Here is a 72089-nt window from a genome sequence, read left to right on the forward strand (position 1 = left end):
TCATTCTTTGATTACTTTCCAGCTTATTAATGCTTTTTTTTTCTAAACTGTGACCCCCAACACTGAACCCAATACTTCAGAAATAGTTTGTCAAAGGCAGAAGACAGAGACTCTATATTATACCATATTTTTAGAAGCTAACATAGCCTGGAATCACATTAACTTTTTTTTATTTAATGTATCAAACTGATGACTAATTGGATTCTCAATTCACTAAAACACCTAAAATTTCTTAAAGCAAACTGCTGACTAATTCTTATATTGTTTCAATGAAATTGATTTTTTGGGAACACAAATATTTGCATTTATTCCCATTGAACTCACCTTATTAAATATAGCCCATGGAGCTAGTGGATTGAAATATTTGTATCTTATTGACATTACATGTAATTGCTATTCCTCCCAGCTTCCTGTCATTTGCAAATTTGGTGAGCTGTTCATTATGCTTTTATCCAAGTCATTGATAAAAACACTAAAGAGTACATCCCCTTATTTATTTTGAATGTCAACTACCTGCTAGGTATTTATGTTCTGTTATCTCTGCAAAAATTATTTACCATGTCAGGAAGTTAAAAATAAAGAAACAAGCAATGGTGTTTCCTTTCTGCTGTTTGGTATCTTCATCCTATCTGTCACAAGCTGAAACTTTTGATTCTTTTTTTGGTGCTCTCTCTTGTCTGTATCTCTTCTGTGTCTGTTTTATCTCTCTAACTCTCTGTCTCCCCTATATATAGTTTGTATATACAAATCTCTATCATCTATTGTTTATTTTTATTATCTCCATCTGTCTTTATGATATAGCTACCATCTATCTCTCTATTATCTTTCTATCTCTCTATAACCTAGCTTAATCAATTATTTCTTTTCTATGTCCATATCTCTATTACCTATCCATCCATTATCTGTCTACCATCAGTGTCTATTATTTATCTTATTATCTATTATTTATATACTTATCTTGCTTTTATGTCTATCATTTCTTTTTTATTAAGTTATCATCCTGTCATCTATTTGTGTTCATCTATCTTCTATTTATCTATCTATGCTATTTTATCTATCTATCTATCTATGTATCTAATAATTTATTATTGATCTTAGCATTTTTCTTTTTTAAAATTTTATAATTATATAATATAATTTTTTATAATTATAACATTTTTGACAGTACATATGCATAGGTAATTTTTTTTACAACATTATCCCTTGTACTCCCTTCTGTTCCGAATTTTCCCCTCCTTCCCTCCATCCCCTCCCCTAGATCTTAGCATTTTTCAACAACTGACCCCAGTAGCCTCAGCTTAATCTGGAGCGTTAGCACTACTGACACTATTTTTATAAGATGTCATTCACTTACATTCAATTTCTTTTACCTGTCCTTATTTCCATTCCCCCTTTCTCCATACATCTTTCAAAACTTGAATTTGGTTAATGAGTTTCTTGAGCCTTCAAAAAAGAACTCTTATTTTTTCTTCCTTTGGGAATTCAGAATTTTGTTATTTTTTTCTTTCTAAAAATTTTATTTAATATTTTATTTTCCTGAGTTACATGTAAAACAATTTTTAACCTTTGCTTTTAAAACTTTGAATTCCAGATTCTCTTTTTCTCCCAACCTTTCCCCATTGAGAAGGCATATGTAAAGTTAGACAAAATATTTCAATAAGTCATTCTATGAAGAAAACAGATTCCATCTCTACCAAAAAATCCCTTGAGAAAATAAAGTTTTAAAAAAGTGTATTTCAATCTGTATTTAGACACAGTTACTTTTCTCTCTGGATATGGACAGCATTTTTCATCCTTAGAGTAGTCTTAGATCATTGTATTGCTGAGAATAGTAAAATTATTCACAACTGATCATTACACAATATTGCTATTATTTTGTACATAGTACATTTCACTTTGCTTGAGCTCATGGAGGACTTCCTAGGTTTTCTGCTCATCCTTTCCCAAAGAACAATAATATTCCATCATGTCATATATCACAATTTTTTCAGCCATTTCCTAAATGGTTAGCATCCTCTCAATTTCCAATTATTTGCCCTGAGAAAGAGCAACTCTAAATATTTTTGTATATATAAGTTGTTTTCTTTAAAAAACAAAACAAAACAAAATTAAAAAAAAAAAACAGACTCTTTTGGAATTCATGACCAGAAGTAGTATTGTTAGATCAAAGGACATGCATGATTTTATAGCCCTTTGGACATGGTTCATATCTTTTGATCTTTTATCAGTAGGGGAATAGCTCTTATTTTTTATAAATTTGACTCAGTTCCCTACATGTTTGCAGAATAAGGGCTTCATCAAACAAAAGAGTTTCAAAATTCTTTTTACAACTACCATTAACTGTATTTCCCCCATGTAGACAGAATTTTATTCTAGAGAGTTCTCTCCACTGTAGGCTCATTTTCCCTATGGAATGATACTTTCCTTCAGCCACTTGATATCTTTTTTCGCTAACCTATTGGGTGCATGCAGATTATGCCTGACATTTCTCTCACCAATGCTAAGTGGATACAAGTTTTACCAGAAAGTGGTTATGGAGTCTGGCAGTGTGCCAACCCCTAGTGGTCAATTGCTACTCTTATGATTCCTGGGCTCCCTTTAGAACCCAGAATTAGTGGTGTCAGTGAAATGCACACCCACTTTCAGTTTTGTGAGTGAGAAGAAAATGGAGGGAAGGACAGTGAATATTATACCTGGCAAATGTACCCCTCTCCCCCACTGTTAACTATGTGTCCCCAAATTATCTTCTTCATCTGACTTTTCTAACCAACCTTATTGATGTGCTAGTCATCCTGGGGCCTTTTAAAATGGTTATTCTGAGGTTATCATGGGAAAGAAGTTCCAAGCAATGAAGTGGCTGGAGATATTTCAATCCTCTTTGGGCAAAATTTAGAAATAGGAAAGAGAGAAGGTCTTGCCTGATTGTATATCTGAGATAACATAGATTTTATCTTGCATGCAGGTGAATGATACAACTTTTCAGACTTTTTTCCAGGCTTAAGAGTCTGACCAAAATCTGGCCTCTTATATTAGTTGTGCTCCTCCCAGGGCAAGTCACTCAACTGTGTTTTGCCTCAGTGTCTTATCTATAAAATGAGCTGGAGAAGAAAATGGCAAACCACTGTAATATCTTTACCAAGAAAATCCCAAATAGGGTCAAAAAGAGTTGGACATGACTAAACAAAACATTTTCTCAAAACTCTTGAAGTCAGTTTCCTTCTTCAGGAATCATACCTTTTATTTTATTGATAAATTATTTGGGGATTTATGATGAGTTTTACATATGTAATTCCTACCATTTCAAGAATTCTCTCTCACATACAAATTGTACCATAATTGGGATTCCATCATCATGCATTTGCTTCTTTGTATCTTAATACATTTTAAATATATTTAAATATATTCCCTTCTTAAGTTCTCTCTATTTTCTTCTGCAAATAAATATGCATTGCTATTATGTGGTGCCTTGTTATTTTTAAAGGCTTTTACATATAATAAATATGTAAAACCCTGTGAAGTAGGCACATGGGTATCATGTATCCCATTTTATAGATGTGAAAACTAAAACTTATACAAATATTTCAGTTTTGTTGTTGTTTAGTCATTCCAGTAATGTCTGATTCTTCATAATCCCATTTGGGATTTTGTTGGCAAAGATACTGGAGTGGTTTGCCATTTCCTTCTCCTGCTCATTTTACAGATGAGGAAACTGAGGCAAATAAGATTAAGTGACTTATATACTCATATATTTCTGAGGTTGGATTTGGATTCAGGAAGATAATTCTTTCTGACCGTGGGCCCATTGTTTAATTCACTGTGCCACCTAGCTGCCTCAACTGTTATTCTACTAATACCTTAATGTGAATTAATTATGAGTCATTTTCTTCCAATAAGTAACAAGAGCATTGGAGGAAGAGATTGACAGGGTGGGGCTAATGAGAAGGAAGTTTTATCAATCAATAAGTAATTACTGTCGGCCACATGCTTATTAGAAAGAACAATAAGCCATGATTCTGGAGGTTGGTTTTCTCTTCCTGGTTGTTTTAAGATTTGTTTCTGTGACTTTACATGAAGTCCTGGCCTCCCTTAAGGCCAGATTCTCTTATCTTCAAAACAAGGGATTTGGAGATAATGATATTTAAGAGTCTTTGCAAATCTAAAATTCTATGATTATATGTTTATTGTGCTATTTGTCAAGGTCCCTGGACTCAAAGGGTTTGCAATGTTGCTGAGGAGATGAGAAATAACTGTGTTAAAGTACCATGAACAAGGGAAAACAATTTTTAAGAAGATTTTTCCTGCTACCAAATATAGGAGATATAAGAGATCAGAAAGAGGGAATGATAAGGACTATTATCTCTGATGATTTCTTGGAGGAGGTGGGAATTAAGCTATCTATTGAAGAATTTAGTAAGAACAAGGAAAGCATTTCAACTAGAGGAATAGCATGGGAGGAAGTAATCAATATATTGGAAACTCCATTATACTGAAAGCTCTTTAAAGGCAGAGTCTATCATTTCCCCCTTTTTATATCCCCAGTGTTTAATACAGTGCCTGGCACGTAGTAATTGCTACAGAAATATCAGTTATAATACTAATAATTATTATTATTTAGTAATTAGTAATGATTATTTCTCCAATTAAATTATAATCCCGTTGAGGGCCGAGACTGTCTTTTGTCTCTTTCTGTATCCTCATTGTTTATCACAGTCTCTGGAACATAATAGACAATATTTTTAATTGAATGAATGTGAAACAGAGAGAAAGGAAATCTGTCTAGAATGGCAAAAATAGCTTCAGAGGGGAAAATAAGAGATCTTGAATTGTTCTTCCCTAGAACTGGTAGTTTGATATACTGTCTACAATACTATTGCATAACATTACAACTGCTACAAACTCTGATATGCTTCTGTCATCGTACTATGTCTAAAGTACTGTGGGTTTAGCAACTGCCCAAAAGCCAGGACTAGCAAGCCAATTTTCAGTGACCCATCTCTGATCCTTCTACATTTTGATAGGAGGAATCCCTTAAAGGCTTGCTACATTGCCCTTTACTGCCCTCTATGGCTCAATAGTGGGGAACTCCTCACAGCTGAGAAAAAAATATATATATCCAGCATTAAAAGGCTTTTTTTTTCATGCTGAGGAAAATTAAAAATTAAATCCAAAATTAAAAGGCTTTTCTTTTCATTAAAATCTTGTTATGCTTCATCACCTAGAGAAGCAAACAGACATGGAGAAAACTCTGTAGATTCTATGACTATGGAATGGCTGCTATTAGCCAAAGGAGTTTAAAATTGCTTTACTACTGGGGCAGCTAGGTGGCGCAGTGGATACAGCACCAGCCTTGAATTCAGGAGGATCCCAGTTCAAATCTGGTCTCAGACACTTAACACTTCCTAGCTGTGTGACCCTGGACAAGTCACTTAACCCCAGACTCAAAAAAAAAAAAAAAAAAAAAGAAAAAGAAAAAAAAAAGAAAAAAAATTGCTTTACTACTTCAAGTATAGTGCTACCAGGATGCCACAGTGAGAATTTCAGAAGGGGATCAAGTGATATATGGTACATTTTGGCCCCTAAGGTCTTGGGCATTTAGATCTGAAATTCACTCATGAGTTGCCTCTTGAAAAGGTTTCATTTTACCTTCGGAATCTAATACTTAATGTGCAACAAGAAAATGGTATTTACACACATATATTGTATCTAGGTTATATTGTAACACATGTAAAATGTATGGGATTGCCTGTCATTGGGGGGAGGGAGTGGAGGGAGGAGGAGGATAATTTGGAATGAATACAAGGGATAATATTATTTAAAAAAATTACTCATGCATATATACTGTGGGAAAAAATTCTAAATAAAAAAAAGAAAAGAAAATGGTTTCATTTGGGCTCAGGATTTTGGAATTGTGGAGCCACTTTTCTCTATGATCCCGAGGTGCATTGGTGGGAGAACCCACATTTATGTGTGGAATATTGACTTGTTATAAATATTTTGACATTCCCACTCTTTATCTTCAGTAAAAATTGTATTGGCGTTATTTTTCTTTGGATTTAATGTTTTATTTTGAGTGTTAGTATTAGCATTGTTATTGCTTTATATAAATGGGAGATGCAGCAGGACGAATCCAAACAAACTTGCTAGGATTTTTAGAAGTGGTAACAAGACACATACATCTTTGTTTCACCTCCAATTTTATTAGAAAGAATTATAGTTTGTCTCCATTAAAAATAATAATGTCCTTTGGCTTTAGATATATATTTATTATTTTAAGAAAAGGTAAATTTACTTCTACATTTTATAAATTTTTAAAAACATAAATGAGTGTTATAATTTGTCAAAATCTTTTTCTTCAGACATTTGTGTCAATTTTCATTAAGGATATTGGTATATAGTTCTCTGTCTCTCTGTCTCTTTCTCTCTCTCTTTGTCTCTCTCTCTTTCTGATTTTCCCTGTTTAAAGTGTCAAGCTACATTTGTTTCATTAAAGGAATTTAATAGGAGTCCTTTTGCAATTTTTGCAAAAAAAAAGTATGTAATATTGGAATTAATTATTCTTTTAATGTGTGATAAAATTCACTTGTAAATCCATCTGGTCATGAAGCTTTTCCCCTGGAAGCTCATTTTTAGTGGTGCAATTTCTTCTTTTGAAATATTTAATAATTGAATTGTTATAATTCTCTATTTCTTCTATTAATTTGGCTATTTTATATTTTTCAAATATTCAGCTCTTTTATTTGTTCTTGGTTCTGTTAACATACAGTTGGCAAAATGGTTTTGAATACTATCTTTTATTTTTTCTTCATTTGTTGGGAATTCATTTTTCATTTTTGATAATGGTAATTTGGTTTTTCTAGTAGCTTATCTATTATTTTTGTTCTTTCAAAAAGAAGTTATTTTTTACTTTTCAAAGTTGATATTTTAAAAAGTGAAATAAATAAATAAATAAGATATTGGCAACCTATATCATGAACAATAAATACTTTCTGAAAAATTCAACTTCCACTCCTCTGTCCCATATGAAATAACACTCTCTCCATATCACTTCCAATTCTAATTTTAATCAAATTGTTTTAAAAAATTAAATACATTTTCAAAGCTCCTACTTTTATTTATAATTCCCTTTTTTTTTTCCAATTTTGTTAATTTATTAAGCATCATGGAATAGTTATTAAATGATGAAATACAATGGACATTGCAAGAGAATGAGACAGAATGGAGTATCCTTTAGTTATTGAATTAATTTGGAGCAAGTGTAGGGATGTGTGCTGTGTTTTTGCCTATGTAAAGTCATGTGTGTCCCAATGAGCCTGTCTAAAAGTGCTTAAAGGGAGACACGGATAGATATCTCTAGTTTTCTCTGCCTGCTCTTCTCCATGAATTTGGAATCCACTGGAATCCAATAATGGATTCAGAATTCTGGATTTGGGTGAAATTGAGGGATGTGATGAAATGCTTTATGAGTAGTGTGTGTGAGAGATAATCTTTGTTAAGGTTGTAGCTCCACCTAGAGTTCTGTATAACTTCTAGCTAGTGATATTTAACATTTTTTCCTATGTGGACTCCAGTTATTTTTGGCTTTCGATATGCGCCATTCCTTCATTGCAATGTTAGCTCCTAGTATGACACTAGATTTTCATTTTCTTCACATGTTACAAAGAGGTGGATGCCTTAGTGAGTTCTTGGTTGGGCCCTTATAATACAGCCCTAGTGATCCTAAAATCCAATTAAGTACCTCCTCTCTTTTGGGCTATTCCCTTTCCTATAACTCCTTAAATCCAAGAAACCCAGAATAGGGAAGAAGTCCTTATAATAGCTCAGTAGCTTCTTTTTCTAACTGCCCTAAACTTTTTCAGTTTCATCTAGATTGAAAGAGGATGGGAAGAAGGAACAATTTCTGTAGATTTACTTTATACCTTTTGATGTTTTTTGACTTGAATTATACATTATCTATTAATATTACTGACACTCCAGTTTTAAAAACAAAAACAAAGCCTGGTATTGTATAATATACTTTAGAAATACTTCTTAATTTTGGTCTGGGCTTATCTTTTTGGATTAAATGCATTTTCTGTAATGAGTATTTTGATGGAGATGGATTTTTAATGCTTTCTATAATGTTTTCTTTAAATTGTTGAATCAAATCCATTAACAGTTAAGATTAAAAATTAAAAGTTTATTATTAAAAATAAAAAGGATAAAATACCACCACTAAAGATGAAATCAAAATGATTTATAAGAAGTTACTTAGTTCAATTATGTGCCAATAATTTTTTAACAATTTGAGTGAAATGGCAAACTAGTTACAACAATACAAACTGCCCTAGCTTAGTAGAAGAGGAAATAAACTATCGAAATGAATTTATTTTAGAAAAAGAAATTGAATAGGCAGGCCATAAATCAACTTTCTAAAAAAAAGTATCAGGATCAGATAGATTTACAAGTGAATTCTATCAAATATTTAAAAACCAACAAAGATTAATATTAAATAAATTATTTCAAATAATATGCAAAGAAGGAATCCTACTAGCCTTTTTTTTTTTAATGAAACAAATATGATATTGATACCTAAACCAGAAGGAGTAAAAACAGAGAAAGAAAATTATAGGACAATTTCCATCAATGAATAGGGATGCAAAAATTCTAAGTAAAATGCTGAAATATTACAACATTATATTACAAAGATTGCACATTGTGGCCAAGTGAGATTTATACTAGGGATGCAGGAATGGTTTAACATAGTACAAAAATCATATGATTATATCACTAGATAAAGAAAAAAATTTTGGTAAAGCACAATACTCATTAAGTATTAAAATACTTGAAAATTAAGTATAATAGGATTTTTCCTTAAATTGCTAAGAAGCATTTACTTAAAACCATCAGCAAGTATTACTTATAATGGGGATAAGGTAGAAGCCTTCCCACTAAGATCAGGTATGAAACAAGGATGGCTACTGTCACCAAAATTATTCAATATTGTATTGGAAATCTTAGCTACATAGTAATAAGGGAAGAAAAAGAAATAAAAGAAATCAAAATGGGCCATGAGTAACAAAACTTGTCCTTTTTGCATTTGATATAATGATATACTTGGAAAATCTTAAAGACTTAGCTTAGTTGAAACAATGATTTTTAGCAAAGTAGCAAGATATAAACTAAACCCACACAAATCATTAGTATTTCTATATATCAGCACCACATTTTGTGGACAATTTCTCAGGTAAAGGTATCTATAAGTATATGAATAATTCTCCAATTAATAAATAGTCCGAGGATATGATCAGGTAGTTTTTTGATGAAAAAAATCAAAACAATTTATAGTCATATGAAACAATGCTCTAAATCATTATTGATTAGAGAAATACAAATTGAGGTATCATCTCACATTTATCAGATTTGCTAACATGATAGAAGAGAGAAAAAAAACAAATATTGGAGGTCATAAATGTTAGGACAGTGATTCACTCTTGGTGGAACTGTGGACTAGGTAACCATTTTGGAAAACAATTTGGAATTATGTCCAAAGAGCTATAAACTATTTATATTCTTTGACACATCAATACCAGGTCTGTAAAGGCGTAAAATTCTTTAGTTTACAAATGAAGAAATTGACCCAGAAAGAATATAATGTCTCAAAATCACATACGTAGTGACAAAGACAGGGTTTGGTTCCATTTGAGTTATACTGCCTTTTCTCATTACTTTCATGTTGCGTGGTAACCATGCAATCTGAATCTACTGTGTGGCTCAAATGCTGCCTTTTTCAACATCAAGAAAGGTGTCCTTATTCAGAATGTAATGAGAAAGTACATTATGCAAGGGGACCAATACTTGAGGTGGTATCTACTTGAGTCACCACATAGTAGCCTTGTCAGTTTCTCTTCAGTATTTCCTAAAAAAAACCCCAGTAGCCTTATTGGCTACTAAAGGGTGGTTAACTCAGCCGCTTAGATTCCTCTTCTATCACCAAACTCATAACTTCAGCATCAATACTAGACAGTTTGGACTAATTCCTAATGGTTTTGACCAGAATTAATGTAGAGTATGAAATGGAATGTTTCTCAAAATATTAAAATACAAAATATGTTCTGTTTTCAAATAATGACAACTCACCCCATCCCCCTATCTCCAGGTCTTCCCTCTCTCAGTTCTTGACCTCTTCCAACAAATACCTATTCAAAAATATTGTGATCATAATTGTCTCAAATGTTTTAGTGTAAAATGTGTTAGGTTTAGCAATTTGTTCATGGCAATATATACTTCCAGTATTCTCCTAAAATTTCTCCTATTTGCTCTTCAAAATCTTCAGATATAACTGAGAGATATACCCGACTATATAAACTCATAACTCATGAAAAGGAGCAAAAGAAAGGACTATCTTCACCCAATCTCAGCATTATAGGATAGAATTCCAAATAAGTGGTAAAGAAATTCAGAAGTTCACCAGTATAGCAGGATTTATAACATTTAGCAAGTTCAGCCTCCTGGAATGCTTTCTCTTTTCACAACTCTTGTTTTTGTTGGTGTCTCTGTCACCAGGATCCTCAATTATCAGGCCACTTCTGCACTGTTTGGTCTCCCACCCATTTCACTCATCAGTAATTTGTATTTGCAACAGCAGTAACTATAGTCCTAGTCTCACCAATATACTTCATGGAAGCCTAACAATATGAGTCCAGTGTCAGGGATTGCTCAATTCTGAAACTTTCAGGATGGCCAAGAAATTCCACTACTGTGGCCAAGGGAAGGAAGAGAGGGAGCCAAATCTGGATTCTGCAGCATACAAATCTCATCTCTATCCTCCAATCAAGAGACTTTTGTCCTCTGCAAGTAAGAGTTCACTGAGCAGCCAGAGGTGATTGGAGGTAGGCCATGATTTTCAGGTATTCATTATTTCAGATTTATCTTCAGCTTGACCACACCTGGAAAATTCTTGCCCTCTCTGTTTTTCCTTTTGTTATCTTCTTAAAGGAGGTGTTAACCCTTTTCAGGGAAAGAGAGAAGCATTATATATGCTTCTCCATTTTCTTCCCTCATCTGGTAAACAAGTTTATTTTCCTCAGTGCCTTCCAGCTGCTGGCCTCTTATCACAGAAAATCTTTTCAGCTTGGGAGTTAAAATGGAACTGATTGCAATTGGGTTTAGCGCTCTAATGACATCTCCCCTCCCCCTTTAAATGATCAGAATTTCATTGTTAATAACAACAATATTAGCTGGCATTTATATGGCTATTCTTTGCAAAGCATTTTTCATACATTGTTTCATTTAAACTTTCTTAATGTTTTTAATTATTTTAAAATGTTATCACACTTATTGTGAATTTTAATTGTTATAATAGTTAAATATGGCCAAATATAAAGTCTCGGGAGTAGGTATTCCACTGAAGATCGCCTATCACGTTGGCATTGATCCATTAATGGCTACTTTTTGAATCCAATCATTCAACCAGTTCTGAATTTATTTGATTTATCTATTCAAATTTATTTATCTTCCCTATCAGCCTGACTATTTGCTTATGGGGATGACCAATCATTAGAACATGTGTGAATATTTTCTTTCTGGTTTCTTTCCAAGTGACAATGGGGAAACTTGACATGAGGCTCTTAGCACAGGGCTACCTCTGTCTTGGGTAACTGTCATTTCCTGACCTAAAATGAATAAATATTCTGATATGGAGGTAGTTAGGCAATTGAAAGAACTCAGGAAATCTAAAGGTACCAATAGTTGTTGGAGATGAATAGTAGCTGAAATGGCCACTGAGTGGGCTACCCTAGCCAGGAGAAACATATACAAGAAACTTTGAGAGGATTCAAAGAAGGAATAAAAGGATTCTTAGTAACAGAAGTTGTTTATTTTATGAGTTATCTTAGCTAAGGAATTTATTATCAAGTGGAACACCTACTGATAATGAAGTTCTCCATACTTCAGTTTGTTTTTTGAAAGCAGACTCATGTCTGGGCAAGAACATTCCAGCACTTGTGCTTCATTGAAAAGGACTATATTATAAAGAATCAGTCATGGAAATAACTTGGCACTTTTACTTTAAATGAGTATTTCAAGAAGAAGATGTCTAGGCAACCATGAGAATTTATGAGAACCTGAGGTACCACTAGCAGTTTGGAGCTAAATAGTAGCAGCAGAAATGGTCAATAGTAGTGGAAGTGCCAATATAATTCTATTTTTATTTTTTCTAAATTTTAAAGTGAAATAGTAATTTTTGTGATATGTCTTCCCATGTGTCTCTGTATTCTGTGGACATTTACTTTGCTTTCAGTTCTATGCTATTATAGAAAATGCTGCTTTAAATATTTTGTTGACCAAGGGCCTTTTCTTTTATCATTGACCTCCCTAAAATATTTGGCAGTAGATTCTCTGAGTCAAAGCATTGGGATTCTAAATGGCAGCAGTGGGAAGGGAGCACATTCTTGGCATAGGGAATTGTCTGTGAAAAAAACAGGGAAAACAGGAAATGGAATGTTGTGTATGAGGAACAGCAACTAGGCAAGTTTGATTGGAATGTAGAGTGTGTGAAGGGGAATTAATGATGTGTAAGAAACCAGAAAAGTTATGCAGGGGTCATTTTGTGAAAGATCTTAAAAACCTAACAGAAGGCAGCTATATGGAAAATAGATTGTAGCTTTTGTTTTGCTCTATCATAACTCTAGGCCTATCTTGTTCTGGTATGCTTCTAGCTAAGTTTGACATTACTAAAAAGGTCTATGACTAGGTATTGTATTCCTGGAAGAAAACTAAGGGAGACTTTGATGCCTCTAATGATAAAAGATTTGTCCCACTTGTTTGTGTAATTTTTAATGATTTATTACCATTGATATTTTATCTTTAAATGCTAGATCTTAGAAGTTCACCTTTAATTATATCCATTGAGTTCATGAACTGTCCCCAAAATTCATCAATTTCAATTATTTCCTGTTCTGTCCTCCCTATTTCAGTTTATCCATTGAGAATTTTGTTGCCTAGACTCAAGCTTCTTAAACTATGGTTCACAACTTCATGTGGGGCTAAAAAAGGTAACTGAAGAAAATAATACACTAAAATAATACACTAAGAAAATAATACACTAAAAATTAGAATTGAATAAATGTAAGTGAAGGACTTGATAAGACTTCAACAACCAGTCAAACAAAACCAAAAAAAAAAAAAAAAAAAATAGAAGCAAATGTGAAATACCTCATTGGAAAAACAACTGGCCTGGAAAATAGATCTGGGAGAGACAATCTAAGGATTATTGGACTTTCTGAAAACCATGATGAAAAAAAGAACCTAAACATCATCTTTCCGGAAATCATCAAAGAAAACTGCCCTGATGTCCTAGAACTAGAAGGTAAAATAGCCATTGAAATAATTCACCAATCACCTCCTAAGACCCCAAAATGAAAACTCCAAGGAATATAGTAGCTAAATTTCAGAATTATTGAATCAAGGAAAAAATATTGCAAGCAGCCAGAAAGAAACAATTCAAATACTGAGGAGCCAGGATTACCCAGGACCTAGAAGTTTCCACCTTAAAGGATCAAAGAGCCTGGAATCTGATATTCTGAAAGGGCTTTAATATCAATTGACAGAGAGAGACAGAGACAGACAGAGAGACACAGAAAGAAGAGAGAGACAGACAGTTTTAGCTTTATCAGCTAAAATTATTTTTCTTATTTATATGCTCATGTCTTTCCCCTTTTCCATTGATGAATTCTTCTTGGAGCCTCCAATAAATCAATCAATCAACATTTTTAAGTGCCTACTGTGTGCTAGGTACTGTGTTAAGTGTTAGGGACAAAAAAATTGGCAAATAATACTCTTTGTTCTCAAAGAGCTAGCAATCTAGTAGGGGAAATAACTTGTAAACACATATATACAAAAGAAGTACTATATAGGATGATAGATATAATTAACAGAAGAAATTAGAATTAAGAGAAATTGGGAAAGAATTCTTGTAAAAGATAAAAATTTTACTTGGGACTTAAAAGATACCAGTGGAGACAGTGGGTAGAGATGAGGAGAGAGAGCATTCCAATTAGGGGACAGACAGAGAAAATTTCTGGAGGGGAGAGATGAAGTATTTTGTTTGTGGACTGAGCAGGAGACCAGTGTTATTGGTTCAAAGATTACTTGGTGGAAAGTAAAGTATAAAAAGATTGAAAAGGTAGAAGGGGTTAGGTTATGAAGAGTTGGATGTCAAAAAGAGAATTTTGTATTTGATCCAGGAGGTGATAAGGAGTCATTGTAGTTTATGACGAGTAGGGGAGTGACATGATTACATCTAAGTTTAGTAAAATCACTTTGGTGGCTGAATGGAGAATGGATTAGAGTGGGGAAAGACAGCACACATACTCATCAGCAGGCTATTTCATTACATTTCTCCATTTTGAGGAAAGATCTTGATCATCCATTCTTCAGATTTCATCACCACATGGCCTCCATGGATATCACTCCAATTACCTCTTCCTTTTGTGTATTGTCTTCCATCTTTAAAACATAAGCTCTTTGAGGGCAAGCACTGGTTTTCTTTTAGCTTCTATCTGTATCTCTAGTGTTTGGCACATAGAGAATGCTTAATAAATATCCATTGATTTGACTAGTTTTATTGGGGGAAATAATTTTTTTTAATCCATGATTACAATGATAGAAGTATTCCTAAATGAGAAAACTGCCTATATCTATGTAATTCAGCACTTTCACCATAGCCAGCTCTGAGTTCAGCTCTCTGTCCTCTAAGCCATATTACCTTTCTTGAGAATGTCACATACCATATTAAACCATTTTCATAATACCTTTTTGACCCAAACATGATCTCAAAGATAAAATTTGAAAATATTTTCGTCTTGCCAGTTATGATAATATTATACAAGTTCTGGCAAGTCTTACCAAATAAATTAAGTATAGGCTTAGTTACCTAAGGTAAAATGAGACATTGTTACATTATCCTCCTGGTGATAAATTTGTTTTGGTCTCAGCAACTTATTACGTTATGTATCAAGAAATGAAACTGTTGAGACCTGCTTTGGTGGAGTGACTCATCCATGTGGATCAATCAATCAATCAATAAGAATTTAAGCATGGGGTATACAAAGAAAATTTTTTAAAAACCCAGCCTCTGTTCTCTAGAAGCCCACATTTCAAAGGGGGAGACAATGCATAGAGGATAGCCAGAGAAAAAGTCTCAGAGTTGCAAAATGGAGCATCTTGGTTGAGGAATAGCAAAATAGCCATCGTCACTGGAATGAAGAGGACATGATGGGGAATATGTAAAGTATAACAAGTTTGGAAAGGTATGTGTGTATGGGTGTATGTATGGGAATATGCTACAAAAGGTTTTGAATGTCAAACAGAATTTTGTATGTGATCCTGGATGTGACAGAGAATCACTGGAGTTTATTGAATAAGAGGATGACTTGACTGGACCTGCACTTGAGGAAAATCTCTTTGGCAGTTGAATAAAAAATGAATTGGAGTGGGTAGAAACTTGAGATAGTAGACTATGGCAATAATCCATGAATGAGATGATGAAGGCCTAAACCATGTTGGTAGCAACATAAGAGGAGAGAAGGGGACATATTCAAGAGATGTTGCAATGGTGACATTTATAGCCTATGGCAACAGATTTGATATGGGGCATGGTGAGAGAAAGTGAGGAGTCATTGATGACAAGTGGGCTGTGGGCCTGAGGTATTGGGAGGATGGAGTTCCCCTCTATAGTAATAGGGAAGGTGGAGGAAGGGAAAGGTTTAGGGAGAAAGATGAGTTCAACTTTAGACATGTTGAATGTATGATGTCTACTGGACATGCAATTTAAGATATTTGAGAGGCAGTTGGATTTTTGAGATTAGGAATCAGCAGAGAAGCACATTTTGAAAATTATCAACATAGATGTGGTAATAAAATCTGTGAGAGGTGATGAAATCACCAAGTGAAATAGTATAGAGGAAGAAGGGAACAGGACCTAAGATAAAAACCTCTGGGACACAGGTTAGAGAGCTTTGGATGAGAATCCAACAAAGGAGACTGACAAGCAACTGTTTAATAGGTAGGAAAAGAAATAAGAAATAGTTGTGTTTCAAATGTCTAGAGAGAAGAGAGCATCAAGGTGAAGAGGATGATCAAAGGCTGCAAGAAAATGACAATTAGGAAAAGGCTTGTTGTATTTGTCAAATAAAAGATCACTTTGGAGAGAGCAAATTTGGTGGATTGATGAGGCCAGAGGACAGAAGCCAGGTCATAAGGGTTTAAGAAGAGGGAAACAGACAGAGGGAAGGAGGGAGGGAGGAAGAAGGGGAAAGGAGAGAGGGAGAGGGAGAGGGAGAGGGAGAGGGAGAGGGAGAGGAAGACAGAAAGAGATGGAGATAGACAGACAGAGATAGACAGAGGAGGCATCTCTGTGATTAAAAAATTTAATCACAAAGCAAGAAATATAGGATGAATGATAGTGGAGATGGAATGTCTGTATTCATGTTTAAATGGAAGGATTGTGTCAGAAGTTCTCATATGTCAAGAAAAGCCCAGATAATTAAAGGTATCTCACATAACTGACTTGTTGCCTAGAATACCTAAATGATATTACTCAGTGCATTGTTACCAATTCTTCTCGTAAATGTACAGTTTATAAGACTTCAAGAAGAAATTTTTTATATATACATCAAAGAAAATAAATTGATTTTTCCTGAGACTCTCAGAAAACACTTGCTTCTCCACTATGAGCAGCCTTTCCACAGAGGCATGTATATCTTCAGTCACAAAGTTGTTTTTGTTATTGTTTGTCCTTCCTTCTAGAAGAGGACATCAGGGAGGGGATGCCATGCTATGCAAGTGAATTGTATTTGAGTGATAAAGGGCTGTGCAAGGTCACCTGCCTCACTTTCCCCTCCAGAGCCATCTGGGTTCAATGGTCACATACAGATCAGGATGACTGCAGATGGTCCTGGATGCAATGGGAGATCTTGGCCTTTTTAAGCTAAGATCTTCAACAGATTTCAGTTTGACTGAGGCTGAACCCATCAGTAATTAAAGTTAAGTAACAATGGAGGCAAAGAATCTCCTCTTTCACCTAGTCCAAAAAAACTAGATAAATAAATTAATATATAAACAAACAAATAATAAATAAAAGACTATAAAGCAGAAATGACTGCTATTTAAAGTAGATCTGAGTCAATCAGGACCCAAACAATGACCAAATGAGGCTTCAACAAGAATCAGATTGGTTTTGGTTTAAGGCATGATCCTTAAGAAATCTAGCCAGTAAATCCCAGGATATCTTGGGAGAGTTCAGGGTTCCCCTTGGAAGTTACCTCTCAAAAGTTTTGTGTAGCATCTACTGTAGTTCTCCAGAGCTCCCAGAAGGTGGTGTCTGTCCAATGTATAGAATTGCAGAACTCCAAGCTTAGGGTGCCCATCGTCTTCTTTTGTTTTTAAACCAGGCTGTCAATGAACATTTATTATGTACCTGCTATGTGTCAGGTATTGGCCTAAGCACTGGGGATACAAAAAGAAGCAAAAGACACTCCCTCTGGAGCTTATAATCTAATAAGGAGGCAATATTTTAGCCTGTAAAGCTCCTTTGCCTCACTTTGCCAATAACTTCTAACACATCTCAGAAGATGGCATCACCAGCCATATCTTTCCAGAGGAAGAACCTCTCTATTTCAGATTAACTGGGCCAGACCAAGGCACCTTTTCTCTGAATACTCTTCCTTGTATTATGATCCCACTGATCTAGTCTAGCCTCACAAAATTTTGCCTAGCATTAATTTAGAGGCTACATTTTCCCACCATCAGATGTCATTATTCCATATTTTTGTTGGAACTCCATTGTCTATTATCTTAGGAGAAGGAGAAGAAAAAAAAGATGATGGCTAAGAGGGGACACAAGTGGAGAAGTATCAGGGTTAAAGACTAAGTGGAGAGACATAGTAAAAGGGGAGGCAATGGTTGCTGAGGCTCAGGGATATCTTCCTGTGCCATGCTGGATTATGCTTCATACAGTTTGACATGTTGGGGTCTTTCTTTTCTCCTCACAACAGACTTTTAGTAATGGAAATAGCAGCTGCAATTGAGAAAGGAGTTTTGTTTCCTTGGTTGACTTGGTCTTTGTTTGGATGGACATCTGAGAAGCATCCAAAAGTAAAATGGGTGGGTGGCCTCTGGGTACAATCATTCATATTTCTGGTGGATTTGTCTCATGTAGAGAATACAGACTATTCCTCTTGTGTACTTCTTGTATTCTAACATATTTATTAGATGCACAAGTATGCATCTGTTCAACCTTTACTCATGTGGATATGGTATTAAAGTTCTTTTTTCACAACATTCTGAGGGAGGCATCTAAGTGGTACAGTGGGTAGAGCCCTTGTCCTGAAATCAAGAATATTTAAGTTTGATTTCAGACACTTACCAACTGTGTGACTGGGCAAATCATTTAGCCCCTGTTTGCCTTAATTTCTTCACTGTAAAATGAAGCTAATAATAGTCCCTATCTTCCAGAATTGTTATGAAAATCAAATGAAATAATTATAAAGTGCTCGGTACAGTGGCTGGCAATATTAGGGAATACATAAATGCCTTTATGTTAATAACAACAATAACAATAATATTGTTTTCATTTTATAGATAAAGAAATTAAAACTCAGATGTGAAATGAATAGAACCAGAAGATCGCTATACACTTCAATGTTGTATGAAGATGTATTCTGATGGAGGTGGATATCTTCAACATAAAGAAGATCCAACTCACTTCCAGTTGATCAATGATGGACAGAAATAACTACACCCAGAGAAGGAACACTGGGAAGTGAATGTAAATTGTTAGCACTACTGTCTACCCAGGTTACTTACACCTTCGGAATCTAATACTTAATGTGCAACAAGAAAATGGAATTTACACACATATATTGTATCTAGGTTATATTATAACACATGTAAAATGTATGGGATTGCCTGTCATCTAGAGGAGGGAGTAGAGAGAGGGAGGGGATAATTTGGAAAAATGAATACAAGGGATAATGTTATAAAAAATTACTCATGCATATATACTGTCAAAAAATTATAAATAAAATTAAAAAAAAAGAAAACTCAGAGATGTGAAATGATAGTTCTTTGATGTCATAGGTCTTAGAAATATGAGAATTGAAATTCAAATCCAGTTCTCTTATGACCCCCAAACTCTAGTTTTCTTTCATAATTCTTGCTAGATGGAAACTCCTTGAGAACAGACACTGGGCTTTATTTTGTTTGTGCTTTAGTGATTTCGATAGCATAGGGCACTCCAAAGTGAGGAAGTTACACATACTAATTCTGGTGGACTAAGTGGTTTGCCCAGTGTCACAAAACCAAAATCGATCAAACTAGGTCTTCCTGGATCTAAAGCTAGTTCTCTAAGAATTGCACCAAACTGCCTTTTGAATCGTATATAATTGGTGTTTTTTAAATGTTAGTGAAATAAATGCTGTTGAGGAGATAGAGAAAAAAGTCAGATATTTTAATATGTTGTGTTCCCAACAATCTAGATTTCTGGGCAAAAGGAAGTAAGAGGAAACGGCCTCTCTGTGTCATCCCTCAGCATCTCCAACATTGCTTTCTTAGAAATTCAAGACTGGATTAGGAACAAGTCTCAGTCTTGTCTTTAATGATAATATAAGCCAATTATAAATGGAGAAGATCAGAATATTTATCCAAAGAATTGAAAGGTTCACAGCCGCTAAATGCTCTTATGAAATTAATCTTGATAGATAACTTCATACCATCAGTCTCAGAACTTGGACTTCATTAATAAGATGTAGTGTTTTAATTTATTCAGTGGCAAAAATCATCTAAATCTCTCCTATTTTTGAAATTGATGAAAACATCAGATGTTTTTTCTCACGTGCCAGTTAAGTGTACTTGAATATTGATTGAATGTTGAGTTTTGAAAATTGAATATTGATTTTAAAATTCTTTTAAGTGTCATACATTAAAAAATTAAGATTCTCTTTAAAATCCTCATGGATTTTAATAGACTGCAATCTTTGATGTGTAGCTGTTGTTATGAAATAAATGTAATTGATGTAATATATTTAATTATTCCATTTAATTTTAATAGGATGCATTATACATATTTCCGTGCCCATTTGACAACCAGTTGTGTAGTTCTACCCTTGTAATTTTTTTCTTGTTCATTTTCTTCTTTGTGATTGTCTCATATATCCCCTTGCTTTCTAATGGAAGCTTTCTGTATATTTACCAAAAAATCAACTGAAGGTAAAATATTTATTTTTTTTAAATCTTGAGCAATCTTATATTTTATTTAAATGAAACAAAATACTTTAGGTAAATTAGAGAGAAATATTAATTAATTAGTTTATTAACTAATACTGCATATAATTAAACTATAAATACTTATCTATTTTGTATGGTCTACAAAATGAAGATATATTTTTTTCATGAACAAAAATAGAATTGTATCAGTGTACATCAGAAAATAATTTAGTCATTGCTTTGGAAGTATAAGCAGATATTTAACTTTGTGCAGCACGTGTCATAAAAAGGCACCAGAATGATCTGAACTGGTTAGGTTAGTTTGTAAAAAATGACTTGCTGAAAAATTCAGGACTCTACAAGTTTCATCTTGTCAAGAGACTTTGCAGGATTATCTTTGTAAAAGAATTATTTATTCTCTTGCAATTTTTTTTTACAATTTTTACAAAATTTACAAATTATTGATATTGATGTTACTATTCTTAAATGTAGGCCATCTTATTTTTTTTTTATGTAGTCAAATCTTGGGCACTTGGGGTTAATTTTTAGGTATCATCTCTCAGTGCATAGATAAATGTCTTCCAAATTTTCATCTCCTCCAGGTCTATTATCTCAGCTGTTTTCTGTTCTGTATCTTCTTCTGCCTGATGGGCACATATAGTTAAATTATTTTTGCTGCTACCTTAAAAGTATCTCATCTTTTCCTACTCCCCACCAAAGGATGGCCACTTTTGCTGGGTATGTGATAGTGGGGATTCTTTAGGGACATGGATTGGATCACCACATGGTCATTGAGAGCTTTTTCAGCTTTCAGATTCCATGATTCTGTGGAAAAGTTCTCTATAAATAATAATGAATTTAAAAATAAATTCTAGGACAGCTAGGTAGTGCAGTGGATAGAGCATCAGCCCTGAAGTCAGGAAGACCTGAGTTCCAATCTGACCTCAGACACTCAATACTTCCTAGCTATGTGACCCTGGGCAAGTCACTTAACCCCAATTACCTCAGCAAAACCAAAAAATAAATAAATAAATTCTGGTTAGTAGAAAAAATAAAAATAATACACATTGGTAAAAAGGAAAAATTCAACAATATTTAAAAATGAGTTTATATTTTATAAGTCACAACAACATTTATATATATTTGAAAGATAATAATATATAGGGTACTTCAACTTTTGGGACATCCTGTATAAATTACATTATTCAGTCTATAGAAATTATATTTACATATTAATTATGTACTATCATGTTGTACATTTTTGGATCTAAAATAAGATTGAGATGACTTTATTTGGGATTGCATATAAAATCTTGGATTTTTTGCAACAAATCCTCAGCCTCCAGTGGTCTGTAACTTATAGGTTAGACCACTACTACTTTGACTTCCATCTCTCTATCTTGTCTACAAGGATAATATTAATAATTTTGATTAGTAATTAATGCCTTGCTAAACTTGAGGTAAATTAGGTCTTTGATCTATTCTTGACCTCAAGTTTAACAATTCTGTTGAAAAAGGAAATGAAATAATTTATGAATTTTATGGGCATTTTTCAACCTTTTATGACCTGGCTTCTTTCCTACTAATTATGCTACACAAATTACACTTTCTAGGGACACCACTGATCAACTCACAGTCTTCAAATCCAGAAATCCTTTTTCAGTCTTCTTTATCTTGCTTGATCTATTTACTATTTAATATTATTGGTTGCCCCTTGTTTTGGCTACTTTCTCATCTCTTCATTTTAATAAACTCTCTGTCCTGCCTCTCTAGCCAATCCTTTGTTTCCTTCAATGAATACTTGTCTTTTTCCAGTGGCTTAAATGGATATTTTTTTATATTCTCTCCTTAGAAGATTTGTTCATTCCCACAGCTTCAATTAAAATATGGCTTCATGGCCTTATTTCCATCTCTGACCTCTCTTTCAAGCTTCAGACCTTTAACTCCAACAGCCTTTCAAATACCTCCAAGTTGTATTTCCTACTAGTATCTCAAACTCCATCTATTTTAAATAGAATTTAAAAGAATCTATCCCTACAAATTTACTTTTAATTTTGACTTTTCTATTTTCTTTAGTGACCATATCTCACTCATCCAGCCTTCTTTGTTTAGAATTTTGGTATAAACTTTAACTATTTCTCAAATCCCTCATATCCTGTATCCTTCACCTTTTAATTATCTGGTTAATTCTGTGAATTATATCTTTATAGTATTTATAGTATTTCTTGCATTTATCTCCTTTTGTTCACTGCTTATCAAATAAAAGACAATGAAGTTGAAAGATCATTGAAGTGCTCTCAGGAGACCTAGACCTTGTCCTATCTTTACCATTAATTCTTTCTATGATATTAAACATTTTTTTTGGTTTTCCCCCTGGATCAGGAGATAGGCTGAAGCTCAATTGTGAAAAGCATCAAATGCCAACAGAAAAGAGAAAAGGGACACTTCAATAGGAAATTATAATACATTTGAAATTCAGAGTTAACCTGTGCAGGGATGTCTATAATTTCTTTTTTTATAATTATTTTATTAACAGACAAACCAATCTTAAATGGAAAAAATACTTAATAGATATTAATAACATTAAGTAACTATAATTATTATATTACTATGTTGGTTTGATTTACTATTTTGGTACAAAGTTTTTCCAAATCTACAATTCCTCACAATTCTTTTTAAACTACTTATCTTTCTTTCTTTTTTTTTTTTTTTTTATTTATCTGTTCTAGTACCAGTTTGGACTATTGTCTTTTCTAGTTGTTAGGATTCTTACAAGGTGCTAAGTCACTGGAATGGGTATAATTATCTAATGGTTCAGTATGATTGATCTGATCCTACAAGGAAATGTTATGGGCCAGAACTTGAAACAAGGTACTGAGTGGAATTGAGGAGACAATGATTAAATCTAATTTAGCATTGATTTAATCTTACAACAAATAATGGTTTCCTAGTGATTAAATAATTGGTGTATACTCAGTGTGCACCATATAAGCAGGAAGTTCTCAGGGCCAAGGAAGACTTTGGGAAAACTACTTGGGAGATTCAGAGTGAAGATTCATTCCCACTTCAACCTTCATGCTGGCTAGAGACACTTGGACAAGCGCTCTCGGGAACCAAAGAGAGAGATAGGCCTCTAAGAAAGCTAACGGGGCTCAAGAAAAGATTCAGGACTTGGAAGGAGAAAATAAAGGATTTGGACTTTAACTCCTGGCTGCATTTTGGGACTATTGAACTGAACTGAAACTAAGGCTGCCTCCAGAAGCTCCTCAAGAAACCTGCCCCAAGAGAATGATTATGACTTAGAGAAAAAGAATATCACACTAGTATTCTCTCCTCCCCAATCCCAATGTGTGGTTTTTTTAAAAAAGCAAAATAACAACACTCTGAAAAAGAAAATCCTTTATAGATATATCCTTATTCTAGCAAAATAAATTCTTTCATTAGTCATTTTTATATTTAAGTAAATGTAGTTTAATTAAACAATTAATTACTTAATTAAGCTTTATGGTTTTAAACTGTACTAAGATGCTTAGAACACCTTGTGTTTAAGAAATTATGACAGCTCTTTTAATGATAACCAAAAAGTGGAATTTATAGGTGTGTCCTCTTAATGAGGAATGGGTAAACAATTCATAGTTTATGAATGTAATGGAATATTATTGTGTCATTAGAAATGATGAAATGTTTAATTGTAGAAAAAAATGAGGAAGACTTTCTTGAATGGATACAAAGTGAACTAAGTGAGCAGAACAATATATACAATGATAATGACATTGTTGCCAGGGAAACTGACAAGTATCTAGTTATGTATAATACAATGGAGTATGACGTGTAACATAGGATATAGATAGAATCTAGTCTGAAAGTTGGAAGACAGGATAGAGGCCATTGAGTCCAACTTTTATAGATAAAGAAACTGAAGTACAGTTTTAAAATTTTAACTTTTTTGGGGGGAATTATACATGTATAATCATTTTTCATTCCTTATGAATCATGTTGGGAAAGAAAAATCAGAACAAACAGGGAAAACCATGAGAGAAAAAAAAAAACACAAGAAAAAAAAAAGTGAACATGGCTTGTGCTGATTTACATTCAGGTTTCATAATTTTCTCTCTGGATATGAATGGTATTTATTGAGATTGCCTCAAATCACTGAACTGCTGAAAAGAACCAAATCCATCATAATTGATTATCACACAATCTTGCTGTCACTGTGTACAGTGTATTCCTGGTTCTGCTTGTTTTTTTCAGCATCAGTTTATGTAAATCTTTTTAAATTTTATTTATAATGATTTCTAAACTCAGCTTGTTCATCATTTTTAAAGGCCAAAAATATTCCATTTCTTTCATATATTACAATTTATTCAGCCATCCCTCAATTGATGGACATCTACTTTTTTCCAATTCTTTACTACCACAAAAAAAGTTGCTACAAACATTTTTGCACATGTAGGTCCCTTTCCCTCCTTTATGATTTCTTTGGAGTACAAATCCAGTAATGGCACTGCAAAGGGTGTGCACAGTTTTGTAGTCCTTTGGGCATACTTCCAAATTGCTCTCCAGAATGGTTGGATCATTTCACAACTCCACCAACAGTACATTAGTGTTCCGGTTTTCCCCTCCAATATTTATTATTATTTTTTCCTGTCATCTTAACTAATCTGAGAGGTGTGAGGTGGAACCTAAGAATTGCTTTAATTTGCATTTCTCTAATCAATAGAGATTTAGAGCAACTTTTCATAGGAGATATATGGCTTTAATCTCTTCATCTGAAATTGAGAAATGACTTGTATTCTTATAAATTTGACACAGTTTTTTTATATATTATACAAATGAGGCCTTTATCAGAAATACTGGCTGTAAAATTCCTCCCCCCCCCCCCAGCTTTGTGCTTTCCTTCTAGTCTTGGCTGTGTGGGTTTTGTTTGTGCAACCCCTTTTAAATTTAATGTAATCTAAGCTGTCCATTTTGCATTTCATGATGTTCTTCAGCTCTTCTTTGGCCATAAATTTCTCCCTTCTTCAAAGATCTGATGGGTAAACTGTCTCTTGCTCTCCTAATTTGCTTATAGTATCATGCTTTATGCCAAAATCAAGTACTCATTTTGACCTTATTTTCATATGAGGTATGAAATGTAGGTTTCTGGACTATTATTTTCCAGTTTTCCCAGTAATTTTTTGTAATAGTTCTTATTTGTGGGTTGGATTTTTAACGCTCTCTCTCACTTTTGTCTTCATTGGTTGTTGCTGAGACTTGGTTTGTGATATATAATTAGAATATAGTAGTGGAAGGAATGCATTCTTTAAAAGAAAATAAAAAAGAGCAGGAAAGTAATATACATTAAGAAGATATCCATTAGCTTATAATTAATGTGCAACAAGAAAATGGTATTTACACACATATATTGTATCTAGGTTATATCGTAACACATATAAAATGTATGGGATTACCTGCCATCGGGGGCAGGGAGTGGAGGGAGGGAGGGGATAATTTGGAAAAATGAATAAAAAAAAAATTAAAAAAATAAATAAATAAAAAAGAAGATATCCATCTAAGTTGGGAGATGTTAAATATCTTGATTTTCAAAAAAAAAATAGAGGGGAAAGATTTCAATATAAAGGATAAGAATTGATAAAATTCTAGGTGACATTAATAAAGTCATTTTGGGGAGTATATATATTATAATATATATATAATATATATAATTATATATACATGATATGTATAATATATATACACATACATACATATACACATACACATGCCATATCATGATTTCATTAAGAAAAAGTTATGTGAAGAATTTCTCCTTTATTGATTGGGGGAGGAAGGGATAAGCATTTATATAGAGTCTTCTATGTGCTAGGAGTATCCTAAATAATTTTTACAAATATTATCTCCTTGATTTATTACAGAATTAGTAGGATAGTAAATTAAAGTAATTCTAAGGATCATGGATGCCTGATTTTCAGTAAAGCATATGTCAAACAGTTTAGCATTTTCTTTGAAAACAAAATGAAAGTATGTAGAGAAAGTCATAGTAGATTCAGAACTGACTGAATGACTCAATAAGTTGATATTAATGGATGGGTGTGAACCTAGAAAAAGGTTTCTAGCAGAATGCCCCAGGGATCTCTCAGGCAGTTTAGCATTTTTATTAATAACTTGGATGGAAGCATAGATTTCATAATTAAATTTGCAGATGTCCCAGAACTGGGAGAGTACAGTTATCATGCTAAGAAATTCAAGATATTAAAAGATCTTTACAGTCTAGAACAATGGGCTAAATCTAATAACTTTTAATTTGAGATAGTTATAACCAATACCAAATTGCTTGCTGTCTTGGGAAGGGGTTAGGAAGGGAGGGAAAAAAAGAAAGAAAAAAATCTTATAAAAGTAAATGTAGGAAACTGTTTACATATAATTATAAAAACTAAAATTCTATTAAGTATGAAAAATAAAAATAATTAAAAATAAATCATCTACATAAGTATAACTTGGTGAAGGGGAATGGACTAGATATCAATTCCATTTTACTTTCTTTGTTACCAAAGTGAAATAGTATAAACATATAAGTATTTCAAGAATGTTTTGTTGTGAACATTTGTATTAATTTGTCTGTAAAAAATCCAGGGGTTTTAATAGCTCTTAACTGAAAATGAGTCAATTGGATACTGGGCCAGTTGAAAAAAAAAACCAATAGTTCACATATATTTATTAAGTATCTATTACATAAGAGGTGTAGCTAGGTAAAGAGTGGAGAGAGTGCCAGATCTGGAGTGAGGAATCTGACTCCATCTTCTTGAGTTCAAATATATGCTGAGATACTTACTAGCTATGTGACTCTGGGCAAGTCACTTAACCCTGTTTGCCTCAGTTTCCTTATTTGTAAAATGAGCTGGAGAAAGAAAAGGCAAATGACTCCAGTATGTTTGCCAAGAAAACCCCAAATAGGCTTACGAATTATTGGAGATGATTGATACAAACAAACAATGACAATAAACATTGAGATTACTTTAAAGTTTGCAAAGTGCTTTAAACACATTATCTCATGTAATTCTCTTAGCAACCTTGTGAAGAAAATATTGTTCTTATCTCCCTTTTAAAGATGGAGAAACTGAAGTTGAAAAGGTTTAAGTGGCTTCCACACAGTCTGTATAGTTAACAAGCATATTAGACAGATTTTAGCTCAACTCTAAATGCAAATTCTATCCATTGTGCCACTTAGGTTCTGTCAAGGGGGTTCTCATTTGTGCTCAAGTTGGATGATTATTCTTCTGAAGACTCTTCTAGCTTTAAGATTCTGGTTTCTATGATTCTGTAAATTGGTGAACCTATCATTTATATCTGATGTAATCTGGTTAGACTATACTCCTTCCCCCAAAGAGAGGAGGTGGGATACATGAACAAAAATAGCTAGAATGACTGACATTAAATGTATCCCCTAACACAAAACAAATCTTATAAATCTGTTTGTCTTTTTATGACCTTCTCATGTTTGCTGTACTCATTAGTATTTGGGGACTGATTATCCTGGAAAGACACTTCAGCTACCTTTTTCTACATTTGTCTTAAATCTCCTTGAATCATCTGAATCAAGCCTGTAAAATTCTGGGTTATAATATGGGAATATTTTGTTTGATACTTTATCTCTTAGAATAGAACCAATACCTGAACCTTGAATGGCCATAAATCCATAATAACATATGGCTCCTTGATAATATTTGTCCATTAAATTCAGATTTAGATAAATGGATTATGAAAAATCCATTTCTTTGTATCTTGAGATACAGATGGGAACAAATTAGCAAAATGTCTTCCTATAAGTTGTGGATGATGCTGAAAAGGATAGAATCAAGAAATTTATAGTTTAGAGCACTGTGTGGCCATGGGCAAGTACAACTTTTCAGCATCATTGTTCTCAACTTTGAAAGGAGCAAACTGGAATAGATTACCTCCTAAAAACATAGTCCACTTCTAATATTGAAATTTTGCATATATTCTGAGCCCATTTAAAAATGGAACAAACTGTGTGGCCTTAGTAAATCATTTAGCTTCTTAAGTCTTTCAATTTTCTTTCATTAGTATCTGTGTACTTCAAAACTCAGAGACAGCTAGATGGCATAGTGGATAGAGTATGAGAACTGAAGTTAGGAAAAATTGATTTGAAATCTAGCCTTAGACTGTCACTAACTGTGTGACCTTGCACAAGTCAAACTCTATTTGCTCAGTTTCTTCAAATGCAAAAGGGGGATAATGATTAATAATAATAATAATCCTACTTCCTAAGGTTGTGGTGAGAATTAAGTAAGATCATTTTTATAAAGGGCTCAGCATAATGTCTGGCACATAGTAGGTGCTTAATAAATCTTTATTTTCTTTCCTTCCTTCCTTCCTCTTTAGGGGAAAGGAGTAATGGAGATTTTTTGGTGAACAGCCTACTTGAAATCAGTTTCTAGTCTGATATGAGAATGAAGCAGAGAAGACACAGGCTAAATACTTGATAAACAATAGTTTATTATCAGTTTTCATGAAATCCAATTTTTAGATTTTACCAAATACCCTCAAGGGAACAGCAATAATCTTGAGTTTTATAGTTGATCAAAAATATCATACGGTTGTTAACATACATTTTCTGTCCCCTTTTCCTTATAGTTAACATTCTCCAAAGTGGAAAGGTTGTGTAAGTTACTATCTTGCATATACTTCTTACTAGCCTAGAATAGTTTCCATGCAGACAGATGTTTAGCTGCAATTAAAGCCCAAGATGCTTGCCTTTTGAACAAAAATGTTGTCAACTCTCATTTTTCAAAGATCTCCTCTATTGGCTAGGGGAAAAGACATGATGGCAATTTTTCATGTTGATTTTTAGCTTACTTAATAAAAAAGTTCTTTAGAATCAAGGTTGGTTAACATTGAAAAGAAAGTTCTGAGATTGGATCTCTGTCCTTAAAATTTTCCTACCCCCATGCCAACTTTTGCCATGGCATGAATCTGAAGGAAAGTACACAACCCTGCCACAGTGGCTTTGGCCTTTGAGAACTGATAATCTAGTCAATTAGGAGTTAGGCAATCTTGCCTCAACTCCTTGGAAAGGAGTAATAATAAACTTTTACATCAGTAAATTGAACAATCCATGAGCATCCCTTTTCCCACCCCCACCCTAATCAAGCTTTTCAGATTAAAAAAAAAATTCCCAAGCTCCCAAACTGTATTGTCCCCAAATGCATATTGCCCCCTATTTAGTGTTATACTCCATGGACTCTGTCTAATTACTATTTCCTAACCAAGGAGCTAAATACCCTACACCACTAAGTGGAACTGTTCTAAGAAACTACCACCAGAGAGAAGGCATAGAGTTGACATCTAGGTTTAAACAAAAAGGACAAAGGCAGTTTGCCCTGTTCCCAGAACTGAACGCCACGGTAAATGGCGTGGTCATAGTATAAATTTTTCTTTCCTTTTTTTTCTACTTCAATTATTTAGCATTCAGCTGCCCTTCACTTGTAGAAATGAAATCTTTGCTCTTGGCAGTACTCATAGAGAGGAGTGATGCTACAGGGATATTGGGAACCTGAGTATGTTCTCACCCTTCCATAATTTCCTCCTGTTTTCTGAGAACCAACTCCATCTTGGCTAGAGAGGCTGCACAATGTCTTACTTTCATTATTTCTATTTCCTGATGACTCATTGTTACTGTCCTCATACAGGATGAAGGTTGAGCCAACTGTTTGTCTCCCAAACTCCCCACAGCTACCATTTGAATTACATCTTTGTCTCCCTGAACTACATGTCTGTCCACCCACACTGGATCCATGACTTCCAGAACTACAGTACTGAGCTGAACTTGAACCATAAGTTCCAGAGCTAGAAGATTGACACCCATATTGTGGATAGTCAGAGTACTGATCGCATACAGACCCACATTGTCCATAAGTAGAGGACTGTTGTGAATTAGAATTATATTGTTCTCTACCGTTTCCTGACTGACTGCTTGAACTCTGGCAAGTTGACTGGCCTGATCCAGACCCATAACTGGAAGGTAGTCCTGAACCAGAGCTACACTGTCCATAGTTAGAGTACTGTCCTTGTTCTCCACAGCTTACTGATTGACCACCTGAGCCAGATCCACAGCTAGAAGACTGGCCATAGCTGGACCCTTGTTGCCCATAATTAGAGGACTGGCCTGAGCCAGACTGGCATTGTCCATAGCTGGAGGACTGATGTGAACTTGAACTACGTCTTTGCTGTCCACAACTCCCTGACTGACCACTTGAGCTGGATCCATGCTGTCTTTGACTAGATGACTGTCTTGAACCAGACCCATGTTGTCCAAAGTTACTTGATTCACCAGAGCAAGATCTGTGTCGTCCATAGCTAGAGGACCGATGTGAACTTGAACTACGTTCTCGTCGTCCACACCTCTCAGACTGACCACCTGAACTAGATCCATATCTTCTCTGGCTAGAGGATTGACCAGAGCCATACCCACCACCAGAGGACTGACCATACCTGGACCCAGATCCTCCACAGCTAGAGGACCGATGTGAACTTGAACTATGTCCTTGTCGTCTACATCTCTCGGACTGACCACCTGAACTAGATCCATATCTTCTCTGGCTGGAGGATTGACTAGAGCCAGACTCACCACCAGAGGACTGACCATACCTGGACCCAGATTGACCACAGCTAGAAGACTGATGTGAACTTGAACTATGGCTTTGTTGGCCACAACTCTCGGAATGACCACTGGAACCTGACCCATGTTGGCCAGAGCCAGAAGACTGACCTGAACTAGATCCATGTTGGCCATAGCCAGAGGATTGACCTGAGCTAGATCCATGTTGGCCACAGCCAGAGGACTGACCTGAGCTAGAACCATGTTGGCCATAGCCAGAGGATTGACCTGAGCCTGACCCATGTTGGCCATAGCCAGAAGACTGACCTGAGCTAGATCCATGTTGGCCATAGCCAGAGGATTGACCTGAGCCTGACCCATGTTGACCATGGCTGGAAGACTGACCTGAGCTAGATCCATGTTGGCCATAGCCAGAGGACTGACCTGAGCCTGACCCATGTTGGCCATAGCCGGAGGACTGACCTGAGCTAGATCCATGTTGGCCATAGCCGGAGGATTGACCTGAGCTAGATCCATGTTGGCCATAGCCGGAGGACTGACCTGAGCTAGATCCATGTTGGCCATAGCCGGAGGATTGACCTGAGCTAGATCCATGTTGGCCATAGCCAGAGGACTGACCCGAGGTAGAACCATGTTGGCCATACCCAGAAGACTGACCTGAGCTAGATCCATGTTGGCCATACCCAGAAGACTGACCTGAGCTAGATCCATGTTGGCCATAGCCGGAAGACTGACCTGAACTAGATCCATGTTGGCCATAGCCGGAGGACTGACCTGAGCCTGACCCATGTTGGCCATAGCCAGAAGACTGACCTGAGCTAGATCCATGTTGACCATAGCCAGAGGACTGACCTGAGCCTGACCCATGTTGGCCATAGCCAGAAGACTGACCTGAGCTAGATCCATGTTGGCCATAGCCAGAGGACTGACCTGAGCCTGACCCATGTTGGCCATAGCCGGAGGACTGACCTGAGCTAGATCCATGTTGGCCATAGCTGGAAGACTGACCTGAACTAGATCCATGTTGGCCATAGCCAGAGGACTGACCTGAGCCTGACCCATGTTGGCCATAGCCAGAAGACTGACCTGAGCTAGATCCATGTTGACCATAGCCGGAGGACTGACCTGAGGTAGAACCATGTTGGCCATACCCAGAAGACTGACCTGAGCTAGATCCATGTTGGCCATACCCAGAAGACTGACCTGAGCTAGATCCATGTTGGCCATAGCCGGAGGACTGACCTGAGCTAGATCCATGTTGGCCATAGCCAGAGGACTGACCTGAGCCTGAGCCTGACCCATGTTGGCCATAGCCGGAGGACTGACCTGAGCTAGATCCATGTTGGCCATAGCCGGAGGACTGACCTGAGCTAGAACCATGTTGGCCATAGCCAGAAGACTGACCTGAGCTAGATCCATGTTGGCCACAGCCAGAAGACTGACCTGAGCTAGATCCATGTTGGCCATAGCCGGAGGACTGACCTGAGCTAGATCCATGTTGGCCATAGCCAGAGGACTGACCTGAGCCTGAGCCTGACCCATGTTGGCCATAGCCGGAGGACTGACCTGAGCTAGATCCATGTTGGCCATAGCCAGAGGACTGACCTGAGCTAGAACCATGTTGGCCATAGCCAGAGGACTGACCTGAGCTGGATCCATGTTGGCCACAGCCAGAAGACTGACCTGAGCTAGATCCATGTTGGCCATAGCCGGAGGACTGACCTGAGGTAGAACCATGTTGGCCATACCCAGAAGACTGACCTGAGCTAGATCCATGTTGGCCATACCCAGAAGACTGACCTGAGCTAGATCCATGTTGGCCATAGCCAGAGGACTGACCTGAGCCTGATCCACGTTGGCCATAGCCGGAGGACTGACCTGAGCCTGACCCATGTTGGCCATAGCTGGAAGACTGACCTGAACTAGATCCATGTTGGCCATAGCCAGAGGACTGACCTGAGCCTGAGCCTGATCCATGTTGGCCATAGCCGGAGGACTGACCTGAGCTAGATCCATGTTGGCCATAGCCAGAGGACTGACCTGAGCCTGAGCCTGACCCATGTTGGCCATAGCCGGAGGACTGACCTGAGCTAGATCCATGTTGGCCATAGCCGGAGGACTGACCTGAGCTAGAACCATGTTGGCCATAGCCAGAAGACTGACCTGAGCTAGATCCATGTTGGCCATAGCCAGAGGACTGACCTGAGCCTGAGCCTGACCCATGTTGGCCATAGCTGGAAGACTGACCTGAACTAGATCCATGTTGGCCATAGCCAGAGGACTGACCTGAGCCTGACCCATGTTGGCCATAGCCAGAGGACTGACCTGAGCTAGATCCATGTTGGCCATAGCTGGAGGACTGCCCTGAGCTAGATCCATGTTGGCCATAGCCGGAGGACTGACCTGCCCCTGACCCATGGCCATAGCCAGAAGACTGCCCTGAGCTAGATCCATGTTGTCCATAGCTAGAGGACTCACCTGAGCCTGACCCATGTTGTCCATAGCCAGAGGACTGATGTGAACTGGAGTAATGTCCTGATCCTCCACAACTCTCTGAGTGACCAGTGGATCCTGATCCATGCTGTCCACAGGTAGAGGACTGACTTGAGCCAGATTCATATTGGCCATAGCCAGAGGACTGACCTGACCCTGACCCATGTTGACCATATCCAGAAGACTGACCTGAGCCTGCTCCATGACCATAACTGGAGGACTGACCAGACCTTGACCCATGTTGTCCATAACCAGAGGATTGACCTGACCCTGACCCATGTCTCCTATGGCTGGAGGACTGACTTGAACTTGAACTTTGTCTGTGTCCTCCCCAACTTTCTGACTGACTATTTGAGCTAGAACCATGTCTTCTTTGCCTGGATGATTGACCTGAACTAGTCCCAAAGTTAGAGGATTGCCCCGAGCCTGTCTCATGTTGTCCATGGCTAGAAGACTGACCTGAACCACATTCACAGTGCCCATGGCCTGAGGACTGTCCTGAGCCTGACTGATTTTGTCCATAATTGGAGTACTGTTCTGAGTCAGAACCATGTTGTCCCTGGTTTGAGTAATGGCCTGAACTTGATCCACCTTGTCCATAGTTAGAGGAATGGCTAGAGTTAGGTTGGTGTTGCTCATAGGTAGATGACTGCTGTGACTCATAGCTAGAGGAACGATGTGATCTAGAGCTGTGTCCTTGTCCTCTGTCTCTTTCAAACCCTTCTTCTGGTCCCTCAAATCTCCCTGTCTGGCTATTGCTGAATCCATGTCTTTCCTCTCTACCTGAGTGGCTAGTGCCATATTCATATTCTTCTCCTCCTGAAAATCTGGAGGGGCTAATACTTCCTTTATGTCTCCTCCCCACCTGCTTATTTACTTTGGATCCATATTTCTCTTGGCTACTACTCCCTGAGTGGCTCGAACTTGATCGATGATGGCTCCTTCTTGAGCCCTCCCCATGCGCTACATGATCTGAGGAATCGTTCCTTTCCCCCCCAATAGAGCCAGACCCTTGTCTGTGGCTCCTCCTGTGTGATCGCCCAGACCCAGATGACCCATATCCTTGTCTTGAACTCCAGCTTGAGTGACTGGAGTCTGACTCTTGCTCTGTTGACACTTCCTCGTCCTCTGATTTATTTTGTGCCTCCTGATGATGATGTCTTTGGTGTTTCTGCTTTGACCCTGAAGCATGGCAATATTCGTTGACGACAGATTTATTGCAGGCCATGGTCAACTTGAATACCATCAGCAGATATTCAGTAAAGTCCACTCTTCTGTCATGATCCCGGTCTAAGATTTGCATGAAGACATCCACAGTATCAGGATTGTTGGGATTCTGTATAAGAACAAGGTAGAAGCCTGTGAGTCTGGTGTCTATTCTTCACTTACTAAGTGAAGGAAGATTGTCAAAATGTTTGTATTGGCAAGACCTCAGTGGATAGTAGCTTCATTTGGCCTGACAAAGCTCAGAGGCACTAGGCAAAAAGAGATGGAAAGAATGAAAGCACAGGGGTAAAGGGAATAAAAAAGAAAGGAAAGGTATACTTGGTGTATAAAAGGAGTCATAATATTCAACATAATATGTTGAATGCAAATCAAGTATTTTGGGATCAATTATCATTCGATATAACACTTCACACTGTACTTAGCACAGAATAAGTATTTTTATTAATGTTTACTGACTGACTAAATGTGATTGACTTCCTATTAGTTACTCATCTTAATTTCTCTAGTTTGATTTTGAAAGCACTTTGTCACTTATAGGGCCAGAGTGCCTGAAATGCTATTGTTCAAAGGTTGATTTTTCTCTTTAGGGCTTGTAATTTCTCAGACCTAGTCAAGAATACATTCATATGAATTAGTTTTCAGATTGCCTTTCTCTGGCCAAAAAGAACTTGGAGGGAAAAAGGAGAACCCTGTGCCCTAAGGTAGGGTCAATGATAGTATCCCTGTGTCTAAGAAGGACATAGAAAAATTAGAAGGGGGAAGCTAGTTGGTACAGTGGATAGAGCACCAGCCCTGAAGTCAGGAGGAGCTGAGTTTAAATCTGGTCTTAGACACTTAACACTTCCTGGCTGTGTGACCCTGGGAAAGTCACTTAACCCCAATTGCCTAAGCAAAAAAAAAAAAAAAAAAAAAAAAAAAAGAGGAAGGCATCTGAAAACAAATTTCATCTATCTAATAACACTTTTTTTTTCAGGTATGAAAGTAATTGCAATGATTAATTTACTTATCTTTTATTTACTGATTGTCTACTTTGTACAAGTATTGTCCAATGGCTATAATGCTGTGGTCATGTTGATTCATGTTTAGATCCAATTTTTGATACTAATTTTTGTGACCATGTTTATAATAATCACTAGGATTATAATATATATTAATACACATGATACATAATGCAAAAAAACTTTATAAGTGTGTGTTTAATATATAACATTAAAACATTTCATAACAAACTATTTTATAACATAAAATATATAAATATAGTAATTATTTATAATTGAAAGGATTTATATAGTACTTTAAGATTTGCAAAGCATTTTATAAATATTAGCTTATTTTGTTCTCCCAGCAACTCTGGGAGTCAGGAGCAATCATTATCCTTGTTATCCTGAAGAAACTGAGAGGCTGATTGCCCAGGGTCTCACAGCTAGTACCTTTTCGGAACCCCAGTTCATCTTGCATTCATGAATTTGAGTTTTTGAAACGTTGAATATGAAATCAGATGCTTAATAAATGCTTGCTGTCTTGACTTGAATCTCATTTTATCACATTTTGCTCAGTGCTCTACTATACCAAGACCTTTTTGGATCCTGATCCAAAGGATCATCAGTGTAGAATCTTTCCATTTAGCAGGAAAAAAAATTAAAGCTAAATTGTTAAGAATTAGAGAAAACTGACCAGTGGTTAAAAATTATCCTTAAACTTAAAGGTAGTAACACCACAAAGAAAGGCAAGACTATCATTGAGCCTTCTTCCCCCAGGGTCACCCGGGTCTGTATCTATAAACTAGGAATATGATAGCTCTATCAGAGGATCATTGTAAGGTTCAAAGGAAGTAATTCATGGATAGTATTTTGCAAACTTTAAAATATCACATATGTGTTAGAAATTGTTATTACAGTGTCAAATTCTGAAATGGGACATTGAGAATGTAAATCATCTTTGTCTGCTACTTCCTAAGAAGAAACATTTGAGCAAGTCTAGCCTAGATACAAAACAAGTGATTATCTGATAGACAGATCTTACCTTCAGAAGTGGACCCATCTCTTTATTCAAAAGTTCCTTAAGTTCCTTTTTACACAATGTGTCACATTCCTCATCTTGGCCACAATAATTGTAGAAGACATCAATTACGGTGACAATGCTTTGTAAGAGTTGAGACATCTTGTTGTAAAGTGAGATGGACCTGAAGAGTAGAGAAGAGCCATTTTTTATTTATCATTATCTTATTTACCATTGCTTTTTCCTTCCTATACATACTTGGTAATCATTATCGAGAAAAATAGTCATGCATATATTTCATAGCTCTGATCTCTTTCATTCCTGAAGCCCCTTCCTAGCGAGGAATGGGATGGGGCTGATTCAACCCTTTTGCTATAACGAAACAGCAATTGAGAGGTTAAGCTACTCATCTCAGTTAGTCAATAAAGACCTATTAGAAAGTCTTGATTCTTTGGCAGATATTAATACGGAAGAGGGATTTCAACTTTTATGTCCTTTTCCTGGGGAAAGATTAAATGACTTACTGTGTTCTGAGCTCCCCCAAATTTTTGTCTGCATTTACATATGGTTGTTTCTTATTCATTGCCTAAGTTCATTTCAATAGCCTAGATTTAGCATTTAATGGTGGTGTTATTTGGATTTGTATTGAATATTTCTAGTTAGAGGTAGCAAGGTGGTACTGTGGTTAGTGTTAGGCCTGGAGGAAAGAGTTGAATTCAAATGCAATCTCAGATTGTTACTAGCTATGTGATCTCAGGCAAGTCATATAATCTCAGCCTGCCTGAGTTTCTTTAACTATAAAATAGGGATAATAATAACATTTATTTCACAGGGTTGTCCTACCCTCTTGTGAGGATCAAATGAGATATAACTGAAGGCTGGGGATGTCTTTTGCCTCTTTTTGTATTCCTAGTGTTTAGTTAGTGCCTGGCACATAGAAGACGATTAATTGACATTTAACACATAGATTGCTTAATCCATACTAGTTTCCCTCTCTACTTCCACATTTCCTTCCTTCCTTCCTTCTTTCCTCCATCCCTCTCTCCCTTCCTCCCTCCCTCCCTCCCTCCCTCCCTCCCTCCCTCCCTCCCTTCCTTCCTTCCTCCCTCCCTCCCTCCCTCCCTCCCTCCCTCCCTCCCTCCCTCCCTCCCTTCCTTCCTTCCTTCCTTCCTTCCTTCCTTCCTTCCTTCCTTCCTTCCTTCCTTCCTTCCTTCCTTCCTTCCTTCCTTCCTTCCTTCCTTCCTTCCTTCCTTCCTCCCTCCCTCCCTCCCTGCCTTCCTTCCTTCCTTCCTTCTTTCCTTCTCCTTCCTTCCCCCATCCCTCCCTCTTTCCTTCTTCCTTCCCTTCCTTTCACTGGGCTAAAATCAATGACATAATTATAACTTCAAAAAGAGAGAATTTGAATATATTCAACCACTTCACAAAAGTCATTATTCACCCAACTCTGGATCTTACTATGTATGACTTCATCATTCTTAGAATCTATACCTCTCTGGATTTGGATTCTAAATTGCATTACTTTTTTTGACTGCATAATCCTACTTATGATGAGCATATAGCTCACTAAAACCACTAGATCTTCAGACTCACTATTGTCTAATCATGCTTCTTGCATTTTGTACTTGTAAAATTGATTCTTTTTTGACATCCCCCAAAATTATTTACGTGATCTCTTTTGAATCTCATCTTATAAGAATCATCTTACAGCTTTAGCCCATCACACTCTCTTTGAATACTGATTTTTGAATACTAATATAGCCAATGCATTAATTTTTCACTTCACAAGAAAAAAAATGAACAGAAACAATTCAAGTCACAGGAAATTGACTGAGAGTTGATAGAATATCTATAAATTTAAAGGCACTGACATTGTAGAAATCAGCAAGACATCACCAGTACTTCCCTATCATCTTCCATCCCATTTGAAAGAAATAGTCCAGCAATGACAAGTTTGTATCAGTGATCTTAGAAGAACTAGATTTCTTTATTTTTTCCCCACGATAAAGAGGAAGGTTCACTATCAATGATCTTGGGGCAGATGAAGAGCATAACTTCAAGTAGCCCACTGTTATGAGCACATTAACAATATCATAACATATCAAAGGAGACTTTGAGGTCATCTTGTCCAATACTCTTATTTAGAGATAAGACTAAGAGGAGAACATGGCTAAGGTTAATGGCTATTAAGTGGCAGAGTTGGACTCCAAACTGTTTTTCTTACTTCTATTTCAGTATTTTTGTTGCTATATTACCCCAATTCCTAGATTTTCATTTATAGTGACCATGAAATGCTATAATATTCATCCAACTAGGTAAATTGACTTACCCTAGTTCATCAAAGGAACGGATAGGATGGAGGCTGAACCAGCTTGCAGGGTACTTACTGTCTAAAATGCTGTGAGTTTTATAGAGGGTTTAAAGTGTCCACCTTAGAATGGTAACACCCACTTTGTGGGATGACCTGATTCATTCCCAACCAAACCCAAACCTCCGCCCCCATCCTTAGGAACGTTTATTTAATGAACTGCTTTCTTACCTACTCATCTGTGATTGCACAGGCAGCTCCCGTATTTGGACCAGTATCAGCCACACCTTTTAATGGATTTGAACATTGTACAGTAGGGCCTCTCTTGTCACCATAAACTTTCTGAGGATAGGGATTATAAGGTTTAGAGCTGGCAAGATGTTTAGTAATCATGTGATTCTACCCTCTTATTTTACAAATGGGGAAACTGAGATCATGTCTTGTCCCTCTCATAGTAGTAGAAACATCTTTGATCAGTTGCAGCCTCACATCCTTTTTCTCTTATCATAGGACAAAGAGTCAGTTCAGGGTGCACTCGGGGTTTATCTTATCAATTAAAAAACTAAATTTTTTTTTCAGTTCTAGACTACCCTTTAGCTGAAAAAAAAAATCCAATAAATCTGTTATCCCCAAAGGCTTAAACAATGATTGGATCCTCACTTCACCTATGTCTGTAAATATTATCTTCTCTGATTAGACTATAAATTCCTTGGAGGCAGCAATTGTTTTTGCTTTTCTCTTTGTATTCAGGTGCTTAGATTGTCATTTGCTTGTCAATCAAACAGCAGTTGTTTAAAAATTTTGTTTTGATTGATTCATAAAGATGTATTTCTCTGGGATCCTTAGTCCCTGATACTGATAGGGACAATAGATAGGGACAATCAGATCCCCAATGTGATCTTAAATCACTTTTGGGTAATTTGTTGATGTTATTACACCCCCCAATCTCCTGAATGGGTTGAATTTCCAAAGCTCATGACTGAGTATGCCTAAAGCTTAGGTCTCAGTTATCTCGTCCACTTATTACATTACGTTTTTGTGTATTCCATGTATAGTGTCTTTCATGTCATATTCTATAAGTTTTCAGATTCAGAATAACCATGGGGCTAAAGTCCATTGGGGTGAAAGTGACACTGAATTCTCTAAGCTGAGGTGGTGGATTGTGAGTTCTGACAAGTGTCAGAAAACTAGTTTCTTCAACAGCAGAATGAATGTATTTTTTTCCTTTTTCTTTCTTCCTTTCTTTTTACTCAGAAGATCTTTTTACTAATTGCAGAGCTGCCTATTGCCAGATTGGTTGTGGAATGATGAACTTTTTTTGAATCTAGTGACTGATGAAGACTTTGAATAAAGTTGTAGAGGATGTAGTCTTATTAGTGAAAAGTACACACAGATATGAGATCCCAGATAATTGACATTTTAACATCAGAGAGGCCTTGGCTTGGCTACAAGTTGCTAGGCTTTATTCTCTTGGGAAAAGGTTTTATTTTCATACTTTGCAAAACTGTACTTGTTTTAATGGAAATTGATGTAGAAAGCATGTAGGAATCTATAGAAAAATGTGTTCAAGACAATTAGGTGAAGCATTTGGACAAGAGTGTTAAAATATATAGCAGAATATAATATAATATATATTATAATATAAATATAATAACAGGGGTAACAACAACAAATGATCTACTTTTAGAATAAAGATTCATACTTCAAGAAATAATAGTAAAATTTCTCTCATACATGCCATTAGATCAAATATGGCCCCAAATTGCTTTTCTCTAGATAGTTTGTTTAGATTCAAGAGTGGAATGAAAAGAGAACAAGCATTATTGAAGCACTTACTTTATGCCAGGCATTATGCTAAGAATTTCACAAATATTATCTCATTTGATATACCAACAACCTTTTGCGATAGCTATTATTATGAGCCCTATTTTATAGTTGAAGAAACTGAGACAACCAGAGCTTAAGTGGCTTGCAGAGGATCACATAGCTAGAAGTATTTGAAACTGTATTTTTACTCACATCTTCCTGACTAGAGGTTCAGCGATCTGTGCATTATGGAGCTTCTTGGCTACCAAAAGACTTTCCATTGGCAATGTCTGCATGAACTCAGACAGAATCATAAGAACAAAGAAGCATTGAACAGAGATATGGAATGCAGATTTTTTTTGGCTAGAACAGGGTTTCATGATGAAAATTCGGGATCAAATCTTTCTCATCAAAAACTACAGAAAGATTATCATTAAGGATTGAAGACTTGTGATCAATATAGTCTATGCAAAGGGAACAGTGGAGAGAGTGCAGCACAATCTTTCAAGCTGCAAGTGCTTATTACTAAAAACCCAGCAGGAAAAATACTGATAGCTAGAACTGTGCATCAGTAATTTATCATCTCTCATGGGTTGACAGATTACAAAATCCCACTGCTCTCTGACTGCTCCTCAGTCTCTTTTGCTGGATTTTCATCTAGGTCATATAAAAGAGACCCCAAAGGTCTTCTTTTCTTTTCCTCTCTACAAATTTACCTAGTGAACTCATCAGCACACATATATTAATTAGTTCTATTTCGATGATTCTCTGATTTAAATATCCAGTTCTAATCTCTTTCCAATGTTCCTTTTACATTTACTTTTGTTCAATTTTTTAAAAAGCCATTATTTTATCAATCTGTGTAGTATTCTGTAGAGCACTGATTAGAGAGAAATAATAGAAGAATAGTGACCTGTCCTCGGTCTGTTTGTATCTGAACCCTATTAGAAAGAGAAGAGCAAGATGGTCAGGCTGAAGATAATTTCTTGATAATTTGTTTGTTGATCATTTGTCTGACTCTTCATGGCCTGATGGATCTTAGTTAACTAGGCTCTTCCATCCTCCATTTTTTAAATTCTAAGTTAATATTCATTGTTTTCATGATATTATTTATCCATCTTATTTTCTGCCAACCCCCTTTCCTTTTGTTTTCAAACTTTCCCAACATCAATATTTTTCTCAAAGTGTTTTGTCTTCTCATTTTGTGACCAATGTATTCAAGCTTCAGCTGTAGTATTTGATCTTCCAGTGAATAACTCGAATTAATTTCTTTAAACATTGACTGATTTGATCTCCTTGCTTTCCAAGAGATTTTCAAAAGTATGCTCCCTAGCACCATAATTCAAAATCAACAATTTTGTGGCAGTTAGCTTTCCTTATAGTTCAACTCTTTCACCCTTGTATTGCTACTGGATAAACCACAGCGTTGACTATATGGACCTTTGTTGATGCCTCTGCTTTTTAGTATAATGTGTAGATTTTCCATAGATTTCCTTCCAAGGAACAAGTCTTTTAATTTCATGGATACAATCCTTATCTGCCGGTATCTTTGGGCACAAGAATATAAAATCTGACACTGCTTCCATTTTTTTTTTTTTTTTTTTTTTTTTTTTTTTTTTTTTTTTGATGTTAGGCTTCAAGCAAGCTTTTACGTTCTCCTCATCAAGGGACTTTTAAACTCTTTTTCTTTTCTGGATTGTTGATATTTCTCCCAGAAACCTTAATTCTTTTGATTCATCAAACCTGGCATTTTTCACAATGTAATATGTACATAAGTTAAATAAATAAAATGACAATAGGTTGTCTTATATTCCTTTTCTAATTTTAAACCAATCAGTTGTTTCATGTTTGATTCTAACTGTTGCTTCTTTAGCCACGTACAGATTCCTCAGGAGACAAGTACAATGATGTGGTATTCCCATTTCTTTGAGGACTTGCTACACTATATTGTGACCATATAGTCAAACTGAAGCTTTAGTAGTCATTTAAGGAGAAATATTATCCCTCCCCCTCCCTCCCTCCCCCTCCTCCCTTCCAACCCCCATCTCATTCCTCACCACTATCCCTCCTCTCCTTCCCATCCCTCCCTCTCCTCCCTTCCCCCTTCCCTCCTCCCTCCTCTCCTTCCTTCCTCCTATCCATCCCTCCCTCCCTCCATCCCTCCCCTCCCTCCCTTCCTTCCTCCCTCCCTCCCTCTTCCTCCTTCTCCCCTCCCTCCTTCCCTCCTCCTTCCTTTCCTTCCTCTCCTTCCTTCCTTCCTTCCTTCCTTTCCTTCCTTTCCTTCCTTCCTTCCTTCCCTTCCTTCCTTCCTTCCTTCCTTCCTTCCTTCCTCTCCTCCCTTCCTCCCTCCCTCCTTCCCTTCCTCTCCTTTCCTTCCTTCCTTCCTTCCTTCCTTCCTCCTTCTCCCCTTCCCCCCATCCCTCCCTCTTTCCTTCTTCCTTCCCTTCCTTTCACTGGCTAAAATCAATGACATAATTATAACTTCAAAAAGAGAGAATTTGAATATATTCAACCACTTCACAAAAGTCATTATTCACCCAACTCTGGATCTTACTATGTATGACTTCATCATTCTTAGAATCTATACCTCTCTGGATTTGGATTCTAAATTGCATTACTTTTTTTGACTGCATAATCCTACTTATGAGAGCATATAGCTCACTAAAACCACTAGATCTTCAGACTCACTATTGTCTAATCATGCTTCTTGCATTTTGTACTTGTAAAATTGATTCTTTTTTGACATCCCCCCAAAATTATTTACGTGATCTCTTTTGAATCTCATCTTATAAGAATCATCTTACAGCTTTAGACCCATCACACTCTCTTTGAATACTGATTTTTGAATACTAATATAGCCAATGCATTAATTTTTTCACTTCACAAGAAAAAAAAAATGAACAGAAACAATTCAAGTCACAGGAAATTGACTGAGAGTTGATAGAATATCTATAAATTTAAAGGCACTGACATTGTAGAAATCAGCAAGACATCACCAGTACTTCCCTATCATCTTCCATCCCATTTGAAAGAAATAGTCCAGCAATGACAAGTTTGTATCAGTGATCTTAGAAGAACTAGATTTCTTTATTTTTTCCCCCACCATAAAGAGGAAGGTTCACTATCAATGATCTTGGGGCAGATGAAGAGCATAACTTCAAGTAGCCACTGTTATGAGCACATTAACAATATCATAACATATCAAAGGAGACTTTGAGGTCATCTTGTCCAATACTCTTATTTAGAGATAAGACTAAGAGGAGAACATGGCTAAGGTTAATGGCTATTAAGTGGCAGAGTTGGACTCCAAACTGTTTTTCTTACTTCTATTCAGTATTTTTGTTGCTATATTACCCCAATTCCTAGATTTTCATTTATAGTGACCATGAAATGCTATAATATTCATCCAACTAGGTAAATTGACTTACCCTAGTTCATCAAAGGAACGGATAGGATGGAGGCTGAACCAGCTTGCAGGGTACTTACTGTCTAAAATGCTGTGAGTTTTATAGAGGCGTTTTAAAGTGTCCACCTTAGAATGGTAACACCCACTTTGTGGGATGACCTGATTCATTCCCAACCAAACCCAAACCTCCGCCCCCATCCTTAGGAACGTTTATTTAATGAACTGCTTTCTTTACCTACTCATCTGTGATTGCACAGGCAGCTCCCGTATTTGGACCAGTATCAGCCACACCTTTTAATGGATTTGAACATTGTACAGTAGGGCCTCTCTTGTCACCATAAACTTTCTGAGGATAGGATTATAAGGTTTAGAGCTGGCAAGATGTTTAGTAATCATGTGATTCTACCCTCTTATTTTACAAATGGGGAAACTGAGATCATGTCTTGTCCCTCTCATAGTAGTAGAAACATCTTTGATCAGTTGCAGCCTCACATCCTTTTTCTCTTATCATAGGACAAAGAGTCAGTTCAGGGTGCACTCGGGGTTTATCTTATCAATTAAAAAACTAAATTTTTTTTTCAGTTCTAGACTACCCTTTAGCTGAAAAAAAAAAATCCAATAAATCTGTTATCCCAAAGGCTTAAACAATGATTGGATCCTCACTTCACCTATGTCTGTAAATATTATCTTCTCTGATTAGACTATAAATTCCTTGGAGGCAGCAATTGTTTTTGCTTTTCTCTTGTATTCAGGTGCTTAGATTGTCATTTGCTTGTCAATCAAACAGCAGTTGTTTAAAAATTTTGTTTTGATTGATTCATTAAAGATGTATTTCTCTGGATCCTTAGTCCCTGATACTGATAGGGACAATAGATAGGGAACAATCAGATCCCCAATGTGATCTTAAATCACTTTTGGGTAATTTGTTGATGTTATTACACCCCCCAATCTCCTGAATGGGTTGAATTTCCAAAGCTCAATGACTGAGTATGCCTAAAGCTTAGGTCTCAGTTATCTCGTCCACTTATTACATTACGTTTTTGTGTATTCCATGTATAGTGTCTTTCATGTCATATTCTATAAGTTTTCAGATTCAGAATAACCATGGGGCTAAAGTCCATTGGGGGTGAAAGTGACACTGAATTCTCTAAGCTGAGGTGGTGATTGTGAGTTCTGACAAGTGTCAGAAAACTAGTTTCTTCAACAGCAGAATGAATGTATTTTTTTTCCTTTTTCCTTTCTTCCTTTCTTTTTACTCAGAAGATCTTTTTACTAATTGCAGAGCTGCCTATTGCCAGATTGGTTGTGGAATGATGAACTTTTTTTGAATCTAGTGACTGATGAAGACTTTGAATAAAGTTGTAGAGGATGTAGTCTTATTAGTGAAAAGTACACACAGATATGAGATTCCCAGATAATTGACATTTTAACATCAGAGAGGCCTTGGCTTGGCTACAAGTTGCTAGGCTTTATTCTCTTGGGAAAAGGTTTTATTTTCATACTTTGCAAAACTGTACTTGTTTTAATGGAAATTGATGTAGAAAGCATGTAGGAATCTATAGAAAAATGTGTTCAAGACAATTAGGTGAAGCATTTGGACAAGAGTGTTAAAATATATAGCAGAATATAATATAATATATATTATAATATAAATATAATAACAGGGGTAACAACAACAAATGATCTACTTTTAGAATAAAGATTCATACTTCAAGAAATAATAGTAAAATTTCTCTCATACATGCCATTAGATCAAATATGGCCCCAAATTGCTTTTCTCTAGATAGTTTGTTTAGATTCAAGAGTGGAATAAAAGAGAACAAGCATTATTGAAGCACTTACTTTATGCCAGGCATTATGCTAAGAATTTCACAAATATTATCTCATTTGATATACCAACAACCTTTTGCGATAGCTATATTATGAGCCCTATTTTATAGTTGAAGGAAACTGAGACAACCAGAGCTTAAGTGGCTTGCAGAGGATCACATAGCTAGAAGTATTTGAAACTGTATTTTTACTCACATCTTCCTGACTAGAGGTTCAGCGATCTGTGCATTATGGAGCTTCTTGGCTACCAAAAGACTTTCCATTGGCAATGTCTGCATGAACTCAGACAGAATCATAAGAACAAAGAAGCATTGAACAGAGATATGGAATGCAGATTTTTTTTTGGCTAGAACAGGTTTCATGATGAAAATTCGGGATCAAATCTTTCTCATCAAAAACTACAGAAAGATTATCATTAAGGATTGAAGACTTGTGATCAATATAGTCTATGCAAAGGGAACAGTGGAGAGAGTGCAGCACAATCTTTCAAGCTGCAAGTGCTTATTACTAAAAACCCAGCAGGAAAATACTGATAGCTAGAACTGTGCATCAGTAATTTATCATCTCTCATGGGTTGACAGATTACAAAATCCCACTGCTCTCTGACTGCTCCTCAGTCTCTTTTGCTGGATTTTCATCTAGGTCATATAAAAGAGACCCCAAAGGTCTTCTTTTTCTTTTCCTCTCTACAAATTTACCTAGTGAACTCATCAGCACACATATATTAATTAGTTCTATTTCGATGATTCTCTGATTTAAATATCCAGTTCTAATCTCTTTCCAATGTTCCTTTTACATTTACTTTTGTTCAATTTTTTAAAAAGCCATTATTTTATCAATCTGTGTAGTATTCTGTAGAGCACTGATTAGAGAGAAATAATAGAAGAATAGTGACCTGTCCTCGGTCTGTTTGTATCTGAACCCTATTAGAAAGAGAAGAGCAAGATGGTCAGGCTGAAGATAATTTCTTGATAATTTGTTTGTTGATCATTTGTCTGACTCTTCATGGCCTGATGGATCTTAGTTAACTAGGCTCTTCCATCCTCCATTTTTTAAATTCTAAGTTAATATTCATTGTTTTCATGATATTATTTATCCATCTTATTTTCTTGCCAACCCCCTTTTCCTTTTGTTTTCAAACTTTCCCAACATCAATATTTTTCTCAAAGTGTTTTGTCTTCTCATTTTGTGACCAATGTATTCAAGCTTCAGCTGTAGTATTTGATCTTCCAGTGAATAACTCGAATTAATTTCTTTAAACATTGACTGATTTGATCTCCTTGCTTTCCAAGAGATTTTCAAAAGTATGCTCCCTAGCACCATAATTCAAAATCAACAATTTTGTGGCAGTTAGCTTTCCTTATAGTTCAACTCTTTCACCCTTGTATTGCTACTGGATAAACCACAGCGTTGACTATATGGACCTTTGTTGATGCCTCTGCTTTTTAGTATAATGTGTAGATTTTCCATAGATTTCCTTCCAAGGAACAAGTCTTTTAATTTCATGGATACAATCCTTATCTGCCGGTATCTTTGGGCACAAGAATATAAAATCTGACACTGCTTCCATTTTTTTTTTTTTTTTTTTTTTTTTTTTTTTTTTTTTTTTTTTGATGTTAGGCTTCAAGCAAGCTTTTACGTTCTCCTCATCAAGGGACTTTTAAACTCTTTTTTCTTTTCTGGATTGTTGATATTTCTCCCAGAAACCTTAATTCTTTTGATTCATCAAACCTGGCATTTTTCACTATGTAATATGTACATAAGTTAATAAATAAAATGACAATAGGTTGTCTTATAATTCCTTTTCTAATTTTAAAACCAATCAGTTGTTTCATGTTTGATTCTAACTGTTGCTTCTTTAGCCACGTACAGATTCCTCAGGAGACAAGTACAATGATGTGGGATTCCCATTTCTTTTGAGGACTTGCTACACACTATATTGTGACCATATAGTCAAACTGAAGCTTTAGTAGTCATTTAAGGAGAAATATTAGTATTATTATTTTTTGAGAATTCCCTTGCTTCCTCATATACTGCAAATGTTGACATTTTGGTTTCCTAGTTTCTCGCTCTTTCTTCTTCAAAAACCAGCCTGATCTTCTTGTAATTCTTCAGTTCACACATTGCTGAATCCCAATTTACAGAAATCATTTTTTCTTTCTCTTTTCTTCCTTCCTTTTTTCTTCTTCCTTCCTTCCTTCCTCTTCCTTCCTTCCTTCCTTCCTTCCTTCCTTCCTTCCTTCCTTCCTTCCTTCCTTCCTTCCTTCCTTCCTTCCTTTCCTTCCTTCTTCCTTCCTTCCTTCCTTCCTTCCTTCTTCCTTCCTTCCTTCCTTCCTTCCTTCCTTCCTTCCTTCCTTCCTTCCTTCCTTCCTTCCTTCTTCCTTCCTTCCTTCCTTCCTTTCCTTCCTTCCTTCCTTCTTCCTCTTCCTTCCTTCCTTCCTTCCTTCCTTCTTCCTTTCCTTCCTTCCTTCCTTCCTTTCCTTCCTTCCTTCCTTCCTTCCTTCCTTCCTTTCCTTCCTTCCTTCCTTCCTTCCTTCCTTCCTTCCTTCCTTCCTTCCTTCCTTTCTTCTTCCTTCCTTCCTTCCTTCTTCTTTTTTCTTCTTCCTTCCTTCCTTTCCTTCCTTCCTTCCTTCCTTCCTCTTCCTTCCTTCCTTCCTTCCTTCCTTCCTTCCTTCCTTCTTCCTTCCTTCCTTCCTTCTTCTTTCTTTTCTTTCTTTCTTTCTTTCTTTCTTTTCTTTCTTTCTTTCTTTCTTTCTTTCTTTCTTCTTCTTTCTTTCTTTCTTCTTTCTTTCTTCCTTTCCTTCCTTCCTTCCTTCCTTCCTTCCTCCTTCCTTCCTTCCTTCCTTCCTTCCTTCCTTCCTTCCTTCCTTCCTTCCTTCCTTCTTCCTTCCTTCCTTCCCTTCCTTCCTTCCTTCCTTCTTCCTTTCTTCGTTCCTTTCTTCTTCTTTCTTTCTTTCTTTCTTTCTTTCTTTCTTTCTTTCTTTCTTTCTTTCTTTCTTTCTTTCTTTCTTTCTTTCTTTCTTTCTTTCTCTTCTTTCTTATTTATTTGTTTGTTTGTTTATTTTTATTATAGCTTTTTCATTTCCAAGATATATGCATGAGTAATTTTTTCAGCATTGATAATTGCAAAACCTTTTGTTCCAGTTTTTCCCCTCCTTCCCCCCACTCCCTCCCCCCAATGGCAGGTTGACCAATACTTGTTAAATATGTTAAAAGTATAAGTTAAATATAATATATGTATACATGTCCATACAGTTATTTTGCTGTACAAAAAGAATTGGACTTTGAAATAATGTACAAGTAATGTGTGAAGGAAATAAAAAATGCAGGCGGACAAAAATAGAGGGATTGGGAATTCTACAATGTCCAAAATCTTAAGCATAACTTTGTTGACATATGAAAGGAGTGTACTTGTTTGGTAATTTGAACATTCTTTGGCTTTGTATTTCCTTAAAATTGGGTTGTAAAATGATTTTTTTTTTCAATTCAGTGACCTCTGGCATATCGAGGACAGAACTTTAGCAAAATCATTTATTTAGGATTTTAAATAGCTCAGTTGGAATTCCATCACCTCCACTAACCTTATTATCCATAATTTCCCAAGGCCCATTTGACTTCATTCTCCAAGTTGTTTGGCTCTACATCAGTAACCACACTATTGTGGTAGTTATTGGTAACATTTAGATTTTTATTGTATCTGTCTTTTGGATTTTTGCTACCTCTTTTTAATCTCTTCTACTTCCGTGGAGTCTCTACCATTTTTATCCTTTATCATATCCATTTTTTTTTGCATGAGATATTCCCTCAATATCTCTAATTTCTTGAAGAAATCTTTCATCTTTTTCATTCTATTGTTTTCTTCTATCTCTGAATTTCTTCTTATCTATCTTTGGTATCCTCTGAAATTCTGTATTTGCTTGAGTATATCTTTCATTATCTCCTTTTTATTTTATTTTCCTTCTTTCCCCAGCTATTTGTAGAGCTTCATCAGAGAGTCATTTGGCTTTCTTGCTTTTTTCCTTTTGGAATATTTTTTGCTATGCATATATTTAGAACCTCTGTTCATTGTTCTTCAGACACTCTATTTCCCTTAAATCTAAGACATCTACTGCATTTTCATAAGGGATTTTATTTACCTATATGGTCTGATGGTTTTCCTTACTTCAATTTAAGTCTGAATTTTGTGATAAGAAGCTCATGATCTAAGCCACAGTCAGCTTCAGCTGTTGTTTTAACTGACTGTGTAGAGCTCTTCCACTTTTGGCTGAAAAGTATGTAATCATTCTGATTTCTATATTGACCATCTGGTGATGTTTATGTGTAGAGCAACCTTTTGGATTGTTGAAAGAGTATTTTTTATTACCATTAAGTTATCTTTGCAAAATTCTATTTGTTTCTGCCTTGCTTCATTTTGTGCTACAAAGCCAACTTTCCTCTTATTCTAATAATCTTTTGATTTCATTCTTTAGCACCCAATACCCTAAAATGAATGTGACATTTTCTTTTGGTGTTATGTCTAGAAGATGTTGTAATCTTCATAGAACTGATAAACTTTGGCATCTTCAGCATCAGTGGTTGAAGTATAGACTAGTATTAGTCTGATGTTGAATGACTTGCTTTGGAATTAAATGCATATCATTCTATCATTTTATGAGATTATACCTGAGTACTGTTTTCCTCACCCTTTTATTGACTATGAAGGTCACTCCACTTCTTCTAAGGGATTTAGTAATAAAGTATCTCTTACAGTCCCTGCAATAACCCTTTGAGGTAGGAGTTAAACTTATTTTCATCACCCCTGTTTCATAGATAAGGAAGTAGAATGTCAGAGAGGTTGAACAATTTACTGATGAATCACAGATATGGGATGTGCACATAGATCTCTCTTGCCCCTAACTTTGATATCTCTTCATTATTCCATTTGGCCTCATTGGAGGGATAGTTCTATCTCCATCAATGATTAATTGTGAATTTAAGAAAGTTTTCTTAATTTTCAGTGCTTAAATATTCCTTCTATAACTTTAGGAAATTAGGAAAACATGTGTTTGAATCTTTCCTCAGATGTTTGCCAACTGTATCAACCTTGGCAAATCACTTAATCACCATGTGCCTCAGTTTCCTCATCTGTAAAAAGGAGATAATAATGGCACATTCTTCACATGGTTATTGTAAGGACCAAATAAACTAATATTTGTAAAATGCTTTGCAAACTTTAAGGTTCTATAGAAATAATATTATTATTGTTGTTATGGTGGTTGTTATTATGGTACATATGTTATGTATATTGCTTGTTGGTCCATTAAGGGTTAAGATTGATTGTTGGCCTATTAAAAAGTAAAATCAAGGATGCTCTTTTGTATATGTGGGTCACCATAGGATATTCATAGGTGCCATCTTTCAATTTAATTGCCCTTATGGATAATGTCATAGTGGTTTTTTAATGCCTATTTGTTCCTGACTTCAGCCAAATGTCTATGAAATTATTAATCATATTCATAATAATTATTGTTGCTTAATTTATACAGTGTTTTGAGATTTTCAAAGTATTTTGTATACATTATTTCATTTGATTAACAGAATAGCTCTGAGATAAACCCTAAAGGAAAAATTTATTTCCATTCTACAAATAAGGAGATTGAGGCTTAGATAAATCAAAACTTGTCCATTCATCTTCATTTAGTATATATTTTGTCATTTTGACAAGAATGTTCTTCATCTCCATATCTTTCAGGTTATTATAGAAATCAAATAGGTTGGACAAATCCCAACCTGAAATTTGCCTTAGGGAAAAAAATGAGGGAAAGAAATCTTTCAGCTATCCTAAGGGAATAAAAAACAACAGCAAGAATATATATTGCACATTATATAAATTTTGAAGTGCTCTTTATTGATACAAATATTGATTTTATTAGTGTCAGGGTCTTCAGTTATGAAAAATCTCTCCACTGCTAAAGATTAGCAAGTTTTTTAATATATATTATTGTCTAGAGAGATGCTTTGGGGCACTGAGTGATTGAATGTTTATTCATGGTAACACATGGAATCTGTGTTAGACACAAGATTTTCACCCTGGTCTTCTAACTCCAAGATTTACCCTCTAGTTACTATACCACAATGCCTCACAAAATGCTTTATCAAGTCAGTTGTTGGATTAATGATGTTTTTATTTGTTATTCATTTTCAGTGGGGGTAGACCAAATTCATGGTTACTGGAACAAGATCAGACATCTGTAGTTATCTCCCAAACAAGGAGGACCATTGAATCATATAGAATGGGCAGTTTATTTTTAGTAGTCTTAGATTAAGACAACAATGCATCATTCTACATATCTGGTTATCTTACAACACTTTGACCTTTTCTAAACACAAGATCTCATTAGCTTTTGGAAGATCTTCATAAGAAAGCTCAGTATTTTGGCGTCCATATAAATGGGTATGTGAGCTCAGAGGAGTTTTAGTATGAGCCAATCAGTGGGAATGGAGCTGTCATTATCTCTCAAATTTTGGCAAAAGAACCTATGTTGTTGAGTTCTACCAACTGTTTTATTCTGGGAGAGTTCCAAAATGCCTAGTGGGAGAGTGCATCATTGCATCTAAATGATTTGGTGCAATATGATGACTCAAATATTATCTTTATGACATGGAGAATCAACTGGGTGGTGTATGGCCATTGCTCAAAATTTAACTCCAGCCCTAAAGTTAAGCAATGCTCTTTCTGGTTACTCTGGTTGTCCAGCATGTCAAGGAAAGTTTCCAAGGGGTGAGCAACATGGTGAATTCCTCAGAGCACAGGTGTCATCCTTCTACCTTCTTTGGTCCACATGATTCTGTTTTCCTCCTGTGCCTGTGTCATGACAACTCTAATGGAGACTGAAAGATGAAAAGAAAAGGGAAAGTGTAGAGGACTTGGTTGGAGAGAAAGGAAGTAAAACATTAAGAAAAAGAAATAAGAAAAATAGGATAAGAAAGAAAAGCAAGATAAAAGCAACAGATCAAGGAGGAAGGACAGATGCTTAGATGGTCTCTGGTTCTCTTTTATATTTATTCATATTTCAAAGTCCAATTCAGACACTAATTCCTCCAGGAATCCTTCCTTGATATTCCACTATGTGATGGCTATGATATTCCTGCCTTCAGGAGGCATTTTTCTTACATTATACTTCTATTTGGGGTCATATTTTCTTTTTCTTTTTTTTTTACTTAATAACATTTTTCCCCAATTACACATAGTTATTTCTCAACATTTAACTTTTTAAGTTTTTGAGCTTTTTTCCTCTCTTCCTACCTTCCCTCCCCTCCCCTCTCTTCAAGATAGCAAGCAATCTTATATGGGTTACATAGGTACAATCATGTTAAATGTATTTTCATATTAGTCACATTAGGAAAGAAGATCCAGAACAAAAGGTAACAACCATGAGAAAGAAAAATAAAATGCAAAAAAGTGAAAATAACATGCTTCAATTTGTATTCAGACTATATAGGTTTTTAAAAATTTCCCCCAGTTACATTTAAAACATTATTACATTGTTTTTTAAAACTTTAAGTTCCACTATGCTCAAAAAGTTACTAAAATATACATACCCTTTGATCCAGCAGTGTTTCTACTGGGCCTATATCCTAAAGAGATCCTAAAAGAGAGAAAGGAACCCACATTGCAAAAATGTTTGTGGCAGCCCTTTATGTAGTGGCAAGAAACTGGAAACTGAGTGGATACCCATCAGTTGAAGAATGGTTGAATAAGTTATGGTATATGAATGTTATGGAAAATTATTGTTCTATAAGAAATGATCAGGAGGATGATTTCTTAAAGACCTTAGGAGACTTACATGAACTGATGCTAAGTGAAATGAACCAAGAGATCATTGTACATGGCAACAAGAAGATTATACAATGATCAATTCTGATGGACATGACTCTTTCCAACAATGAGATGATTGAGGCCAGTTTCAATAATCTCATGATGAAGAGAGCCTTCTGCACCCAGAGAAAGGACTATGAGAACTGAATGTGGAAAACAACATAACATTCTCACCCTTCTAGTTGTTGTTCACTTGCATTTTGTTTTCTTATTCATTTTCTTTCCTTTTTGATCTGATTTTTTTTTGTGCAACAATATAATTGTATAAATATGTTTACACATATGGGATTTAACATATTTTAACATGTATAGTATATATTGGATTGCTTGCCATCCAGGGGAGGGGGTAGGGGGAAGAAGGGGAAATTTTGGAACACAAGGCTATGCAAGGATCAATGTTGAAAAATTATCTGTGTATATGTTTTGAAAATAAAAAGATTTAAAAATTAAAAAAAAACCCTTTAAGTTCCAGATTCTCTCCCTAGTTTTTATCCTCATCCCTCATTAAGAAAACACATCTGAATTATGCAAAACATTTCCATAAAGGTCATGTTATGAAAAAAAAAACATAGATCTCCCCATTCCTTTTAAAAACGCTCTAGAAAAATATAAAGTGGAGGAGAGAGAAAGAAAGAGAGAGAGAGAAAGGAGAGACACACAGAAAGAATGTTTCAGTCTGTATTTAGACACAATCAGTTCTTTCTTGGGGTATGAACACGATTTTTTTTAATAGTTTTTATTTACCAGACATATGCATGGGTAATTTTACAGCATTGATAATTGCCAAATCTTTTGTTCTAATTTTTCCCCTCCTTCCCCCCACCCCCAAGATGGCAGGTGAACCAATACATGTTAAATATGTTAAAGTATAAATTGAATAAATATATATACATGTCCAAACAGTTGTTTTGCTGTACAAAAAGAATCGGACTTTGAAATAATGTACCATTAGCCTGTGAAGGAAATAAAAAATGCAGGCGGAAAAAAATAAAGGGACTGGGAATTCTATGTAGTGGTTCATAGTTATCTCCCAGAGATGAACAAGATTTTTCATCACAAATCCTTCAGAAGAGAGACTCCATGGTTCTTTGGATGTGGTCAGCATTTTCCTCAACAAGTAAAAGTCTTGGATCATTGCATTGCTGAGAAGAGCTAAATCTATCATAGTTGATTATCATATAATGTTACTGTTAAGGTGTACAATGTTATCCTGCTTCTGCTCACTTTGTTCAGCATCAGTTTATGTAAATCTTCTCAGGATTTTCTGAAGTCATCATTTTTTACAGCATAATAGTATTCCATTACATTCATGTACCATAACTTATTTAGCTATTCCCTAATTGTTAGGTAACTCCTCAATCACCTATTCTTTCCTGGGCCATCCAACATGTTACATCCCTGAGATTTAGGGTAGCCTAAAATCTATACATCTCCCAGCAGCTTGCAGAAAAGAATTTATTCCCTGGATCTTAATAAATATTGAATTGACATCTGTTCTGCCCTCCAGACTACTAGACCTTTAGAGAGGGGTGGAAGTAGGGAGGAAAACTCAACTAACTAAGGTTTGGAATTCCCCCCTGGGACCAATGCTTGTCTGATTAGTCAGCATGTGAATATAAACTCAAATGGCTCATTATATTTAATCTGGTCCACCATATTTCACATTCCTCCTCCACTATCTTCTTTCCATACACCTGGCATGCATACTTATTCTACCATTGCTAATGGAAAGGGTGTGTCAATCAGCTGCCCCGTATTTTCTCACTCCATCTCTGGTCTTTATGTGTTGTTTTTCCTTATTAGAACATAAGCACCTGGAGGGCAGGTGCTAATTCACTTTTGTATTTGTTTCCCTAGCACTTGGCACAATATTTAGCAAATAGTAAACATTTAAAATATGTTTTTATTCATTCATAAAAAAGGAGAAAGAAGGAAGGGATGAGAAGAGAGGAAAGAGAAGGAAATACTGAACTAAAACATCTGGGAAATAGATGTGTCCAATTCTTGAGTTTGTGAATTACCTCTTGTGTTATGTAGACTGCCCAAATAGCCAGTACCTAATCAACATGATCTTATATCACCATCAACATCTCTAGGCTTAGTGAAACTCTTTTCATTTTTCAGGACAAAATTCCCTACTCTGGTAGTAAAAATTCATCCTGGGAGGAAAACTATGTGTGTGAGAACTGATTTCCTTATTTACCCCATCAGACTTCACACTATTCCTTTGTTGTCATCACTAGGATTCAGCACTGATGGAGCCAGACAGCAAATGCACACCCACTTCCACTTTTGTGACAGGAAAGAGCAAAAGACAGAGAAGGGAAGATAGAACTGTGTACCTGGCATGCCTTGCTTGGCTACAGATTGTTCTCATATGAGTGCTACATGCTCTAATCTGAGGCTTCTACTCTGCTTGGCCTAGAAACTAGTAACCTAAAATCTAAATCAATGGCTAAGTTGAAGTCACCCACCAATTAAGCACCTTGAATATAGTGAAATCCTTTCTCAGGAAAAGATATGAAAACAAAATAAAGGTCTTTTTTGATTGAAACACCATAGATATTGTGAAAATATTCATAAGATTAGCATATCTGTTTTGCATGAATTATTTTATTATATAGATGTAATGGAAACAGAGAATAAACCTGTTTGCCAAAAGGAGCCAATCAGAAGCCTGCAATGAGGCAAAAGTCTTGCTCACTCCCAGATACCTTTGCTGGTGTTCACTGGTTGATGTTTATTATATAGATGTAGTGGAAACAGAGTAAGCCTGTTTGCCAAAAGGAGCTGCCTGCAGTGAGCCAAAAGTCTTGCTCACTCCCAAATATCTTTGCTGGTGTTCACTGCTTGATGTTTATTATATAGATGTAGTGGAAATAGTGTAAACCTGTTTGCTGAAAGGAGCTAATAAGAAGTCTGCCGTGAGCCAAAAGTCTTGCTCATGCCCAGATACCTTTGCTGGTATTCACTGGCTGACCTCAAATTGGCTTAAATCATTCTTGTGATCAGCCATTGCTGCAAAATATCCTGCTTCTGTGTTGCACCTGTTCCTGGAAAAGATTGTCTACTCTCCACCCTAAACTATCCCTGACCCTCCCCTTTGTGATTTTCAATCATAAATTGCCTTGTCTCTCCCCTAGGCTATGTGCTCCATTATGTGGTTGTCCCAGCTTGTACATCTAACCTCTTTCCCTTTAAGTATATCATTTTGTTCCAAGTCAATTAGAATTCCTCTGTATTTGAGGGGTGGGTTTTTGAGGTTCATGGTCTCATCTGGAAGCAGGGAGATGGGCAATAGAATAAACAGGTTGCCTTCCAGACTTAACATTTTCTGAAATGGAATACCTTAAAAGTCTGATCCTTCTTCCATCATGGCAATGCTTTCACCAGAGTAAAAAAAAAAAAAAAAAAGAAAGAAAGAAAGAAAGAAAGAAATATTGTCCTTTCTAATTAGCTAGTGACAAACAGCTAGAGAACAGAGCCTGGAGTCAAGAGGACCTGAGTTCAAATTTGACATCAGATACTTACTAGCTATGTGATTCTAGGCTAATCATTTAACCCTGTTTACCTCAGTTTCCTCTTCTGTAAAATGAGCTGGAGAAGGAAATGGCAAATCACTCCATTATTTTGCCAAGAAAACCCCAAATGAGATCATGAAGAATGGGATACAACTGGAAAACAAAACAACAATAATTATGGGGAGGCTAAAGAGTGCCATAATGTGTAGAGTCTTCCTGGAGTCAGGAAGACTTATCTCTCTGAATTCAAATCTGGACTCTTACTACTGTGTCATTCTGGGCAAGTCATTTGACCCTGTTTGCCTCAGTTTCCTCATCTGCAAAATGAGCTGGAAAAGGAAATGGCAAACTACCGCAATATTTTTGCAAAAAAAAAAACTCCAAATGGGATCAGGATGAGTTAGACATGAGTGAAATCACTGAAGAAACAGATACAAGACAGTACTTTTAGTGGAAAAAGTGTTGGACATCAAGTCAATCAATAGATCAGCAAGCAGTTATCAAGTCCAGTATTGTGCGAGACTCTAAAGATTCCAAAGCAGAAAAGATACTGACTTGCTCTCAGGAAGCTTACATTCTATTAAGGGAAGCAATATGTCCATATATAAAATTTTGGGGAATGGGTGAAGAGAAGGCATTAGCAACTAGAGAAATCAAAAAATGCCTTATATAAAAGGTGAAAACACAACATAAGGTTTCTCATCTTGGGTTTTACCATGGGAATACTCTGTATACTCTTGGAAGAGTTATTTAAACTCAGCCTTAACTGATTTTCGTGTTAAGTAGCTGAGCCTGCCTTTCCTCATCTGTTTTTTTAGGGAACAAATGAGATTGTATATGAAAACAACACTTTGTGACCTATATGTATTTTCTGACATTTAAATAAAGGCAGTTTTTGATATGGAAAGGATCATCAAATGGGAGGCCCAGAGCAGGAAAACATCTCAGAAGCTACTTTGTCTAATCTCTCACCTTAGAGATAAAGTTAAGTGACTTGTCCAACATCATACCGGGAGAGAAATGTTCAGAAATGAGAGGCATAACCAAACCTCTTGATTTCCAGTCTTAATGTACCCAGCTCAGCTTTTGATGAATAATCAGATCCTGAAAGTATTCACTTATTTGAAGTCTGTCCCGTCAAAGACAATCTTCTACCATATTAGGCAGGGTCTTCAACAAATTTGTCACTCTAATAAGCCATGGTTTCCCTATTCAGTTTTATGTTGTTATTATCAAAACTACTAAAGCCAGTTTCCTTTCCCTGATAGCATGACTTTTTTCTAAAGGTAAAAAAGGAAACATAAACTCAGTCTTACATATACATTTTAATATGCCACTTCAAAGGATTTTTTCCCATATAGTTAGTACAGTAGCTGAAATTCTACCATTGTAAATTTACTTATTTGTTTTAAATATTTCTCTCCTAAATCCTTTATAATTCTTTAAACAAAACAAAACAAAACAAAACAAAACAAAACAAAACAAAAAAACCCTCACCTACCTAGATTTTACATGGTCTTTTAATTCACTTTCATATTTTCATTTTTCATTTTTGCAAGAACTATGTGAAGTAGGCAAGTAAGTTTTTACATATGAATAAACTAAAGCTTGAGTAGCTTGCCTGATAAATGGCAGAATTGGGGCTACAACCTGGGAATTCTAGCCCAATATTCCTTATGTTGAAAGAATACCCTGATTGTAGCCAACTGCATTTGAACATGCAGAAGGGCCTGAGAGGGGTATTTCATTGTTCCACTAACAGCTTAATATGAATTAGGTTTTGAACATAAGTACCAAGAACTTAAGAGCTAGAAAAGTATTAGTGTGTGGGAGGAGGGAGCCTTATCAATCAGTAAGCATTTATTTGGCCTGTCACATGCTTGTTAGAAAGAACAAAGGGCTTTAATTCAGAAGACTGGAAATTCTGGCCCTGATTTTGCGTTAATTGCTTTTGCAACCTTGTGGGTGGATGACTAAGTAAATGATTTTTATTTTACCTTTCAACTCCCCCAATTTTATGATTTTATGCATGTAGGACTATTCAACAGAGAGTTGGAAGGCAAACTCTTAGAGTCAAAGAGTTTGCTACCTAAGTGGGTGGAGGAGGGGGACAAGCCCAGAAGAGACTGTAATTTTACAGTTAGAAGATTGGTATTCAAATCCTGCTTATATGACTTTGGGCAAATTTGTTTAATCTCTCTGAGATTAGATTTTGTCATCTATAAAATGAGAGCATTAGACTGATGGCTCCTCTAACTATATCCATGATCATGACCATGAAAGAAGATATCTAAGAAGTACAGATTTTCTTAAATCAAATACAGAAGCTATAAGAGATCAGAAAGGGAGACCAATAGGGACAATAGTTATCAGGATTGAACTACATGTTGAAGAATTTGATAAGGAGAGTTAAAAACACTTCAATTAGAGGAATAACATGATCTGAAGCTATGGAGAAGAAGCAGCAAGCAATATGTTCTGGAGAGAGGGAGGAAGTGAAACTTCTTGGAGTTGCTGTTCAATAAGTTTTTCAACTCCTATTTGGAGTTTTCTTAGAAAGAGATACTAGAATGGTTTGTCATTTTCTTTTCCAGATCTTTTTACAGATGAAGAAACTGAGGCAGACAGGGATAAGTGACTTGCCAGAGTCACACAGTTAGAAAGTGTCTGAAGCCAGATTTGAGCTAGACATGAGTGAAATCACTGAAGAAACAGATACAAGACAGTACTTTTAGTGGAAAAAGTGTTGGACATCAAGTCAATCAATAGATTAGCAAGCAGTTATCAAGTCCAGTATTGTGCGAGGAATATGAGTCTTCTCAGTGAATCAGCTACTTTTTTTTTTTTTTAAATCCCTCTTCTGCTTGGAGAAGAGGGATTTAAAAAAAAAAAAAAAAAGCCTGCTTCAGAGGGAAAATCAAAGTTCTTTTCTGGGTGTTTGGTACTCTTACCAACCTTCAGCATTAAATAATATCTTCCACAAACTCTGGTTTGCTCCTGTCATTGCTCCAGGTCCAAAATGCTATGGTCAGTGTGGTTTTCTTAAGGGCTTAGCAAAAAAAAGGGCAGAAAAGAACAAGGGTAGAAATCCCAACAATAATTTGCTAACAAAATCAAAGTTCCATTGAGTTCACTTTAGATGTTCTGCTAACACATTTGGTAAGAAATGGAAGACCCAAATCAATAAGCATTTTTGAAGTACCAGGTTTGTTCTAAGTGCAAAGGAAAGGCAAACAACAACTTCAGCACTCAGAGTTCACACGCTAATGGCAGAAACAGTATGCAAACAACAATACATATTAGATATATACAGGGCTAATTGTAAATAATCAATAGAGAAAAAGTATTGATGAGGACTAAAAAAAAAAAAACACCTTCTTGTAGAAGGTGGGATTTTATATGGAATTGAAAGAAGCCAGGGAAGAAAGGAGGCAGAGGAAAGGAGGAAGAACATTGCAGGAACATTCCAGGCCCAGAACTGGTGAGAGAACAAGGAGGTCAATGGCACTGGGTCATAGAGGACATGGAATGGAATAAAATATAAGAAATTTAGAAAGGTAGACAGAATCAGATGATGAAGGGGTAAAAGCCAAACAGAGGGTTTTACAACAAAAGTTGGTGGTAATTGGGAGCCACTGAAGTTTGTTGAGTACTGGAATGCTATGGTCAGATCTATGCTTTATAGCGATTACTTACTATCTCAGAGGAGTAGAGGATGGAGTGAGGAGAAGCTTGAGGCAGAGTGTCCAAGCAGCAGGCTATTGCCATAATAGTCTAGGTGTGAGGTGTTGAGGGCCAGCACTCTCTTGGTAGCTGTGTCAGGGGAAAGAATATAGAATATATGTCAGATGTTACAGAGCTAATTCAACAGGCTCTGGCCACAGAAGAGAATGTGATCCTGGGGGAAATGGAAAATGGTGCCTCCACAGTAATAAAGAAGTTTGGAGGAGAAAAGATTGAGAAAAATCAATCAATTACTAAATATTTATTGTTTATCATATGTCAGGTACTATGCCAAATGTGGGGCTATAAAAAGAGACAAAGACAGTCCCTGCTCTCATGGAGCCCACACTCCAATAGGGGAGACAAAAAGCAAACAAACAAATCAAGCTAGACACAGGATTAACAGGAAATAAGTAATAGAAGGAAGGCACTAGAGTTGAAAGGGGTTGGAGAAGGCTTCCTGAAAAATATGGGATTTTCATTGGCACTTAAAGGAAGCCAGAGTGTTCAGTAAAAGACCATTTGATCAAGTAAGATTTTAAATAACTATGTCTATATGTACATCCATTCACCCATCTATCTATCTATCATCTATCTATCTATCTATCTATCTATCTATCTATCTATCTATCTATCTATCTATCTATCATCTACATCTATATTTAAATATATAAAATGCTTTGCAAACTTTAAAACAACATAAATGCTATTACTGTTGTTATTGTCATTATTGTTTTTGATGACATCATGGGTCCCTTTGGTGAGAGCAGTTTGATTAAATGATGAGGTCAGAAGCCAATTTATAGATAGTTTGGAAGAGACGGAGAAGTTTTAAAATAAAGACACTGATTAAAGACAAATTTCTATAGAAGTTTAGCCACAAAATGAAGGAGAGAGAAAGGATGAACTCTAGTGTGAATGAGAGGATCAAATGAGTGGTTTTTAAATGAGAGAGGCATGGATGTGTTTGTAGGCAATGAAGCAGAAGACAGGGAGAGACTGAAGATTAGTGAGAGAATGGGGATGACTGGGGTGATTTACTGTAGAAAAAGGGCCAGAATAGGATTATACATGCATATAGTTTGTATTCTGCGTAAAAAACAAACAAACATTCTTTAAAGAGATACTGGGTTGAAGGAGGAGATTGTAGGGAGAGGCATCTAAAGGATATGAGGAAAGGAAGAGGGTTGAAAAAGTACTTGGTAAATGGCTTCAATTTTTGGACTCTATGAAGGGTAAGAACTCTTAGCTAAGCTTCAAATGACATGGATTAAAATTCATCCGATCTATCAAGCTGTCTGATCTCTTCTTTTCCCAGAAACTGACAATTAGGTGGAGGTGGCTCTATCCATTCTATTGCCACGTGGCCTCTAGGCTATTGAATTGGGTCAGGCAAACAGTCTTATGATTATGGCGATTTTAAGAGGTGTGACTGAGACTGTGGGAGGCAAGGTGAGTTGGAATCTGATCTGTTGAGTGAGCACCTACTTCTTGTAGGGGATAGTTGTCACCACAGTGGAGATGCTGGTTCTATGTTGGAATTAATCCAGATAAGAACTTCTGGATCTACTGGCACAGAGGAGGCTGGTGTTCCTGCCAAACCACATGCCTACATGACTACCAAAGACAAAATTGCTTTTGATTTTACTCTTTTAGACATAATTGAAGATAAGTGGGCTTAAGCAGTTATACCTGTGATCTTTTTTCCAATATTACATCCGCTTTATCAATATTTGTATGTCGGTTCTCAGGAATATCTGACTCTTCATGATCCCATTTAGGGTTTTCTTGGTAAAGATATTGGAGTGCTTTGCAATTACCTTTTCCAGCTCATTTCACTGATGAAAAACAGAGGCAAACAGGGTTAAATGACTTGCTTAGAATAATGCAGCTAGTAAATATCTGAGATTGGATTTGAACATCCTTGTGAGGATGAATCTTTGTAATTTCAGGCCCATTGCTTTTTCCACTATGCCTCCTAGCATGGCATATGGACAATGAAGCAGCCAGGTGATACAGTGGACAGAACTCAGAACCTGAAGGAAGACCTTAGTTCATATCCAGTCTAAGATACTTAATAGCTGTATATCTTTGAGAACTCATTTAGCAGGTTTTTGCTGAAGTTTCCTCAGGTGTAAAATTAGAATAATAATTACTACCACCCAGTGAGGGAGGGGGAGGAAAAAAGGAGTGAAAGAAGAAGGGAGGAAGGAAAGGAGAAGGGAAGGCAGAAAAAAAAGGAAGTAAAAGGAAAGAAGGAAAAATGAGAAGGAGGGAGGAAGGAAAAGAGGAAAAGAAGATGAAAGAGAGAAAAGGAGGAAGGGAAGGGAATATGAATTTATTAAACATCTGGGCAGTTAGGTTAGTACAGTGAATAAAACATTGGCCCTGGAGTCAAGTGGACTTGAGTTCAAATCCAGCCTCAGGCACTTAACACTCACTAGCTGTGTGACTCTGGGCAAGTCAACTAACCCCAGTTGCCTCACCAAAAACAAAACAAAAACAAATCACACACACACAAAAAACCAAACAAAATCCATTTTTTTTTTATTATCTCCTATGTGCCAGGCACTGTGTTAAGTACTATATTGCTGCCTCATTTAGGAGGAGGAAGAGGATAGTAAGCTGAATTGCCTTTCCAAATTTGACATTACAATTTTATGACATCCAAGCTTCTCTGTAAAAACAAAGATGCATTTTTGGAATTAAAAAGAAACTTTTCCTGTGTTGTTTAAAGGTTGTTTTTTTTTTTTTTTAATTTGGAAGAGAATTTAAAAACTACTAATTCTAATCATTACTAGAAGCCATTGCCACTCTAAAACACTCAATAAGTTTCTAGCTAGGTCTTAAAGACCTCCAGTGAGGAAAAAATAGAGAAAACCAGCATTTATTAAATACCTACTATGTGCCAGTCATTTTTACTGCCCTCATAACAATCTTACAAAGTAGGTGATGTTATTACCCCCATTTTATAGTTGAGGCACATACAGGTGAAGTGACTTGCCCAGAGTCACCCAGGTAGTAAATGTCTGAAGCTTGGTTTGAACTCATATCTTACCTTCTCCAGGTCCAAAGCACTGTCACTTAACTATTTCAATGAGACATGAACTCAGCACTTCCCAAGACAGTACATTTTACTTTCCAACAACACTAATTTTTATGAAACTTCATCTGATATCAAGCCTAAATGTGTTTCTTTGCAACTTTCTACAGATTGATATTGGTACTGTTCTCTGGGGCAAAACAGAAGGAGTCACTCATCCACAAAACCACCCTTCAGATACTTGAAGACACTCTGGATCATGTCTGCCCTGGATCTTCTCTTCTCCAATGGAAACATTCCCATCTTCTTTTACTGCTGCTATTCTAAAATAGATTTGAAATCAAGGCTCTTCCCTATGTTGGCTGTTATCTGGATACTGTTTGCTGATCAATTTCCTTTTTGAATTTTTATGCACAATACTCCAGAAGTTGATCTGACCAGGGAAAAGTTGTTCCTCAGGCCTTTCACTTTCTTAACAGAGCTTCAAATCATATCAATCTTCCCCCCGCCTTTTTAATTTCTATACCATACTGATGACTCATTCTGACCTTGCTATCCACTGAAATTATCAGATCTTTTCAGAGAAGTTTAAATGGTTAATGTTAAATGTTTAAATATGCCTCCTTCATCCTCTATTTGGGAAGCTGATTCTAAAAAAATCCCAAATATAATATTTTACACTTGCCTCTATTAAGTTTCATTTTCTTAGAATCCATCTAATTATCTAGCTTGACTGGTTCTGTTTAATGTGTTGTTACTATCTATTCTATACTATCTATTCTGAAGAACTGAAGCTGAGGATCACCTAAATGGCCACAAAGGTCACATGGTAAATGTGGATGGTCTTCAAAGCACTACAAATTAGAAGAAGCTGTATAAATGATGTCATCAAAAACAAGTCATCACAAAGCAGATCATGTGAGTGAGGGACCATTCTAATATCCATGAAGACTTTAAGAGTACTCAAGGAGGATTCTACTCCCTTTACCCCCAGCACACTGAACCACATGAGGCTCTTTTCATTAACACACAGACAAAAGTTGCTCTGGATGGATAGACATGAGTGAATGGTGATTTCCATTTCCAAAAACGAATCCTATTTCCCCCCCCTCACAGATGAAAATCCAGGTCAATTATGTTATTGCAGTGAGAAAGGAACCAAAGCATTCAGTTTGCTGTGTTCATTATGGTCATATTGGCAGAAGTCAGGAAAGTGGAGGTTTAGGAGAAGAATCTCAGAGAGGTATTTGGAGGCTGGAAAAATGAAAACACCTAAAGCAGAAGTAAGCCTTTGGGAAGGGGTGTGTGTGTGTGTGTGTGTGTGTGTGTGTGTGTGTGCACGTGTGTGCACTCGCACGTGTGCACATGGACATCAGAGATAAGAATAGGAAATGTACTTTTTCTTAGATTTGTATCATTCAGGACATTACTCCACCATTAATTCTGGCCATTATATATATTTTTGTAAGTGGAAATATATCCCATTTGTTAAATCTAAACTTCAGAAAAAACTCTACCAATGCACAGAAAATAGTCTTTTGACATGCTCTGAACATAACTTGCCTTTTGATAAGGGTAGAGAAGCTACAAGACAATGTTTTCTCTATATACACATTTCTATACTCAGTGCCCCATCACCCTAAACCTTTGTCTATTTAAAATCCTATCTACTTGGACCCTATGTATCTTTTTTTCCCTATATGATAATTCTGTTAGTCTCAGTTTTCTCCTTTGTAATATAAGGAGTATTGATTAGATGATCTCTAAGGACATTCTAAGTTTTAAATCCTATGTTATAAGATGAATTCATTTTTCCTTTCCTATTGTTGTTGTTTGGTTATTTTTTCACTTGTATCTGACTTTTAGTGACCCCATTTGAGGTTTTCTTGGCAAAGACACTGAATTTGCCATTTCCTTCTCCAGCTCATTTTACAGGTGATAAACTGAGGCAAACAGTTTAAATAAAGAGGTTAACTAGTTAAATTGCCTAAGGTTATTCACTTTTCCAGACTTTCCTCTTTGCATCCTGCCCTGGCTTCCACTTCTCCCTCTTCCTTCCTTCCTTCCTTCCTTCCTTCCTTCCTTCCTTCCTTCCTTCCTTCCTTCCTTCCTTCCTTCCTTCCTTCCTTCCTTCCTTCCTTCCTTCCTTCCTTCCTTCCTTCCTTCCTTCCTCCTTCCTTCCTCCCATACTTCTTTTCATTACTCTATCCTTTCTCTCTTCCCTCCTCTTTTTTCTTCTCTCTCCCTCCCCTCTTTCACCTTTCTACCTTCTGTCCCTTCTTCCCTCCCTCTTCTCTTCTCTCCTTTTCTTTCCTTTCTTCTTTCCATCTTTCTTTTCTTCTTTCTTTACTCCTTCTTCTCTCTCTTTCTTTCTTCTCCTCTGCTCCTCTCCTCACCCCCATTCCCATATTTTTGAAAGCATCCCACAGCTCAAGACTCAGAGAATAAAATAATTCTGAAAGGAATCATCTACAAACAAAACACATTAAAGAGAGGGTGGTGCTGAAGGTGGGTGGAGGGTTGGAAATGTAATCACCCATGTTAATATAACAACAACAAAGTTACATGAAGAAAGAACCCTTCCTTTACTGTAGATAAATAAGTACAAAGGGGGTCATTATCAATTTAAAGACTTATCATCTCATAGGAAAACTAGTAGATATTATGAGACTCTCCTTCCTCCTTCCCTAAACAGGAGAGGATTGATGGAGAAATTTGAAATGGGAGATTTGCTCCAAGATGAAGTGGGAAGGGTTGGTGGACAAAAGGGAAAGGATTCTGCTTCTAAATTAATGGAAATCTGGGAATAAGTCAGGAAGGGGATCAATTAGCCTTTGGCAGCTATGCCAGCTGATGTGTAGGTACATTTCAACTAAATAAATTTGCCAATTAATATGCTTCATTCCCCCCCTTTTTTGAAGTAGAAAATCTAGTAATTTTTTTTATTTTTTATTTTATTTATTTATTTTTTACATTATAACTCTCTCTTTTAAAAAATGTATTGTGTGGGAAGGGTGCTAGAGCTCCTTATCCAAATTAATTACTCAAAGGCATTTTCAGATACAAAGAGGAAGTATTTATTCAGTCCTTGCAAGGAGAGGCCCAAGCATTCCCAGAGCCCTTCAGCTCCCATCTCCCAACATTGTGCCTGGCCCTAGCAAGCCAGACATAGTGAATTTGGCTAAATAGCAAAAGACTTGGGTTCATTGGATGGACTGAAAAGGAAGTAACTATTGGCCAATGGTCAGCAATGTTGTCTATTTCTTTTGGGTCACATAACTTCCTGAAGCTTAGACCTAGGGTTTAATCTTTTCTGCTCTATCAATTTCTACTAGGGATCACGTGACTTTCTGCAACTTAAACCTGGGTCTGACCTATTTTATCTCATGGACTTTGTGAGAAATCTTCACATGCTCCTGTTCAGTACCTCCTATTTTTCATACATTTAAAGATTTAATATATTGCTTCCACTAGGGCATCTTTGTGACCTAGGCCTTCCTAGGCCTCTACATCTCATTCCTTTCCCCAATTCTAAAGCTCTAATATAAGCAAAAATACTTTGAACCTGTTGGGGAGCCAGAATCTCCAACCATTGGCCCAGGATGAATTTAAGAGCTTCCTCAATTAAAAAGGCTGGGGCAGCTAGCCCTAAGGCAGGGAGTTTGTCTCAAAGACACCAAGTTTCTTTGAGAAGTAAGCAAAGGGTCTAGGATAGGCTTCCAGAGACCCTTAGGACCTGGCCCTGCCTTCCATCAATATCCAGTGTAAAAGGCTTTAGGTATGGCTAAGGCCCAGGCAAGAAACTAGTTTAGCTTTTAGGTTCTAAATCAGGACCTGATTAGGTATATACTAAGATTGCCTGCTTCCTCTCCCAATGATCAAAAGGGAAGGTGAAAGGTGGCCCAAATACTTAGGTGAAGTGGGTCGTCGGAGAAGGAAACTCTTGTCCTAGGAAGCAAGAGAGTTAAAGATTTTATGCTTTTTCTTCTTATAGCAAATTTCTGTAATCAGAGCAAGTGGTCAGTGGAAGATATGAGACACAATACAAATATAAATAGGATATCTTGAGCTGTAGCCCAACCCCGGAGGCTTCACTGGCTGCAGCCATAAAATCTTTTCCCAAAGTCAATGCAAAAGGATTACAATTTATATATAACTGCTTTTACTATCATATCTTAAATAACAAATTACACTAAAATGATTAAGCATAGATTCTTTCTTTCCCTCCCACCCATTTGTCCATGTGTCCCTGATACAGTCAGGGAACGAGGAAAAGGGGAAGAAAGAGAAAAATACTCTTTACTCTATTCATTATCCTCCTCATGGAGACTTTAATTTAGTTGAATTTGCTTCCAAATTACTTTACACACACACACACACACACACACACACACACAATTAATTTATTTCAACATTGGTATTGTATGTTGGTCACATCTAAAAATCCATATAAAGTTATCAAATATAAAAAAATTAAATCCAATAAAGTAGTTAACACTCATATAACATTTGCTTTATGCTAATCACTTTTGAAATCTTGAAACGAGCAATTGCCAAACTCCCTAATTATTGCCCTCAAAAATTAGCTAACTTTTTCTGCATGCCCCAGCTTAGCCAGAGGTGAAGTCCATGGGAAAAAGTCAGACCTTTTTCATTTTTTAAAACAAAATCTAGCTTACAGAACAGACATGACACAGACATTCTGCACAAAGACACAAACATAAGACAAAAATGGAAGAGGGCCGTTTCTTTCCCACACAAAAGACAGAAATATCTCATCAAGTGCACTTTTGTTCCAAAGATTAGGTTTGGACTGCTCCTTCTCCATTTTCTTCTGGGGAAAGTAGCTCCAATCTCATGGCTTGAGATCCTGTAATATACAGAGCTGATTTTTTTGGCTTGGATCTCCAATCCAGTGGTAATCCATAGCATCCCTGGCCATTTATCAGGACTTCCTTCTGGCTTCCACCTAAGTTCAGCCCAAATTCACAAGGCAGTGCCCTGGGGAGAGCAGCTCTGCTGGACTGCTCCTTCCCCTTCCCTCTGGATTATTCATGCATAAGTTATCTGACTAGCCATTTGCCTTTGGGCTTTTTCTTCTTTGGAGATTTGTGCTCCTGTTTGTATTTGGATACATCTCTTCAGGCCCATATTTCACAGAGAGGAGGCTGAGAGTCTGATCTCAAGGATGGTCACAGAAAACCCAACCAGGCAGAACCCTAGTCCTCTCTCTGGCAAGTCACAGATCTTGGGCAAGCCCCCCCATAAACTGTGTGGGATGGGTGCTAGATCTCTTTGCCCACATTGATTACTCAAAAGCATCTTCAGATACAAAGAGGAAGCATTTGTTTGGTCTTTGCAAGGAGAGGTCCAAGCACACCAGATGAGCAGACTCAGAGACCTTCAGCTCCCATCTCCCCGCATTGTGCTTGGCCCTAGCAAGCCAGAAATAGTGAATTTGTTTAAATAGCAAAACCTTGGGTTCCTTGGATGGACTGAAAAGGAAGTAATCACTGGCTAATGGTCAGCAATGCTGTGTACTTCCTCTGGATCATGTAGGTTTCTGAAGCTTTAGGGTTTGATCTTTTCTACCCTAGTGATCTCTAATAGAAATCATGTGACTTTGTGCAATTTAGGCCTAAGATCTGACCTACTCCATGTCATAGACTTTTTGAGAAATCTTTGCCTGGTCCCATTCAGTATTTTATTTTTCTAAATACATGCAAAACTAGTTTTTAACATTCACCTTTACAAAACCTTGTGTTCCAAAATTTTCCAAATAACAAAAACAACATGCAAAATAAGATGCAAAATAATATCCTAAATGTTTAGCCTTTCACAAGACATCAAATGATTTAGCAAACAACAAGCTAAGAAAAACACTTTAAACTTCTGCAGGCTTGCTTTTAACTTGCTTTTTCCTTTGTCATCTCATCTCATTAGAGCTCATCTCATTTCATCTATCTTTGTCTCCAAGTAGTCGCCAGAATGTATAGTATTCTGATAATGATAATTACATACTCCATTACTCTGATTTCACCCAGATTTGAAGAAAACTTCATAATTCTTTTTAAGCTATTATAATATTCTTTTACATTCATGTGCAGAATTCTGAAAAGGTACGTGATTCTATTGGCATGGGGAACACCTCCACCAAAGCTCAGGGAATTTCTCTACTAAGACTCTGGTCTTAACCTAAGTATGGTTTAATAGATAAATCTTAGGGATCTGCCTGAGGCATATAGAGGTTAATTTAATTGCCAGGGGTCACATAGCACAGTACTTTTGCTATTGTTTTCCTTCACAATCTATGATTTCATTTGTGTAGGAGTCACCCTTCACCAATGCAGATCAGCAACTCACCTAATTTGTACCATTGGAGAGTTTCCTGGGGCACAGATCAGGTGGCTTGCCCATGGTTACACAGGTAGTATGCCTTAGAGGTGAGACCTGAACATAGGCTTTCTGACTTCAAGCCTGGTTTATGGGTAAGGGAGATTTAAGATTAAGTCCTACCTTAGTTATTTTTTGGCTATTATTGTCATGAGCAAATCTCAAATTCTGTCAGCTTCAGTTTCCTCATCTTTAAAATGGTGTTAGTAAAAGAATCTATTTAATAGGGTTGTTGTACGAATCAAATGAGATGCTGTGTATATATGGACTAATTTTCAAATCTTCAAGCACACTTATTCCCATCATCCACCATGCTATGCTGCTTTTTACAATTAATTAATTCATTTACTTTCTAATGGTTTCTTTTGCAATTATAAATGGAAGAACTTTGAATATCTTTTATGCAGAAAGGGCATATTTTCCTTTTCATATATACATACATATATATATATTTAAGTTTGGAGTTCTAGCAATGGAACTGCTACATTGAAAGAAATGATGAGTTTTGTGCCATATTGCTCTCAAAAAAAAAAAAAAAAAAAAAAAAAGGTGCTAGTCTGTAGTGCAACCAAAAACAGATTAGAAAACCATGCAATCTGGAGCCAGAAAACCTGTGTTTGAATGTCAGCTTTGCCACTTGCTGTGTTTTTGATCTTGGAAAAACTAATTGCTTTTTTGGGACTTAATCCTTTCAATTCTAAAATGGTTAAACTTCTAAAGTTTCCTCCAGCCCTTGAACCATATGATTCACAGTTATTTAGCAAAGATCATTTTAAACTAGCAAAAGTAAAGGAATAGTTGAACAAATTGTGGTACAAAAATGCAATGGAGTACTATTGAGAGGCAGTCAGAACATAGGAGAAAAACAATAAATCCAACTTTCTTGTCTTGGTCTATCACCTGGACTAGGGGGTGGGGAATATCTGTTAAGATAATTGTAGATGATGATGAGCTGAGAGCTAGGTACAACAATCTGCCAAGGCTTGAGTTCTATAAACTGATAGTTTTGTATGGCCTGTGAATTATGGTATAAATATCCAAATGGCCTTTGGTAGAAAAAAAAAGTTCCCCACTCCTGATCTATACCATAGTGTCTCTCAATAAAAATATTTTAAAAAAGAAAAAAAATCTTATTTATATAATAAAAAATAGGAATCACTCATACCTAAACCTATAGTCAAAATAGAAAACAATAGCAGCAGCAGCAACAACAACAACAACCCATTTCCAACTTTCTGCAGAACTCTATGTAATCATTTCAACCTATAGTACAAATCTGAATAGTTTGGAGTTGCTAGAGAGTCAATCCTGTCTTCTGGAAGGGAGAAGGTTTTGCTTGCTTCCCACCTTCTGGCTCTGAGCTTTTTTGTTCTGAGCTCCTCTCTGCTCCTCAGGGATTCCCCATTTTGCCAAAATTCTCTCCTTTTAGTCCATCACTTTTCTACTGCTATTTTGCTATTACAAAGACATGCATTGTCTTTGTAATATTGTAATATTCAATGTAATATTCTCTTAAATTTGTTTCAGAATTGTTTTTGCCTATCACCTGTTCTGGTGTTGGTTTTGGGTCCTAGCAGTTTCCATTCTCTTTGTGTCTCTTTATCTC

At 36.2% G+C, this 72089-nt stretch overlaps 1 protein-coding gene across 5 annotated transcripts; it reads right to left on the reverse strand.

Annotated features, from left to right (window-relative positions):
* Positions 1–28738: 28738 nt before the first annotated feature.
* LOC141539984 (uncharacterized) lies at positions 28739–38971 on the reverse strand. Of its 5 annotated transcripts, none has more exons than XM_074263492.1 (4): positions 38925–38971; positions 36623–36782; positions 32882–34709; positions 28739–32602 (listed from the first exon to the last, which is right to left on the reverse strand). In XM_074263492.1, exons 2-4 carry the CDS (start codon positions 36758–36760, stop codon positions 29742–29744), a joined length of 4827 nt encoding a protein of 1608 aa, XP_074119593.1. In that variant the 5' UTR covers positions 36761–36782; positions 38925–38971; the 3' UTR covers positions 28739–29741. The 5 variants fall into 5 exon arrangements, with proteins under 5 accessions (XP_074119593.1, XP_074119592.1, XP_074119591.1 ...); XM_074263491.1 differs by having other exon boundaries at positions 28739–32725; positions 32759–34709; XM_074263490.1 differs by having other exon boundaries at positions 28739–34709.
* Between the last annotated feature and the right edge of the window lie 33118 nt (positions 38972–72089).

This window comes from Sminthopsis crassicaudata, chromosome 4 (genome assembly GCF_048593235.1).
Source record: "Sminthopsis crassicaudata isolate SCR6 chromosome 4, ASM4859323v1, whole genome shotgun sequence".
Classification (NCBI taxonomy): domain Eukaryota; kingdom Metazoa; phylum Chordata; class Mammalia; order Dasyuromorphia; family Dasyuridae; genus Sminthopsis; species Sminthopsis crassicaudata.

Bases quoted from the DNA above. Each gene is read 5' to 3' on its own strand.
- LOC141539984 (XM_074263490.1), bottom strand. From the start codon at position 36,760: ATGTCTCAACTCTTACAAAGCATTGTCACCGTAATTGATGTCTTCTAC. The intron at 34,710-36,622 runs GTAAGATCTGTC...GTTCTTATACAG, and splicing joins AGATGGGTCCACTTCTGAAG to AATCCCAACAATCCTGATAC.